The sequence below is a fragment of the Rana temporaria genome, chromosome 13, assembly GCF_905171775.1.
Source record: "Rana temporaria chromosome 13, aRanTem1.1, whole genome shotgun sequence".
Taxonomy (NCBI): domain Eukaryota; kingdom Metazoa; phylum Chordata; class Amphibia; order Anura; family Ranidae; genus Rana; species Rana temporaria.
The window spans coordinates 118,921,408-118,986,477 of record NC_053501.1 but is presented as its reverse complement, the minus strand read 5'-3'; the positions used below and the strand labels follow the sequence as shown (position 1 = coordinate 118,986,477).

At 47.8% G+C, this 65,070-nt stretch overlaps 2 protein-coding genes across 8 annotated transcripts in view; one reads left to right on the top strand and one right to left on the bottom strand.

Annotated features, from left to right (window-relative positions):
- The first annotated feature begins 11,205 nt into the window (after positions 1 to 11,205).
- On the top strand, positions 11,206 to 32,718 carry SNX27 (sorting nexin 27). Of its 2 annotated transcripts, none has more exons than XM_040332453.1 (13): positions 11,206 to 11,489; positions 15,912 to 16,143; positions 17,690 to 17,882; positions 18,273 to 18,337; positions 18,771 to 18,875; positions 20,214 to 20,292; positions 22,538 to 22,701; positions 22,816 to 22,905; positions 26,731 to 26,880; positions 26,964 to 27,092; positions 27,175 to 27,234; positions 27,318 to 27,366; positions 29,020 to 32,718. In XM_040332453.1, the coding sequence occupies exons 1-13, from the start codon at positions 11,275 to 11,277 to the stop codon at positions 29,058 to 29,060; spliced, it is 1,572 nt and encodes a 523-aa protein (XP_040188387.1). In that variant the 5' UTR covers positions 11,206 to 11,274; the 3' UTR covers positions 29,061 to 32,718. The 2 variants fall into 2 exon arrangements, with proteins under 2 accessions (XP_040188387.1, XP_040188386.1); XM_040332452.1 differs by having other exon boundaries at positions 11,207 to 11,489; positions 27,318 to 27,380.
- Positions 32,719 to 49,251: 16,533 nt separating this feature from the next.
- The window catches only part of CELF3 (CUGBP Elav-like family member 3), a 52,532-nt gene continuing 36,713 nt past the window's right edge, over positions 49,252 to 65,070 (bottom strand). For 2 of the 6 annotated variants that reach the window (XM_040332460.1, XM_040332465.1), the window contains exons 4-13: positions 64,959 to 65,070; positions 64,532 to 64,611; positions 64,170 to 64,325; positions 62,932 to 63,082; positions 58,489 to 58,770; positions 58,335 to 58,400; positions 57,077 to 57,175; positions 56,835 to 56,978; positions 56,582 to 56,718; positions 49,252 to 49,939 (exon numbers count right to left, since the gene is read on the bottom strand). The exon at positions 64,959 to 65,070 is cut by the window's right edge and continues 17 nt beyond it. In XM_040332460.1, the coding sequence (XP_040188394.1) occupies positions 56,591 to 56,718; positions 56,835 to 56,978; positions 57,077 to 57,175; positions 58,335 to 58,400; positions 58,489 to 58,770; positions 62,932 to 63,082; positions 64,170 to 64,325; positions 64,532 to 64,611; positions 64,959 to 65,070 (1,218 nt within the window). In that variant the 3' untranslated portion in view covers positions 49,252 to 49,939; positions 56,582 to 56,590. The remainder of the gene's footprint in view (positions 49,940 to 56,581; positions 56,719 to 56,834; positions 56,979 to 57,076; positions 57,176 to 58,334; positions 58,401 to 58,488; positions 58,771 to 62,931; positions 63,083 to 64,169; positions 64,326 to 64,531; positions 64,612 to 64,958) is intronic. The other 4 variants (XM_040332461.1, XM_040332462.1, XM_040332463.1 and 1 more) reach the window with 4 other exon arrangements.

The following is a 65,070-nucleotide window of genomic DNA, read 5'->3' as shown; positions in this document are numbered from 1 at the left end:
TTTTTATATATATTTATTTCTTTTTTACACTTTTTTTTTTAATTTTTTTTTTTTTTTATCACTTTTATTCCTATTACAAGGAATGTAAACATCCCTTGTAATAGGAATGTGTGTGACAGGTACTCTTTATGGAGAGATGCGGGGTCAGTAAGACCCCACATCTCTCCTCCAGGCTGGAAAGCATGAAATCGGTGAAAAAAAATTCACCGATCTCATGCTTGTGGTTGCTTAGCAGCCGCAATCGCGGCTTTGTTTACTTACGGGACCCGGGCGTGACGTCATCACATCGCGCCCGGGTCCTCCGACGGTCATAGAGATGACTGGTGACCATCTGGTCACCAGTCATCTCTATGCTTCCTGCGAGCGCCGGACGATTCGTTCTCCGGGCCCCCGATGGCACGGGAGAGCCCGGAGAAGCACCGGATGGCGGCGGGAGGGGGGGGATGTCCCCTCCCGCCGCCTGTAAGAACGATCTAGCGGCGGAACCGCCGCTATGATCGTTCTTACGTTGTGCAGAATCGCCGGCAGTTTAGAAGGATATCTGAATGATGCCTCTTAGCTGCAGGCATCATTCAGATATCCACCCGGAAAGCCCAGGACGTCATATGACGTCCACTCTGAACGGCAGAAGTTCTTTGTGGACGTCATTTTACTATGGGCCGGTAGGGAAGTGGTTAAATACATTTAAAAAAAAAAACTTATATTATAAAAAAATAAAAAACTGATTCTGAGGAGACAACATAGAAAATTATATGGAATATAACTGAAACAAAAGCCCCAGAAAAAAAAAACAACAGAAAAGGAAAACAACTTTACAAGAAAAAAAAGATTAAAATATACAAACTGTGATAAAAAAAAAAGGAAAAAAAAAACATATACAAGACACAAAATAAACTAAACTGAACTAAATAAATCCCAAATGCACTAACTCTAAATACATTTAAAAAAAAAACTTATATTATAAAAAAAAAAAAAAAAAATACAAACAGATTCTGAGGAGACAACATAGAAAATGATATGGAATATAACTGAAACAAAAGCCCTAAACAAATAAATAAAAAAAAAACAGAAAAGGAAAACAAATTTACAAGAAAAAAAAGATTAAAATATACAAACTATGATAAAAAAACATATACAAGACATAAAATAAAAATAAATCCAATTTATATCATCCCAGTACTGCTCTAACACCTGTGCAAACCTTTATCCATTTCCTTATATTATATATAAAAAAAATACATTAAAAAAGAGATTCTGAGGAGACAACATAGAATATGATATTGAATATATCTGAAGCAAAAGGCAAAAAAAACAACAGAAAAAGAAAACAAATTTGCAAGAAAAAAAGATTAAAATATACAATCTACAATGAAAAAAAAAAAAGGAAAAAAAACATATACAATACAAGTCATAAAATAAATTAAACTGCACTAAATAAAACCCAAATGCACTAACTCTGAATACATTTAGTTAAAAGTTTTTCGAACCTTGTGAAATTTTGCAGGTGAATTAATTTTGCTGAAATCACCCCAGTCAGGGGTCCAAAAAGACCTAAAACTTAGCATTAAATATATATATATATATATATATATATATATATATATATATATATATATATATATATATATATATATATACCAATCCTAATAGATTCCGAGGAGACAACAGATAATATTATATTGAATATATCTGAAGCAAAAGGCAAAAAAACAACAGAAAATGAAAACAAATTTACAAGAAAGAAAGGTTAAAATATACAAACTATGATAAAAATAAATTAAAAAGGGAAAAAAACATATACAACACACGAAATAAACTAAACGGCGCTAAATAAAACCCAAATGCACTAACTCTAAATACATTAAAAACTATTTATTTTTTCATTACATTTTTACTTTTTGTGATAATTTATATCTGAAGCAAAAGGCAAAAAAAAACAACAGAAAAGGAAAACAAATTTGCAAGAAAAAATATTAAAATATACAAACTATGATTAAAAAAAAAAAGGGGAAAAAAAACATATACAAGACACGAAATAAACAAAACGGCGCTAAATAAAACCCAAATGCACTAACTCTAAATACATTAAAAACTATTTTTTTTCATAAAATTTTAACATTTATGTGATAATTTATATCTGAAGCAAAAGGCAAAAAAAAAAGAAAAAAAAAGGAAAACAGATTTGCAAGAAAAAAGATTAAAATATACAAACTATGATTAAAAAACAAAAGAAAAAAAAAAACCTATACAAGACATGAAATACAAAAAATAAATAAACAAAAATATCCCAATCCTAATATAATTCAATTTATATCATCACAGTATCTAACACCTGTTAGAAAAAAAAAAAAAACATATACAAGACATAAAATAAAATAAACTGCAGTAAATAAAACCCAAATGCACTAACTCTAAATACATTAAAAACTATTTTTTTTCATTACATTTTAACTTGTATGTGATAATTTATATCTGAAGCAAAAGGCAAAAAAAAAAACAACAGAAAAGGAAAACAAATTTGCAAGAAAAAATATTAAAATATACAAACTATAATTAAAAAAAAAAAGGAAAAAAATTACATATACAAGACATGAAATACAAAAAATAAATAAACAAAAATATCCCAATCCTAATCGAATTCAATTTATATCATCACAGTACAGCTCTAATACCTGTTAGAAAAAGACATAAAATAAAATAAACTGCAGTAAACAAAACCCAAATGCACAAAATCTAAAAAAAATAAAAATTAATCTTTTATGTGCAAACAAAATTTAAAGTTTTTCGAACCTTGTGAAATTTTGCAGCTGAATTCATTTTGCTGAAATCACCCCAGTCAGGGGTCCAAAAAGACCTAAAATTGAGCATTGAAAAAACAAAACAAAACAAAAAAAAACAATAGTAATAGCAGATTAGAAGAGCTCAATTCAGCAGCTGATTGGCCGAAGACAAAGGCGCCCATCAGACTGAACGCTGTTTCACCTCTATATAGACAGCACCACCCGCTGGCAGATAAATGCACTGCCACAGTGAAAGGGATTGTTAGAATATTTCCCAGACGCGGATGAGCGTTAGAAATTGCTTTTTATTTTTATATTTATTTTTTACTAATAAGCAGTTGTTTTTATCTGATGAAGAAGAGTGACTTACCTCGTAAGATCCGACCGCCAGCTTCATCGAGCAGAACCTGCACAGAAGGGTTCATGGGAGGTTAGGAGGTACTCTTGGTTTCCAGACGTCTTATTTCTACTCTGTAAATATTTTATTCTCGGAAACGTTCTACATAACCAGTTTAGTTTCAGCAGGGGGCGTGTCTGATCTTTGTCAGGGGGCGTGTCTGATCTTTGTCAGGGGGCGTGTCTGACCTTTGTCAGGACCCGGGTCTGAACCTGCAACCTCTGCTGTGTCTCTTCTTGCTGAGCCACCTGAGATGCTGACAGTTCCTTGGACAACCTTGCCTTGAACTTTGTATCTGGTGAACCTTGAACTCTTTGCTCCTCCCATGAACTTCCTGGTTTTGGCCACGCCTTTGCACTTCCTGTTTGCCAGATTACTGTGCTCTCTCCAGCCAATATCTCGCTCTCGTCACTCCTGCTTCTGTCCGTATCTTCACTACCACCCGTTATCGACCTTTGGCTTGTCCCTCGACTACTCTTCTGATTGATCCCAACCTGCAAACACTTGTTACCGACCTTGTTTACTGACTACGCTTCTGCTTGATCCCAACCTGCAACCACGTGTTACCGAACTGGTTTTCTGACTACGCTTCTGCTTGATCCCAACCTGCAACCACTTCTTACCGACCTTGTTTACTGACTACGCTTCTGCTTGATCCCAACCTGCAACCACTTCTTACCGACCTTGTTTACTGACTACGCTTCTGCTTGATCCCAACCTGCAACCACTTCTTACCGACCTTGTTTACTGACTACGCTTCTGCTTGATCCCAACCTGCAACCACTTCTCACCGACCTTGTTTACTGACTACGCTTCTGCTTGATCCCAACCTGCAAACACTTGTTACCAACCTTGTTTACTGACTATGCTTCTGCTTGATCCCAACCTGCAAACACTTCTTACCGACCTTGGGCTAGATTCAGAAAGACTTGCGATGGGCGTATCAGTAGATACGCCGTCGTAAGTCCGAATCCGCGCCATGGTATCTTTAAGCGTATGCTCAAATTGAGATACGCTTAAATGTTGCTAAGATACGACCGGCGTAAGTCTCCTAGGCCGTCGTATCTTAGGGTGCATATTTAGGTGGCGCTTCCGTTGATTTCCGCGTAGAATATGCAAATGAGCTAGATACGCCAATTCAGAAACGTACGTGCACCCGGCGGATTTTTTTACGTAGTTTACGTTAGGCTTTTTCCGGCGTAAAGTTACCCCTGCTATATGAGGCGTAGCCAATGTTAAGTATGGACGTCGGGACAGCGTCGAATTTTCCATCGTTTACGTCGTTTGCGTAAGTCGTTCGCGAATAGGGCTTTGCGTAAGTTACGTTCACACGTCGAAAGCATTGACTATTTGCGACGTGATTTGGAGCATGCGCACTGGGATACCTTCACGGGCGGCGCATGCGCCGTTCGTTAGAAACGTCATTTACGTGGGGTCATGCTTTATTTACATAAAACACGCCCACCTCTGCACAATTTGAATTAGGCGCGCTTACGCCGGCAGATTTACGCTACGCCGCCGTAACTTCAGGCGCAAATTCTTTCAGAATACGGGACTCGCCTCTCAAAGTTACGGCGGCGTATCGTATATAAGATACGCTACGCCCGCCTAAAGATAGGCGATTCTTACTGAATCTAGCCCCTTGTTTTCTGACTACGCTTCTGCTTGATCCCAACCTGCAAACACTTGTTACCGACCTTGTTTACTGACTACGCTTCTGCTTGATCCCAACCTGCAACCACTTGTTACTGACCTTGTTTACTGACTACGCTTCTGCTTGATCCCAACCTGCAACCACTTGTTAGCGACCTTGTTTACTGACTACGCTTCTGCTTGAACCCAACCTGCAACCACTTGTTACCGACCTTTGGCTTGTTTACTGGCTACGCCTCTGCTTGATCCCAACCTGCTATATCTGCTACTGGACCCCTGGCTTGCTCACCTCCTGGGACCTGGTACTTACACACAGAAAAACCCATCCCCACCTTCAGGAGAACTAGTGACTACTGGTTAGTGCTTAGACCCTGCACCTCAGGTGAGCTTGTGTCATCCACCAGGGTGACCTGTTTGTGTCCTTATCCAGCTGGTCAGTGGGAGCCTCTCTACTGCTATAGAACAAGGGTCTCCGAGCCAGACCCCTGACCCTTGTTCTCTAACGTCAGAGTTTGAATATATTGGGTGCTTAGGTCTCATGTGGTCTGCAGTAACACTTTGGAAAAGGAAGAACACCCCTCAGCAGCTGGCGGGTGCCAAGTTGTCCTTTGAGTGTATTTCCCGTAGGTAGAAGTAGAGTTGTATGCCCGGGAAGTTAGAAGATTACAAATGTAAGAACCCCACAACATGGAAAAGGGGGGGGGGGTATCTTATAGCATAAATGTCCAAAAGTATGTGGACCTCCCCTCCCAATGACGGTGATCAGATGTCTCCAGTGAAGGGTCCCGGTAGTACAATTGTGCTCCTCTAAACTTGTGGTAACTGTTCGGTGAAGACCCTTTTCCGTTCCACCATGACTGTTATCTGTGTACAAAGCCATCTCCATAAAGACATGGTGTGACCAGTTCGATGTGGAGGAACTCGAGTCCTGACCTCAACCCTACTGAACACATTTGGGATGAGTTGGAATGCCAATGGCAAGCCAGGACTTTTTTTTTTGTTGGTGCCCGGCATGAGGCCCAACGTGTGGGCCAGGTCTTCTTCTTCAGAATCAGTACCTGCCCTCACAAATCCCCACAGACACCCTCCAAAATCTTGTGGAAAGGCTTCCCAGAAGAGTGGAGGATGTTGTAGCCGACAAGGGGGCAACTCCATATTTATCTCTATGGGGAGAGGGGAGAATCTCCTTATTAATGGCCATGGTACAGGAGAAGACATGGTGTGACCAGTTTTGGTGGAACTCGATCTCATCCCTACTAAACACCTTTGGAATGAGTTGGAACACCGATTACGAGATTACGAGTATTTTTTTTTTTGGTATCCAACGTTTGGCCTGAACATCCCCTGTCCAGTGATTGGACTCACCCTGAACACCCCTTGTCCTGTGATTGGACTTCCCCTAAACAACCCCCGTCCTGTGATTAGACTTCCCCTAAACAACCCCCGTCCTGTGATTGGACTTTCCCTAAACACCCCCCGTCCTGTGATTAGACTTCTCCTAAACAACCCCCGTCCTGTGATTAGACTTCCCCTAAACACCCCCCGTCCTGTGATTGGACATCCCCTAAACAACCCCCGTCCTGTGATTGGACTTCCCCTAAACACCCCCGTCCTGTGATTGGACATCCCCTAAACAACCTTGGTCCTGTGATTGGACTTTCCCTAAACAGCCCCGTCCTGTGATTGGACTTTCCCTAAACAACATCCTGTCGTGTGACTGCACTTTCTCCAAACAACCCCCGTCCTGTGATTGGACTTCCCCTAAACAACCCCCGTCCTGTGATTGGACTTCCTCTAAACAACCCCTGTCCTGTGATTGGACTTCCTCTAAACACCCCCCGTCCTGTGATTGGACTTCCTCTAAACAACCCCCCGTCCTGTGATTGGACTTCCTCTAAACAACCCCCGTCATGTGATTGGACTTTCCCTAAACAACCCCTGTCCTGTGATTGGACTTCCTCTAAACAACCCCCCGTCCTGTGATTAGACTCCCCCTAAACACCCCCCATCCTGTGATTGGACTTCCCCTAAACAACCCCTGTCCTGTCATTGGACTTCCCCTAAACAACCCCCGTCCTGTGATTGGACTTTCCCTAAACACCCCCCGTCCTGTGATTGAACTTCCTCTAAACACCCCTCGTCCTGTGATTGGACTTCCTCCAAACAACCCCCGTCCTGTGATTGGACTTCTCCTAAACAACCCCCCGTCCTGTGATTGGACTTCCTCTAAACACCCCCGTCCTGTGATTGGACTTCCCCTAAACATCCCCTGCCCTGTGATTGGACTCCCCCTAAACAACCCCCCGTCCTGTTATTGGACTTCCCCTAAACACCCCCCGTCCTGTGATTGAACTTCCTCTAAACACCCCTCGTCCTGTGATTGGACTTTCCCTAAACAACCCCCCGCCCTGTAATTGGACTTCCTCTAAACACCCCTCGTCCTGTGATTGGACTTTCCCTAAATAACCCCTGTCCTGTGATTGGACTTCCTCTAAACAACCCCCCCGTTCTGTGATTGGACTTCCTCCAAACAACCCCCGTCATGTGATTGGACTTCCCCTAAACAACCCCTGTCCTGTGATTGGACTTCCCCTAAACAACCCCCCGCCCTGTAATTGGACTTCCCCTAAACAACCCCTGTCCTGTGATTGGACTTCCCCTAAACACCCCTCGTCCTGTGATTGTACATTTCCTCTAAACACCCCCGTCCTGTGATTGGACTTCCTCCAAACAACCCCCGTCCTGTGATTGGACTTCTCCTAAACAACCCCCCTTCCTGTGATTGGACTTCCTCTAAACACCCCCGTCCTGTGATTGGACTCCCCCTAAACACCACCCGTTCTGTGATTGGACTTCCCCTAAACAACCCCCCATCCTGTGATTGGAATTCCCCTAAACAACCCCCGTCCCGTGATTGGACCTCCTCTAAACAACCCCCCGTCCTGTGATTGGACTTCCTCTAAACAACCCCCCGTCGTGTGATTGGACTTCCTCTAAACAACCCCCATCATGTGATTGGACTTTCCCTAAACAACCTCGTCGTGTGATTGGACTTCCTCTAAACAACCCCCATCCTATGATTGGACTTCCCCTAAACAACCCCCATCCTGTGATTGGACTTCCTCTAAACAACCCCCTGTCCTGTGATTGGATATCCTCTAAACAACCCCCATCCTGTGTTTGGACTTCTCCTAAACACCACCCGTCCTGTGATTGGACTCCCCCTAAACAACCCTCATCCTGTGATTGGACTCCCCCTAAACAACCCCCGTCATGTGATTGGACTTTCCCTAAACAACCCTCATCCTGTGATTGGACTCCCCCTAAACACCCCCTGTCCTGTGATTGGACTCCCCCTAAACAACCCCCGTCCTGTGATTGGACTTTCCCTAAACAACCCTCATCCTGTGATTGGACTCCCCCTAAACAACCCCCATTCTGTGATTGGACTCCCCCTAAACAACCCCCGTCCTGTGATTGGACTTCCCCTAAACAACCCCTGTCCTGTGATTGGACTTCCCCTAAACAATACTGGAGAAGGAATACCGGGGGGGTGCACAGAATACTGGAGGGTGGAATACTGAGGGGGTACCAAATACTGGAGGGGGACAACGAATACTGGAGGGGGAATACCAGGGAGGGGGGCACTCAAAACTGGAGGGGGGAATACCGCGGAGTGAGGCATCGGATACTGGAGGGGGGAATACCTGGGGGGGCACTGAATACTGGAGGAGGGAGTACCGGGGGGCACCGAAATACTGGAGGGGGAAATACTGGGGGGGGGGGAACGGATACTGGAGGGGGGAATACCAGGGAGTGGGGCACCAGATATTGGAGGGGGGAATACCGGGGAGTGGGGTACTGGATACTGGAGGGGGGGAATACCGGGGGGCACCGAATACTGGAGGGAGTACCGGGAGGGGGGCAGCGGATACTGGAGGGGGGGCACCAGATACTGGAGGAAGGAATACCGGGGGGGCACCGAATACTGGATGGGGGAATACCGGGGGACACTGAATACTGGAGGGGGGAATACCGGGGGGCACCGAATACTGGGGGGGGGAATACCGGAGAGACTGAATACTGGAGGGAGGAATACCAGTGGAGCACTAAATACTGGAGGGGGAATACCGGAGGGCACTAAATACTGGAGGGGGGAATACCGGGGGGGGGGGGGAGGAAACTGGAAGGGGAATACCGGGGAGTGAGGCATCAGATACTGGAGGGGGGAATACCTTGGGGGGCACCGAATACCGGAGGGGGAATATCAGGGGGGGGGGGGGGCACCGAATACTGGAGGGGAAAATACCGGGAGGGGGTCAACGGATACTGGAGGGGGGAATATGGGGGGCACCGGATACTGGAGGGGGAAATACCGGGGGCACTGAATACTGGAGGGGGAGAAAACGGGGGGGGGGGGGAACAAATACTGGAGGGGGAAATAGTGGGGGGCACTAAATACTGGAGGGTGGAATACCGGGAGCACTGAATACTGGAGGGGGGAACGAATGCTGGAGGGGGAAATACCGGGGGGGCACAGAATACTGGAGGGGGGAATACCAGGGGAGCGAATACTGGAGGGGGGAAATACCGGGGGGCACTGAATACTGGAAGGGGGAATACCAGGGGAACAAGTACTAAAGGGGGGAAATACCGGGGGGCACTGAATACTGGAAGGGGGAATACCGGGGGGCACTGAATACTGGAGGGGGGAATACCAGGGGAACGAATACTGGAGGGGGGAAATACCGGGAGGGCACTGAATACTGGAGGGGGGAATAGTGGGGGGGGGGGAATACTGGAGGGGAAATACCAGGGGGCACTGAATACTAGAGGGAGGAATACTGGGGGGGGGGGCACTGAATACTGGAGGGGGAGAATACTGGGGGGGAGGAACAAATACTGGAGGGGGAAATACCGGGGGAACGAATACTGGAGGGGGGAATACCAGGGGAGCGAATACTGGGGGGTAAATACCGGGGGGCACTGAATACTGGAAGGGGGAATACCAGGGGAACGAATACTGGAGGGGGGAAATACCGGGAGGGCACTGAATACTGGAGGGCGGAATACTGGGGAGGGAAACGAAAACTGGAGGGGGAAATATCGGGAGCACTGAATACTGGAGGGGGGAACGAATGCTGGAGGGGAAAATACCGGGGGGCACTGAATACTGGAGGGAGGAATACTGGGGGGGGGGCACTGAATACTGGAGGGGGGAATACCAGGGGGGGGCACTGAATACTGGAGGGGAGGAATACCGGGGGGGGGGGTGAACGAATACTGGAGGGGAACTGAATACCGGAGGGGGGAAATACCGAGGGGGGGGCACCAAATACTGTAGGGGGGCACTGGGTGAGGGGCATTGGAAACTGGAGGGGGGAATACTGGGGGGGGGGGGTGACCGAATACCGGGAAGGGAGAGAATACCGAGGGGGGGGGGTACTGGAGGGGGAAATACCGGGGGGCACTGAATACTGGAGGGGGGAATACCAGGGAGGGATGAATACTGGAGGGGAAATACCAGGGGGCACTGAATACTGGGGGGGGCACTGGAGGGGGAAATACCAGGGGGCACTGAATACTGGAGGGGGGAATACCAGGGGGGGATGAATACTGGAGGGGAAATACCAGGGGGGCACTGAATACTGGGGGGGGGGGAATACTGGGGGGCACTGAATACTGGAGGGGGAAATACTGGGGGGAACAAATACTGGGGGGCACTGAATACTGGAGGGGGAGAATACTGGGGGGGAACAAATACTGGGGGGGCACTGAATACTGGAGGGGGAGAATACTGGGGGGGAACAAATACTGGGGGGCACTGAATACTGGAGGGCGGAATACCGAGGGGGGGGGAATTCTGGGAGTTTTCCAGTCAGGCTCCAGGAGGTACATGACAAGCCCCCACCTATAAGAAGGTTGTTCTCCTCAGTCAGAGGCGCCCCCTACCTGCAGAGGCAGATTTTTCGGTAAAAGGTGAACTATCCCTTTAAAAATATTTACAGAAATGACACAGGGTAATTTTTTTATTGATACATGAGGAGAATATTTACTAATTAATCGATAATTACCTGATCTGTATCGATATTCTCCACATTCAGACATAACTGCCCCTCCCCTTCCCCCTCTGGTGGCATTCCAGGTCCTCGCCTCATCTTTCCCGCCTCTTTACCTCAGACCCGTCACGTGACGCCGCTGCCCTCCATGTCAGCTCCTTTCACTCCGCCCCGGAGACAGCTCCCGGTTTTGATTGGCCGCCGCCTCAGCTGTCACAGCGCCGATTGGATGCCCGACCCGGGTCTGTGGTTGGCCACAGCGGACACCCCTCCGGAGTCCCACTGGTTGCTCTGTATCCCGGCCCCTCCCCTTGGCCTGACAGTTCTTCCGCACTGCATCTCCCGGCATGCCCCGGTGCGGGTCCCGTGACTGGATGCGGCCAAGATGGCGGATGAGCGGAGCGGGGGCCCGCGGGTGGTGCGGATAGTGAAGTCGGAGTCCGGTTACGGGTTCAATGTACGGGGACAGGTCAGCGAGGGCGGCCAACTGAGGAGCATCAACGGGGAGCTGTACGCCCCTCTACAGCATGTCAGCGCCGTACTACCGGGGGGAGCCGCCGACCGAGCCGGGATCCGCAAGGGGGACCGGATACTGGAAGTGTGAGTACCGGGGGGACCGGATACTGGAGGGGGGAGCACCGGGGGGACCGGATACTGGAGGGGGGGACCGGATACTGGAGGGGGGAGCACCGAATCCAAAAGGGGAAGTACCGGGGAGAGGGGGCACCGAATCCGAAAGGGGGGGGGACACTGGGAGGAGGGGGCACCAAATCCCAGGGGGGGGGGTGGCACTGAATCCAGGAGGGGGAGCACCGGAGGAAGGGGGGCACTGGAAGAAGGGGGGCACCGAGTCCAGGAGAGGGGGGGCACCGGAGGAAGGGGGGCACCGAGTCCAGGAGAGGGGGGGCACCGGAGGAAGGGGGGCACCGAGTCCAGGAGAGGGGGGCACCGGAAGAAGGGGGCACCGAGTCCAGGAGGGGGGAAGCACAGGAGGAAGGGGGCACCGAGTCCAGGAGGGGGGAAGCACAGGAGGAAGGGGGCACTGAATCCAGGAGGGGGGAGCACCGGAGGAAGGGGGCACCGAATCCAGGAGGGGGGAGCACCGGAGGAAGGGGACACCGAGTCCAGGAGGGGGGAAGCACAGGAGGAAGGGGGCACTGAGTCCAGGAGAGGGGGGCACCGGAGGAAGGGGGGCACCGAGTCCAGGAGAGGGGGGCACTGGAGGAAGGGGGGCACCGAGTCCAGGAGAGGGGGGCACTGGAGGAAGGGGGCACCGAATCCAGAAGAGGGGGAGCACCAGAGGAAGGGGGGCACTGAGTCCAGGAGGGGGGAGGAAGGGGGCACCAAGTCCAGAAGGGGGGAAGCACCGGAGGAAGGGGGCAGGAGGGGGGCAGCACCGGAGGAAGGGGCGGCACCGAATCCAGGAGGAAGGTTGGCACCGAATCCAGGAGAGGGGGGGCACCGGAGGAAGGAGGCACTGAATTCAGGAGATGGGAGGGCACCGGAAGAAGGGAGCACCGAATCCAGGAGAGGGGGGGCACCGAGTCTAGGAGAGGGGGGGAGCGCTTGTAGATAGGGGGGCACCGAATCCAGGAGAGGGGGGGAGCGCTTGTAGATAGGGGGGCACCGAATCCAGGAGAGGGGGGGAGCGCTTGTAGATAGGGGGGCACCGAATCCAGGAGAGGGGGGGAGCGCTTGTAGATAGGGGGGCACCGAATCCAGGAGAGGGGGGGAGCGCTTGTAGATAGGGGGGCACCGAATCCAGGAGAGGGGGGGAGCGCTTGTAGATAGGGGGGCACCGAATCCAGGAGAGGGGGGGAGCGCTTGTAGATAGGGGGAGCACCGAATCCAGGAGAGGGGGGGGAGCGCTTGTAGATAGGGGAGCACCGAATCCAGGAGAGGGGGGGGAGCGCTTGTAGATAGGGGGAGCACCGAATCCAGGAGAGGGGGGGAGCGCTTGTAGATGGGGGGGGCACCGAATCCAGGAGAGGGGGGGAGCGCTTGTAGATGGGGGGGCACCGAATCCAGGAGAGGGGGGGAGCGCTTGTAGATGGGGGGGGCACCGAATCCAGGAGAGGGGGGGAGCGCTTGTAGATAGGGGGGCACCGAATCCAGGAGGGGGGAGCGCTTGTAGATAGGGGGGCACCGAATCCAGGAGAGGGGGGGAGCGCTTGTAGATAGGGGGGCACCGAATCCAGGAGAGGGGGGGGAGCGCTTGTAGATGGGGGGGCACCGAATCCAGGAGAGGGGGGGAGCGCTTGTAGATAGGGGGGCACCGAATCCAGGAGAGGGGGGGAGCGCTTGTAGATAGGGGGGCACCGAATCCAGGAGGGGGGAGCGCCGGAGGAAGGGGGGCACCGAATCCAGAAGAGGGGGGGTTGGATGACACTGAATCCTAGAGGGGGAGGGGCATTTGTATGGCGCCCCCTTTAATCTGATCACTAAAATCTAGGGGAACCAATCACCTTCAGACGTTACCTGATTAGTAAATAGAGTCCACCTGTGTGTCATGTAATCTCAGTATAAATACAGCTGTTCTGTGAAGCCCTCAGAGGTTTGTTGGAGAAGCTTAGTGAACAAGACGGCATCATGAAGGCCGAGGAACGTGATTATCTTTGATCACCAATCCTGAGCCTCTTCCCCGTCGGATGGCGTCCTGTATGTCTCTGATTTGTTATGCAATCTCCGGGGGGGGGGGGGGGGGGGACGGTCCCTCTTGAGCCATCGGACATCCTGCTTTGTGGTCTGGAGCTTCTCTCAGACGCAGGAAGGAAGTGGGAGGCGGAGCTTCAGAAGAGTCTCTGTCATGTGACTGACATCCCGTCACTGAGAGGTCACATGACTTCCCAGCATAGGGGCCAATGCATGACCAGAGAAGTAGTACTGAGCAGAGTCCATACATACAGAATAAGGAGAGATACCGAGAATTACACCCGACATACAGGACAGGAGAAGTAGTACTGTGCAGAGTCCATACATACAGAATAAGAGGAGATACCGAGAATTACACCCGACATACAGGACAGGAGAAGTAGTACTGAGCAGAGTCCATACATACAGAATAAGGAGAGATACCGAGAATTACACCCGACATACAGGACAGGAGAAGTAGTACTGTGCAGAGTCCATACATACAGAATAAGAACAGATACCGAGAATTACACCCGACATACAGGACAGGAGAAGTAGTACTGTGCAGAGTCCATACATACAGAATAAGAGGAGATACCGAGAATTACACCCGACATACAGGACAGGAGAAGTAGTACTGTGCAGAGTCCATACATACAGAATAAGAGGAGATACCGAGAATTACACCCGACATACAGGACAGGGGAAGTAGTACTGTGCAGAGTCCATACATACAGAATAAGAGGAGATACCGAGAATTACACCCGACATACAGGACAAGGGAAGTAGTACTGTGCAGAGTCCATACATACAGAATAAGGAGAGATACCGAGAATTACACCCGACATACAGGACAGGAGAAGTAGTACTGTGCAGAGCCCATACATACAGAATAAGAGGAGATACCGAGAATTACACCCGACATACAGGACAGGAGAAGTAGTACTGTGCAGAGTCCATACATACAGAATAAGAGGAGATACCGAGAATTACACCCGGCATACAGGACAGGAGAAGTAGTACTGTGCAGAGTCCATACATACAGAATAAGAGGAGATACCGAGAATTACACCCGACATACAGGACAGGAGAAGTAGTACTGTGCAGAGTCCATACATACAGAATAAGAGGAGATACCGAGAATTACACCCGACATACAGGACAGGAGAAGTAGTACTGTGCAGAGTCCATACATACAGAATAAGAACAGATACCGAGAATTACACCCGACATACAGGACAGGAGAAGTAGTACTGTGCAGAGTCCATACATACAGAATAAGGACAGATATCGAGAATTACACCCGACATACAGGACAAGGGAAGTAGTACTGTGCAGAGTCCATACATACAGAATAAGAGGAGATACCGAGAATTACACCCGACATACAGGACAGGAGAAGTAGTACTGTGCAGAGTCCATACATACAGAATAAGGACAGATACCGAGAATTACACCCGACATACAGGACAGGAGAAGTAGTACTGTGCAGAGTCCATACATACAGAATAAGAGGAGATACCGAGAATTACACCCGACATACAGGACAGGAGAAGTAGTACTGTGCAGAGTCCATACATACAGAATAAGAGGAGATACCGAGAATTACACCCGACATACAGGACAGGAGAAGTAGTACTGTGCAGAGTCCATACATACAGAATAAGAGGAGATACCGAGAATTACACCCGACATACAGGACAGGAGAAGTAGTACTGTGCAGAGTCCATACATACAGAATAAGAAGAGATACCGAGAATTACACCCGACATACAGGACAGGGGAAGTAGTACTGTGCAGAGTCCATACATACAGAATAAGAGGAGATACCGAGAATTACACCCGACATACAGGACAGGAGAAGTAGTACTGTGCAGAGTCCATACATACAGAATAAGGAGAGATACCGAGAATTACACCCGACATACAGGACAGGAGAAGTAGTACTGTGCAGAGTCCATACATACAGAATAAGAGGAGATACCGAGAATTACACCCGACATACAGGACAGGAGAAGTAGTACTGTGCAGAGTCCATACATACAGAATAAGAAGAGATACCGAGAATTACACCCGACATACAGGACAGGAGAAGTAGTACTGTGCAGAGTCCGTACATACAGAATAAGAGGAGATACCGAGAATTACACCCGACATACAGGACAGGAGAAGTAGTACTGTGCAGAGTCCATACATACAGGATAAGAGGAGATACCGAGAATTACACCCGACATACAGGACAGGAGAAGTAGTACTGTGCAGAGTCCATACATACAGAGCAAGGACAGATACAGAGAATTGAGTGTTTGGTGGGAATGTGATTTTCTTCTCTGTCCTATTGGTTGGTTGCATGTATAAACCCCACCCCCTCGGTCTCTCCTCCAATCACAGGAACGGTGTCAATGTAGAAGGGGCCACCCACAAACAAGTGGTGGATCTGATCCGGGCCGGAGAGAAGGAGTTGGTCCTCACCGTTCTGTCCGTCCCGCCACACGAAGCCGAGAACCTGGACCCCAGCGACGACTCCTCGGGACAGTCCTTCTACGACTACACCGAGAAACAGGCCGTGCCCATCTCCATCCCCACCTACAAACACGTGGAGCAGGGCGGGGAGAAGTTTGTGGTGAGTGGGGGGGAGGGGCTCGGGTATATGCGGGACCATGGCTGGATGTTACCAGGTCACTGTAGTTAGAAGGTAAAGGTGGGGTTAGGGGGTCGGAGATGACCAGGTCACTGTAGTTGGGGAGGTAGAGGTGGGGTTAGGTGGTCGGAGGTGACCAGGTCACCGTAGTTGGGGAGGTAGAGGTGGGGTTAGGTGGTCGGAGGTGACCAGGTCACCGTAGTTGGGGAGGTAGAGGTAGGGTTATTGAGTCGGAGGTGACCAGGTCACCGTAGTTGGGGAGGTAGAGGTGGGGTTGGGTGGTCGGAAATGACCAGGTCACCGTAGTTGGGGAGGTAGAGGTGGGGTTAGGGGGTCGGAGGTGACCAGGTCACCGTAGTTGGGGAGGTAGAGGTGGGGTTGGGTGGTCGGAAATGACCAGGTCACCGTAGTTGGGGAGGTAGAGGTGGGTTAAGTGGTCGGAGATGACCGGGTCACTGTAGTTGGGGAGGTAGGCTCAGGTGGTCGGAGGGGGTCACTGTAGCTGGACGGCAGGGTCAGAAGGTAACCAGGTCACTAGTTGGGAGGCTCAGGTGGCCGGAGGTGACCAGATCACTGTAGTTGGGTGGCAGAAGTAGGGTCAGTAGGTTGGAGGGGACCAGATCACTGTAGTTGGGTGGCAGAAGTAGGGTCAGTAGGTTGGAGGTGACCAGATCACTGTAGTTAGGTGGCAGAAGTAAGGTCAGGAGGTTGGAGGGGACCAGATCACTGTAGTTGGGTGGCAGAGGTAGAATTAGGTGGTTGGAGGGGACCAAGTCACTGTAGTTGGGAGGTAAGGTCAGACGGTCAAGGTAACCAGGTCACTTGTTGGGAGGCTCAGGTGGCCGGAGGTGACCAGGTCAGTGTAGTTGGGTGGCAGAGGTAGGGTCAGGAGGTTGGAGGGCACATGTCACAAGTTGGGTGGCTGAGTCAGGGTCAGGAGGGTGGATGGGGACCAGGTCACTGTAGTTGGGTGGCAGGGGTAGGGTCAGGAGGTCAGAGGGGACCATGTCATTAGTTGGGTGGCAGAAGTAGGGTCAGGTGGCCAGAGATGACCAGGTCACTAGTTGGGTGGCTGAGTCAGGGTCAGGTGGCTGGAGGTGACCAGGTCACTAGTTGGGTGGCTGAGTCAGGGTCAGGTGGCTGGAGGTGACCAGGTCACTAGTTGGGTGGCTGAGTCAGGGTCAGGAGGTTGGAGGTGACCAGGTCACTGTAGTTGGGAGATAAGGTCAGACAGTCCAGGTAACCAGGTCACTAGTTGGGAGGCTCAGGTGGCCGGAGGTGACCAGGTCAGTGTAGTTGGGTGGCAGAGGTAGGGTCATGAGGTTGGAGGGGGCCAGGTCCCTAGTTGGGTGGCAGAGGTAGGGTTAGGAGGGGGACAGGTCACTAGTTGGGAGGCAGGAGGTTGGGTAAGGTGGCCAGGTCACTGTAGTTGGGCGTCGGGGTCAGGAGGTCGGAGGTGACAGGTCACGGTTTGTGTACGGTGTTTCGGGTGGGTGGTGACACCGCGGTCTGTGTTTTTCGGTTTCAGGTTTATAACGTCTACATGGCCGGCAGGCAGCTGTGCTCCAAACGATACCGGGAATTCGCCATCCTGAGCCAGAACCTCAAACGGGAGTTTGCCAACTTCACCTTCCCCCGACTACCGGGCAAGTGGCCCTTCTCACTGTCCGAGCAACAGCTGGACGCCAGGAGGCGGGGCTTAGAGGAATTCCTGGAGAAAGGTATCCAATCGTGCTTCACTGTCAGTTGTGCGCCCAATCACATCTTCCCGGGACTGTTATCTTTTAGATTCCTTGGCCTTTCTTTTCCTTCCTTCCTTCCTTCCTTCCTTCCTTCCTTCCTTCCTTCCTTCCTCCTCCCTTCTCCTGTCTCCTCCTCCCTTCTCCTGTCTCCTCCTCCCTTCTCCTGTCTCCTCCTCCCTTCTCCTGTCTCCTCCTCCCTTCTCCTGTCTCCTCCTCCCTTCTCCTGTCTCCTCCTCCCTTCTCCTGTCTCCTTCTCCGGTCTCCTCCTCCCTCTTTTTTTCTTCTTCTCCTCCTTCTTCTTCCTTCTTCCTTCTTCTTTCTTTTTTTCCCCCCTGTGATTGGACTGACGCGTTTCTCTCTTTGGCGCAGTTTGCTCTATACGGGTGATCGGGGAAAGTGACATCATGCAGGAGTTCCTGTCCGAGTCCGATGAGGTAAGGACCGCCCTCTCCTGTGTCCTTACCGTAGATGAGCTGTGTATTGTATACTATTGTCATTTCTTTATTCAATAAAGTTCTCGTTTTGAAAAAAAAAAAACTCCCATCCGTTTTAATATCACAGTGCTGCTGATTTCCCGCCGCCTCTTTGGAGTCACTTCCTGTCTACAATGACGGCCCCCGGTATTTCTCAGCGCGGGTTTCCTGAAGTGTAATGGGTGCTACTTGTCTCCCTTTGAAGCCCCTCCCCTGACAACGCAGGAGAAAGTTGAGAGCGTTGTCACCCTGTAACAGGAAGTGCCTGGACAAAGACCCTTTATGGCGGGATCACCGGGGATGGAGAGCTGCAGATTTATAAAGATGGCTTTCAACATGACAATAAAATGTTTCTGGTGACCTCATCATGTGACCCTTCTGACTCCTCCCACAGAATTACAACGGGGTGTCCGACGTAGAACTCCGCATTGCGTTACCGGACAAGACCACCGCCACTGTCCGCGTCAAGAAGAACAGCACCACCGACCAGGTGTACCAGGTATGGGGGGAGGGGCTTCTGCCTGAGTCCTGGTATGGGGGGGGCACCATCAAGGGGAGGGGCTTCTGCCTGAATCCAGATATGGGGGTTACCACCCTATTGAGGGGAGGGGCCTCTGCTTGAATCCAGGTATGGCGGTGACCACCTTATTGGGAGGAGGGGCTTCTGCCTGAATCCAGATATGGGGGTGACCACCTTATTGAGGGGAGGGGCCTCTGCCTGAGTCCAGGTATGGGGGTGACCACCCTTTGAGGGGAGGAGCTTGTGCTTTAATCCAGGTAAAGAGTGACACCCTTATTGAGGGGAGTGGCTTCTAAGTCCAGGCAGAGAGGGGCGGGGGGGCTTTTGTCTGCAGTCAGTCATGGGGTTACCCTCTCTTATTGGGTCATCTGGTATAGGGGCACCTTTTTTTAATGGGAGGGGCTTCTGTCTGCATCCAGTTATAGGGGGGGACCCTCTTTTTGGGGTGGGGCAGGTATAAGGGGACCTTCTCTTTGGGGGAGGGGCTTCTGCTGAATCCAGGTATAGGGGACCCTCTTATTGGGGGAGGGGCTTCTGTCTACACCCAGGTATAGGAGGACCCTCTTATTGGGGGAGGGGCTTCTGTCTGCACCCAGGTATAGGAGGACCCTCTTATTGGGGGAGGAGCTTCTGTCTGCACCCAGGTATAGGGGGACCCTCTTATTGGGGGAGGGGCTTCTGTCTGCACCCAGGTATAGGGGGACCCTCTTATTGGGGGAGGGGCTTCTGTCTGCACCCAGGTATAGGGGGACCCTCTTATTGGGGGAGGGGCTTCTGTCTGCACCCAGGTATAGGGGGACCCTCTTATTGGAGGGGAGGGGCTTCTGTCTGCACCCAGGTATAGGGGAACCCTCTTATTGGGGGGAGGGGCTTCTGTCTGCATCCAGGTATAGGAGGACCCTCTTATTGGGGGGGGAGGGGCTTCTGTCTGCACCCAGGTATAGGGGAACCCTCTTATTGGGGGGGGGGGGGGGGGGCTTCTGTCTGCACCCAGGTATAGGGGGACCCTCTTATTGGGGGGAGGGGCTTCTGTCTGCACCCAGGTATAGGGGGACCCTCTTATTGGAGGGGGGGGGCTTCTGTCTGCACCCAGGTATAGGGGGACCCTCTTATTGGAGGGGAGGGGCTTCTGTCTGCACCCAGGTATAGGGGGACCCTCTTATTGGGGGGAGGGGCTTCTGTCTGCACCCAGGTATAGGGGAACCCTCTTATTGGGGGGAGGGGCTTCTGTCTGCATCCAGGTATAGGGGGACCCTCTTATTGGGGGCGGGGCTTGTGTCTGTGTCCGCTCACCCCCTCGCTCTCCCTCCCCCACAGGCCCTCGCTGCCAAGATCGGAATGGACGGCATCACCGCCAACTACTTTGCCCTGTTTGAGGTCATTAATCATTCCTTTGGTCAGTAAGCTGCGGCTCGTCTTTCTCTTCTTCTCTCTCAGGATTTGTATTTGACCCTCTGTAGTGTTTTTATGTCACTGAAAGTCCAACTCCGGCCAAAACCTTGGCAAAGAAATGCGTTTGCTGCTCATTAACCCGTCACATACCGGGCGCGTCCTGCACCCTGAACTGCCGATGAATATCAGAAGACGCATCCGGTGTTACAGCGCCGTGCTGGGGTGACTTTATTATCCCGAAACGGCCTCTTCTTCTGCATGACGGTCCTCCCAAGACGAGATGGGGGGGGGGGGGGGCTCTCTGAGGCAGCAAAGTTACACCTGCTTTAACTGCCGCCGGGATGAGGTTCCCATTGAGAAGATTTATCCCCACTTCCTGTCAGGACAGGAAGTGATGGGAAATCTCTTTAACCGGGACACATACAAAAACAATGTGGGGGGGTGGTTTACAGACAGAATTAAAAATAGGACAGATATATATTTAGTCTTTCATGGCCCCCTCCATCCCTGGCAACATAATTTTTTTAAATAAAACCTTTTTTTTTTATTATTATTTTTTATTATAAAAAATATTATTATTATTATTTTTATTATATTAATATTATAATATTAATATATATTTTTTTATTATTATATTAATAATATAATAAAAAATATATCTTTTTTTTTTTTTTTTTCCTCACAGAAGAAATTTAGGGTCTTTTTGACCCCAGATCTCCCCATAAAGAGGACCTGTCATCCCCCTATATCCATTACAAGTGATGTTTATAGTCCTTATAATAGGAATAAAAGTGGTAAAAAATAAATAAAGGGGTTCTGTGTGACATGTTGGTTATCGATTTATTCGGCATAACATCATCTTTTATATTTGTATAAAAAAACTGCTGTAAATAATTTGGTGTGTGTGTTTTGTATGTTTGAAATTTTTGTTTTTTAAAAAAACACTGCACAAATACCGTGTGACACCAAAAAATTGCAAAGACCACCAATTTATTCTCTAGGGTCTCTGCTAAAAAAAAAATACTCACAAAGTGCCAGAGGAGAACAGCAAGGGGTTATAATATATGTTGTGGGTTGGATTTCAGGGTCCCCCCCCCCCCAGTAGTGTTTCTGTGGCAGTTGCTTAGATATGTAGAAGGGGGGATGGGGCTGTCGGGTTGTGTGTGGGTGGGCGGGCTGTCGGGATGGGGCTGTCGGTTGTGTGTGGGCGGGCGGGCTGGCTATCGGTTGTGTGTGTGTGTGGGTGGGCGGGCGGGCTGGCTGTCGGTTGTGTGTGTGTGGGCGGACGGGCTGGCTGTCGGTTGTGCGGGCGGGCTGGCTGTCGGTTGTGTGTGCGGGCGGGCTGGCTGTCGGTTGTGTGTGCGGGCGGGCTGGCTGTCGGTTGTGTGTGTGTGTGTGGGCGGGCTGGCTGGCTGTCGGTTGTGTGTGTGTGTGGGCGGGCTGTCGGTTGTGTGTGTGTGCGGGCTGTCGGTTGTGTGTGTGGGCGGGCTGTTGTGTGTGTATGGGCGGGCTGGCTGGCTGTCGGTTTTGTGTGCGGGCTGGCTGGCTGTCGGTTGTGTGTGGGCGGGCTGGCTGTCGGTTGTGTGTGGGCGGGCTGGCTGTCGGTTGTGTGTGTGTGTGGGCGGGCTGGCTGTCGGTTGTGTGTGTGTGTGGGCGGGCTGGCTGTCGGTTGTGTGTGTGTGCGGGCGGGCTGGCTGTCGGTTGTGTGTGTGTGCGGGCGGGCTGGCTGTCGGTTGTGTGTGTGTGTGTGGGCGGGCGGGCTGGCTGTCGGTTGTGTGTGTGGGCGGGCAGGCTGGCTGTCGGTTGTGTGTGTGGGCGGGCTGGCTGTCGGTTGTGTGTGTGGGCGGGCTGGCTGTCGGTTGTGTGTGGGCGGGCTGGCTGGCTGTCGGTTGTGTGTGCGGGCTGGCTGGCTGTCGGTTGTGTGTGTGTGTGTGTGTGTGTGTGTGTGTGTGTGTGTGTGTGTGTGTGTGTGTGTGTGTGTGTGTGTGTGTGGGCTGGCTGGCTGTCGGTTGTGTGTGTGTGGGCGGGCTGTCGGTTGTGTGTGGGCGCTGGCTGGTTGTGTGTGTGTGTGTGTGTGTGTGCGGGCTGTCGGTTGTGTGTGCGGGTGGGCGGGCTGGCTGTCGGTTGTGTGGGCGGGCTGGCTGTCGGTTGTGGGCGGGCGGGCGGGCTGTCGGTTGTGTGTGGGCGGGTGGGCTGTCGGTTGTGTGTGGCGGTTGTCGGTGACGCGGCGGCTCTGCGTTTTCTCTCAGTCAGGAAATTGGCCCCCAACGAGTTCCCTCACAAGCTCTACGTCCAGAACTACACCTCGGCGGTGCCGGGGACCTGCCTCACCGTGCGCAAGTGGCTGTTCACCACCTCCGAGGAGCCTCTGCTGAAGGACAACGACCTGGCCGTCTCCTTCTTCTTCCACCAGGTGAGGCTCGGTGCGCCTCGGTAGACTTCCCCTTTTTATGACAGGCTGTCAGCAGGTCCTTATTACCTCCATAGAGTGAGAGCGCTAATCTTCTTCTTCTCATCTGGTTTGCAGGCGGTGGATGACGTGAAGCGCGGTTATATTAAGGCGGACGACAAATCCTACCAATTACAGAAGCTCTGTGAGCAGCGGAAAATGTTAATGGTAAGAAGAGCCCCTCCCTCTTTTCCCTAACATCTCCTCCAGTCTTTTTTTATAAATATATATAATTATTAATAATATATATTTTATTATAAAAAAAGATATATAAAATATTTAATAATAATTTAAAAAAATATATAATAAAAACAATTTTATATTTAGATTAGATTATATTTTTTTAATTATTATTTATATATGAAATTATTTAAGAAGAATTAGTAATATATATTATAATTAAATATATATATTTTATTATTGTATATTTAAATTATTAAAAATGTTTATCATTTTTTTTATAAAATATATACTATTAATAATTTTTCTCTTCCGTTCATGGACGGACACAGCAGCATTGACCTTAGGGTTATATATCCTTCCTTTCAGGAGAGACTAGGCAGAAAAAACAGCACTTCAAATTGTTAAAACGCTTCTCTCAGTACAGCACCTCCCAGGGGGCGGGTCCCCCAGGTACATCCCACTCTCTGGAACATCCAGCCTCAGTTTTTTTTCTGCCTAGCGTCAGGAGAGGACATTGCCTTTCTGGAGCCCATGTGTTCTGGAGCTTTTTTGCGATTTTTCGCTTTTATTTGATTTTTTTTTTCCTGCATTTTTGGATCCTGGGATTTACAATCAACATTCGACTGGGTGACAGGCTGGATCTTGATCCTTGTAGTCCCCCCATGTTCTTCAATCGAGCGGGTGCCGGTCTTTAGCTAGGCCGTCCACGACCTCCCCCGTTGCTCCAGGGGCGGCCGGTGAGCTATATGCTACAGGGCGCACCTATGACCGGTCTCTATGGCTGTGTCGCAGTGTGCCGGGCCGACAGCCATGCCGTATATACCAGCGGACGTTGGGTCTGTCTGGAATGCCTCCAGCCGGTGGTCGCAGGATGGGTAAGTATTATGCCCTTGCCTCGTTGGGGTGTTTTCGGCTGGTGCATTCCTGCGGAGGTCGACTGAGGGTTCGCCCTGCTTTCCTCTCTCCCTTCCTCTCTCTCCTTCCCCATTCTGGGTGGCGGCTGTGAGGTGGGGGGGGTCCACCTGGGGAGCTCTGTTACTGCCGGGGGGGCTGTGCTGCTATGGGGTGCTATTGTTTTTTTATTGTGCCTATGTGCCTGTGTATGCTGGACAGTGTTCTGCTGTGTGTTTAAACACGTGTACGGCCTCTATTTTACCGGTGGAAGCTCGGCTGCAGCAGCGGAAGTCGCGCACATCCTCCGGTGGGCCGAAAGTTACGTTCCGGCTCTGTCGGCCGTGTACATTCCAGGGGGGGGCTGAAATGGCAAGCCGACTAAGTCGCCAAAAGCTAGACCAAGGAGAATGGTCGCTACACCCTGAGGTGTTTCAGAGTCTGTGCCAAAAAATGGGGCACTCCAGACGTGGATCTTCTAGCGTCCCGTCTCAATCGGAAGGTGTCACGGTTTGTGACCAGGTCGAGGGACGCTTCAGATGCGTTGGCGCCATGGGGTCACTATCGCCTAATATACGCCTTCCCTCCCCTGCAGCTTCTTCCTCGGTGGAAGCCGAGGGGATACCAACAATCCTGATCGCCCTGGTACGCGGACCTGGTGCGCCTGGTGGCAGACGTTCCCTGGCGTCTACCCCTGAGAAGACCTTCTGTCACAGGGTCCTATCTTTCACCCTGCTTTACAGTCGCTGGCTTTAACGGCGTGGCTGTTGAGAGCCAGGTGTTGAAGGACCGAGGTCTGTCGGGCTTGGTGATCTCTACCATGCTGCATGCACGGAAGTCTACTTCACAAAAGATTTACCATCGTACGTGGAAGGCCTTACATCTCCATGTGTGAGGAGATGAGTTGGCACCCCGTGCATACGTGATGTCCCGGATTCTGCTGTTCTTACAGCGTGGAGTGGATCATGCTCTCGCCTTAAGTACGGTGAAGAGTCAGATCTCGGCTCTAGCTGTCTACTTTCAGAGACCCTTGGCGTCACACTCCTTGGTGCATACGTTTGTGCAGGGGGTCCGACATGTGGCCCCTCCTGTGCGTCCTCCGCTACCTCCATGGGACTTGAATTTAGTCCTCTCGGTGCTTCAAGAAGCTTTGTTTGAGAACATTCGGAAGATCCCTTTTGTTGACTGTCCCAGAAGGTGTTTTTTCTGGTGGCAATTACCTCGGTCAGACGGGTATCGGAACTGGCGGCCTTGTCCTGCAAGGCTCCCTACTTGGTCATCCATGAGGATAAGGTGCTGCTGCGGCCGCAGCCGTCATTCCTTTCAAAGGTTGTTCCGGCTTTTCACATTAAAGGGGAGTTCCACCCACAATTTCACTTTTTAAATATTAATACCCCTGTAATACACACGCTTAATGTATTCTAGTAAAGTTAGTCTGTAAACTAAGGTCTGTTTTGTTAGGTTGTTACAGCAATTAAATCGTTTATAATCTAGAAATAGACCGTGGCCATCTTAAGTGTGGGCATCATGAAGCCAGACTGTATGACTTCCTGGATTTCAGCTTTGCATATCTCGCACATGCTCAGTGCACAAGCAATGTAATAGGTTTCAGTCAGGTTTGCAAGGACTACTGGGAAACATGATGCCTATCCCAGAAACCCTTGCAAATAGCCATGTGACCTTATTAGCCTAGGCAAATAAGGAGGAGGAAGCAATGAAGGACTACAAAATAAAGGTATTTACAAGCAACAAATTAAATAAAAATTGTCCATTCTGAACACTATGAGATTAGAGCATGCAGCACAGACAAACATAAAAAAATGGGTGGAACTCCACTTTAATGAGGACATTGTTTTTCCATCCTTATGTCCTCGGCCGTTAAACCCGAAGGAGGCCACTTTGCATTCCTTGGACGTGGTTTGGGCCCTACGGGTGTACTTGTCTGCTACGGCTCCATTCCGGAAGTCGCACTCACTGTTCGTGTCGGTGACTGGTCCTAAGAAAGGTCTGGCGGTCTTGTCGGCCACCATTTCTAGGTGGATCAGACAGGTCGTGCTCGAGGCCTATGCCCTAAAGGGGCGGGCGCCTCCCTTTCAGGTTACGGCGCATTCGACCAGGGCGATTGGTGCCTCTTGGGCTTTCCACCATCAACCTTCTGTTTTACAGGTGTGTAAGGCGGCGACCTGGTGGTCAATCCACACCTTCTCAAAATTTTACAAGGTGGATGTGAGTGCGTCTTCGGATGCCTCCTTTGGCCGCAAGGTTTTACAGGCGGCAGTTTAAGGTTGAAGTTCCTCCGTTGAGTAACTCCGGTTTTGTTTGGGGGTGTAGCTTGGTTTGCTGTGTTTTTTTTTTTTTTTTACCACCCCTCAATTTTTTGACACTGCTTGGGGACGTCCCTAAGGTCAATGCTGCTGTGTCCGTCCATGAACGGAAGAGAAAATAGGATTTTTGTACTCCGTAAAATCCATTTCTCTGAGTTCATGGACGGACACAGCACCCACCCCTCCTTTTGTACTGCTTGTCTACGACCTGAGGCTGGATGTTCCAGAGAGTGGGATGTACCCGGGGGACACTCCCCCTGGGAGGTGCTGTACTGAGAGAAGTGTTTTAACACTTGAAGTGCTTTTTTTTTTTTTTTTTTTTTTCTGCCTAGTCTCTCCTGAAAGGAAGGATATATAACCCTAAGGTCAATGCTGCTGTGTCCGTCCATGAACTCGGAGAAATGGATTTTACGGTGAGTACAAAAATATTATTTTTCTAGGGGGGGGGGGGTAGCAGATCCATCCAGTCCCCACAATTGGGTAGTCGCTGTGCAGCTCTGCTTGTCATGTCTGATCTGCGATCATAGATTTCCTGGAAGTGTGTTTTTTTTTGTTTTTTATATATAACTTGATCTCTCCCTCCCCTCCCCCTCAGTACCTGAACATGCTGCGGAGCTGTGAAGGTTACAACGAGATCATGTTCCCGCACTGTTCCTGCGACTCCCGCCGGAAGGGCCACGTCATCACCGCCATCAGCATCAAGCACTTCAAACTCCTCGCCTGTACGGAGGAGGGGCAGCAAGAGGTGAGCCAATGGGGGGGCAGGTAAAGGGTGGGGGGGGAGCGGGCGGGGCGTCCATCTGGTGACCTGTCCTTCCTACATTCCAGAACCAGGTGATCGCCTTTGAGTGGGACGAGATGCAGAGGTGGGACACGGACGAGGAGGGGATGGCGTTCTGCTTCGAGTATGCCCGGGGGGAGAAGAAGCCCCGATGGGTGAAGATCTTCACTCCGTATGTAAGTACAATCCTGGGGGGGGGGGAGGGGCGGAGAAAGGCCACGCCCACATGTCCTGACGCTTCTGTTCCGTGTTTTGCAGTTTAATTACATGCACGAATGTTTTGAGCGAGTTTTCTGTGAGCTGAAGTGGAGGAGAGAGGTAATTCCATTGTGAGATCCGATCATTCCGATCGTTCCTCCTCTGACCCGAAATCCTGACCTGTCCTCATCTCTCTCCTAAAGGTGGAGGAACAAGCGACCGACAAAGACAACAAGAACTGCACCCATGACAGTACGTGCAGCAAGGTAACCTATCACCCCGGCGCGGCACCATCCTCACCCCCTATCTATCCTACACGGGCACCATCCTCACCCCACCCCCCATCTATCCTACACGGGCACCATCCTCACCCCCCCCCCCCCATCTATCCTACACGGGCACCATCCTCACCCCACCCCCCCATCTATCCTACACTGGGCACCATCCTCACCCCACCCCCCCATCTATCCTACACGGGCACCATCCTCACCCCCCCCCCATCTATCCTACACGGGCACCATCCTCACCCCCCCCCCCATCTATCCTACACGAGCACCATCCTCACCCCTCCCCACCAATCTATCCTACACGAGCACCATCCTCACCCCACCCCCTCATCTATCCTACACGGGCACCATCCTCACCCCACCCCCCCTTCCATCCTACACGGGCACCATCCCCCCCACCAATCTATCCTACACGGGCACCATCCTCACCCCCCCCCCCCCTTCCATCCTACACTGGCACTACCCCCCCCCCCCCATCTATCCATCCTACACAGGCACCGTCCTCACAAACCCCCCCTCCCCCCCATCCATCCTACCTGGGCATTGCTAACCCATCACCACTTCTCTATCCTGACTCTGACCCCCCCCCCTTTCATGTCACCACGGTGCCGGGTCTCCCTCTCATCCTAAGCGTCCGCTTCACCCACAAGGCACGGGGGTCACCTCCTACTCTCTCATCGCTCCGCCCCAATTACGGTTGCGGCCGTCTATTTATAGAGTACCGTTCCACTCTAATATAAATGGGGGCAGGGCTTTATCTGTCCCCGCCCACCTCATTATATCACCGGTGACTGACACCTGGGGGGGGGGGCCAACAATACAATTTGTTCAGGGAAGCCGAGGCATTACAGAGGCGGGGCGGTTATAGTGGCAACATGCAACTTCTATTTTGCTTTATCCTTTATATTTATATAAAAAAAATATATATATATAATTTTGTGTTTTTTTTTATTTTAGAAGTTTTCTTTTGTTTGTGTGATTTTTTTTTTGCATTTTTTTACTGCTTTTTGTGGGGTGTGTTGTGTTGTTTTTTTTTTGGGGGGGGGGCTTTTGTTAGTGTGTGTTTTTTGTTTTGTTGTTTTTTTTTTTATTATTATTATTTATATAATCAGTTTTCTGGGGTTGTGGTTTTAAAAATGTAGTTTTTTGTTATGAATATATTGTAATATAATTTTTTTGATATATTTTAAAATATATTTTACTATAAAATATTTTATATTCTATAATATATTATATTGTGATATGAAATAAATATTCTACTATAATAAAATGAAAATATTCTACTATAAAATAGATTCTACTATAAAATATATTCTACTATAAAATACTATAAAATATATTCTACTATAAAATACTATAAAATATATTATTGTAATATAATATGAAATTAAATATTATACTATAGTATATTACACTATTAAATTATAAAAAATATATTATATTCTACTATTATATACATACCCCCACACACTCCGTGGCCTCGTATTGTAGATGTCCAGGATTGGCGCGGCTTGCTGTTGGCGTCCCCTCCCCGCGGCGCGCTGTGTCAGCCCCTCCTCTGTACTCCGTTGCGGCGCCGCTGTGTCAGTTGGTAATTGTCGCTCTCTCTTCCCCACAGAACATCTTTCAGATTGTGCGATTGCAGCACAAGGACACTAGCACCTAGCAGCCGTGTGCCGGCCTCCTCGGATCAGAACCTGCCCACACCACACCCCCTTCTCCCCCCCCCCTCCCTCGGCGGACCCCTCCCCCCCCGGGGTCACTGCTCGGCAGCATTTCATCGTCATGAAGAGAAGACTGAATTGTTCGACCTCCTCCGGCGCAGGACTCTCGGCTACAGCTCAGTACAGCATGGCGGGAGAGAGGGGGGGGCGGGGCATGTCGCCCGCAAGCCCTTGACTTTTAACAAGGATCCGTGTTTTTTTTTTTTTTTTTTTTTATATCATCAGCGTCATGGAAACCTGAGCAATCCCGGTCTGATACCTCCGGCCCTTCAGTTGCATCGTAGTGCAGATCCCCCTCCCCCACCATCCTCCCTTTTCTGCCCTGCAACCTACCCTGCATGTGTATTAACCCCTCCCCCCTTCCCAATCCTCCTAACACTAAACCCAACACTCTGCACTCTAACCTCAAATCTTAGCTTTGTCACTGGACTGGATTCCGCCGCCCAGCGGCCGGTGCCGAGGCACCAATGGGCATCACTGTCACCAGTTTTTAGGGTTTATTCAGGACCTAGGATCAGTCTCCATCTTTTTCTACCATCACCTGTACATACTTCACCGTTCTTTTACACATTTCATAGTGGGGAGACCACCTCGCTCGTCTGCCTGTCCCCCTCCCCCGCACCTCATTCCCGGGGGAGGGGGGGGGAGAGGTCACAGCACCCTCTTTCCAGGTAAGGGTGTCACTTGGGTTACGTAGGAAGTTTTTGCCGTTTTGGTTGGACGCCTTGCCTTTAGGATCTGCTAGGTTATTGGGTAACCATTGCCCCCTGATCTGTGGGGGAGGGGGTTCCTCTAGGGGGGGCGGGGCTCAGTTCTGTTTTTTGCTGTTTCACGTCAAGTGCTATTATTTTATTTTTTATGTTGCAACTGTCTATTATGTGCCAAACAGTATTAACCGGACCCGGAAAACCAGGACTGGGTCATAGCAATTCGGGACCATTGAGATGACTCCTAGCTGCAGTTCCATAAAAAGGGTTCCGTTGTCGGCTGCCTCAGTGTCCATACTGTGACCTGCTGTGCTAGTCCTGTAATGGGGGACCGGGGTGTGGCAGGGCCCCCGGTTATCTCCTCCTCGGGGCTTCAACTTTTTAATGGCCTTTATTGGATGATCTTACAGCTAACTGAGCAGTGCCCGTCTTTTTAGGCATCCTATACGGCTCTCTGACTGGCCTGTGCTCTCCGAATGTTGTGTGTGTGACTGACTGGCTCGCCATAACCTGAATGTCATTTTGTGATTCTGACCGACTTGTGTGAACTGAATAATCGTGTGACACTCTCTGACCAGCTTGCGTGAAATGAACATCATGTCACTCTCTGACCGGCTTGCGTGAAATGAACATCATGTCACTCTCTGACCGGCTTGCGTGAATTGAACATCATGTCACTCTCTGACCGGCTTGCGTGAATTGAACATTGCATGTCACGCTCTGACTTGCCTGAACTGAGCGTCGCACACCACTCTCTGACCGGCTTGCGTGAAATGAACATCATGTCACTCTCTGACCGGCTTGCGTTAATTGAACATCATGTCACTCTCTGACCGGCTTGCGTTAATTGAACATCATGTCACTCTCTGACTGGCTTGCGTGAATTGAACATTGCATGTCACGCTCTGACTTGCCTGAACTGAGCATCGCGCACCACTCTCTGACCGGCTTGCCTGAATCGAACATTGTGTCGCACTCTGACCGTCTTGGTTGAACATCATGTCACGCTCTGACTTCTGAGAACTGAACGTTGCGTGCCTCTGACCGGCTTGTGTGAACTGAATGTCGTGTTGACTGGCTTGTATGAACTGAACATCGCGTCATGCTCTCTGACTGGCTTGTGTGAACTGAACGTTGCGCACCACTCTCTGACCGGCCTGCGTGACTTGAACATCGTGTCGTGCTCTGACCAGCTTGTGTGAACATCAGTTCGCACTCTGACTTGCGTGAGCTGAACGTAGCGTGCCTCTCTGATTGGCTTGTGGGAACTGAACGTTGTGTCACGCGCTGACTGGCTTCCATGAACTGAACACTGTGTGCCCCTCTCTGACTGGCTTGCGGGAACTGAATGTCGCGTGCCACTCTGACTGGCTTGCGGGAACTGAATGTCGCGTGTCACTCTGACTGGCTTGCGGGAACAGAATGTCGCGTGCCACTCTCTGACTGGCTTGCGGGAACTGAATGTCGCGTGTCACTGACTGGCTTGCGGGAACTGAATGTCGCGTGCCCCTCTGACTGGCTTGCGGGAACTGAATGTCGCGTGCCCCTCTGACTGGCTTGCGGGAACTGAATGTCACGCCTCACTCTCTGACTGGCTTGCGGGAACTGAATGTCGCGTGTCACTCTCTGACTGGCTTGCGGGAACTGAATGTCGGGTGTCACTCTCTGACTGGCTTGCTGGAACTGAATGTCGCGTGTCACTCTCTGACTGGCGGGAACTGAATGTCGCGTGTCACTATCTGACTGGCTTGCAGGAACTGAATGTCGCGTGCCCCTCTCTGACTGGCTTGCAGGAACTGAATGTCGTGTGCCCCTCTGACTGGCTTGCGGGAACTGAATGTCGTGTGCCCCTCTGACTGGCTTGCGGGAACTGAATGTCGCGTGTGACTCTCTGACTGGCTTGCGGGAACTGAATGTCGCGTGCCCCTCTGGCTTGCGGGAACTGAATGTCGCGTGTCACTCTCTGACTGGCTTGCGGGAACTGAATGTCGCGTGTCACTCTGACTGACTGGCTTGCGGGAACTGAATGTCGCGTGTCACTCTCTGACTGGCGGGAACTGAATGTCGCGTGTCACCCTCTGACTGGCTTGCAGGAACTGAATGTCGCGTGCCCCTCTGACTGGCTTGCGGGAACTGAATGTCGTGTGCCCCTCTGACTGGCTTGCGGGAACTGAATGTCGCGTGTCACTCTGACTGACTGGCTTGCGGGAACTGAATGTCGCGTGTCACTCTCTGACTGGCGGGAACTGAATGTCGCGTGTCACTCTCTGACTGGCTTGCGGGAACTGAATGTCGCGTGTCACTCTCTGACTGGCTTGCAGGAACTGAATGTCGCGTGTCACTCTCTGACTGGCTTGCAGGAACTGAATGTCGCGTGTCACTCTCTGACTGGCTTGCAGGAACTGAATGTCGCGTGCCCCTCTGACTGGCTTGCGTGAACGGAATGTCGCGTGTCACTCTCTGACTGGCGGGAACTGAATGTCGCGTGCCCCTCTGACTGGCTTGCGTGAACGGAATGTCGCGTGTCACTCTCTGACTGGCTTGCGGGAACGGAATGTCGCGTGTCACTCTGACTGGCTTGCGGGAACGGAATGTCGTGTGCCACTCTCTGACTGGCTTGCGGGAACTGAATGTCGCGTGTCACTGACTGGCTTGCGGGAACTGAATGTCGCGTGTCACTCTCTGACTGGCTCGCGGGAACTGAAATAAAGGGGAAAACAGGATTTAATAAACGGTGACAGAGAAGACTAACGTAAAGGGTCTGAGAGAAGCTCGAGCTGCTCCACTGTGACCCTCTAAATCGAGAAGGGGGATCTAGAAATGTAACGGGTCCATCACACCAGGGGTGAGAGTCCAGAAGGATATTTTATGGAATGAAAAAAAAAATGAACCAACGCGTTTCGGGAGTTAACGCCCCCTTTATTGACTGCAGCAATGCCTGGGCTTGGAGCGGTTTGGAAAGATGTACAGATCTCCTAGGAGAGGCGCCATTACGCTAGCTGATGTCACATGGGTGACTGGAGGGTTGTTTTATGGCACAATATAAAAAGTCCAACACGTTTCAGAGGCTCGCTCCACCCTGAAGCACTGATGAAGGGAGAGCGAGCCTCCGAAAACTGTTGGGTCTTTTATATTTTCGAACCAAAGAACTAACAGTTTTCGGAGGCTCACGCTCTCTTCATCAGTGCTTCAGGGTGGAGCGAGCCTCTGAAACGTGTTGGCTCTTTGATTTTTAAAAGAGAATATAGATGTATTTTTGAGGCTCGCTTTTCCTTCAGCAGAGCTTTATTGTAGTGTGACCTTTTTAGAAACTTGTTGGTCCTTTTGGATCAAAAATATCAAAGGGCCAACGTGTTTCGGAGGCTTACTAGCCCTTCATCAGGGCTTCAGTGTGGAGTGAGCCTCTGAAACGTGTTGGTTCTTTTATATTTTCGAACCAAAGAACTAACAGTTTTCGGAGGCTCGCTCTCCCTTCATCAGGGCTTCAGGGTGAAGCGAGCCTCTGAAATGTGTTGGTTCCTTTGGTTCGAAAATATAAAAGAACCAACAGTTTTCAGAGGCTCACTCTCCCTCCCTTCATCAGTGCTTCAGGGTGGAAATGTGTTGGTTCTTTTATATTTTCAAACCAAAGGAACCAACACGTTTCAGAGGCTCACTCCACACTGAAGCCCTGATGAAGGGAGAGCGAGCCTCCGAAAACTGTTGGTTCTTTTATATTTTCAAACCAAAGAACTAACAGTTTTCGGAAGCTTGCTCTCCCTTCATCAGTGTGGAGTGAATCCCTGAAACGTGTTGGTTTTCTTGGTTTGAAAATATAAAAGAACCAACACGTTTCCACCCTGAAGCACTGATGAAGGGAGGGAGAGTGAGCCTCCGAAAACTGTTGGTTCTTTGGTTTGAAAATATCAAAGAACCAACAGTTTTCGGAGGCTCGCTCTCCCTTCGTCAGGGCTTAAATGTAGAGCGATTTTCAGCAATTCCTGGACTTGAAGTGCTTTGCCGATGTTTACCGACCCTTGTGAGCGGTTATGCTGATGTCTGATGGGTAATTTAGCCGCGGTCAGATAAAGGGGCTCCCCGTTTCTTCCTATGGAAGTGCTCCCCCCTCTGTCACTGAAGAAGCAAGACGTTGTTCACGTCACTAGAAAATGGGATCCGGACCTGCGACGTGACGTCATCTCGTCACATCTGGCTACAGCAGGAGCGATTTCTATAGGGAGCCTCTTCTCTGGTGATATTGCATTGGCAAGGCTCTGAGCCCGGGCATTGCTGAAGTCGCAGTACACTAAAGTCCTGATGAAGGGAGAGTGAGCCTCCGAAACATGTTGGATATTTTATTGAATGATCAAAAAAAAAAATATATATATATATAGTTCTGTCTGACATCAGCATTCGTGGCAACAGGTACCGCAGCCTAAAACTTGCCTGCTAATATTAACCCCTCCCATGAGATCTATTTCTAAACTGCTCTGGGTCCTGGGCATTGCTGAAGTTGCATAATATTTAAGCCCTGATAAAGGGAGTGTGAACCCCCATGACCCTCTCCTATGATATCTGTAAATATTTCCAAACTGGTTCCAAGGTTTAGGTGTAGCTGCATTTTGCTTAAAACCTGATGAAGGGAGTGTGAAACCCATTGGACATGTAGTTGCATTATGCTTAATGCCTGATGAATGGAGTTTGAACCCCTGAAACCCATTGGACATTTAGTTGCATTATACTTCAATGGGTTTCGGGGGTTCACACTCCCTTTATCAGGCTTTAGTGTAATGCAACTGCGGCAATGTCCAGGCTTAGAGTGGTTTGGGAGTATTGATGGATCTCGCAGGAGAGGTTACGCCGCTGATGGTAGACGGGCAAAGGATATTTTATTGAATGATCAAATAAATCCAACAGGTTTCAGGAGTTCACACTCCCTTTATCAGGAGTTAAATTTTTTATTTTTTTTTGATAATTCAATAAAATATCCTTTGCCTGTCTGCCATCAGCCTTAGTAGCGACGTAACCTCTCCTTGTGACATCCATCAATACTCCCAAACCACTCTAAGCCTGGACATTGCTGCAGTTGCATTATACTATAGCCCCTTGATGAAGGGAGTGTGAACCCCCTGAAACGAGTTGGAATGTATTTTGTGTTGTGGCCTGTCATGTTCAGTCTGTGCTGCTGCTGCTCAGTTTGCTGTCAGATCATCCTGCAGATACGCTCTAAATAAAAATTCAGGAAGGCGAAGACTCCAGCTTTGGAATTCAGGTCTGTGGAAGCCTGGTGGGGGCGTGTCCTATGCTTCCCACAAAAAGAAAATCCACGGGTCTCCCCCCCCCCCCCCCTCCTCCATCGCTTAAAGAGGAAAAGAAAAACAAATTGTTGCGAAACAATCTCTTTAACGTAGAAATGTAAATATTGCGGGGTCCTCTTTAAATCGTCACAGAGCTCTGGCCTGGTCAAGGGTTTAATATTATTTAATTGTTTGACCTTTGAAGGCAAAGCCGTATCGTACAAATCAAGGAAGAGCGCCTTCGTGTCCTCCATGATCCAGATCCTGGACCCTCTGCTCAAGGGGGCCGAGTCTGAAGGGATTGGGCTGTCTGTTGGCTCCTTGGGGGTGGGGTTAGGGCTCCTTGGGGGTGGGGTTAGAATGGTTCCAGGCTCTGCTCCTGCACGCCTGGGAATGAGTGGTGCAAACCCCTCATAATGGGCACAGCAGGTGGGTGTAGTGATGGTGGGAACTCCTTTAGAGGACAGCAAGTGTACAACCCAGGTTCCCAATGTAGGAGTGACGAGAACCCCTCATAATGGGCACAGCAGGTGTACGCAGCTGGCAACTTGGTGCAGGGATGGTGAGAAACCTTCAAAATGGGCACAGCGGGTGTACAGACCCGGGAACTCAGCACAGGGATGGTGGGAACCCCTCATAATGGGCACAGCAGGTGTACGCAGCTGGCAACTTGGTGCATGAATGGTGAGAAACCTTCATAATGGGCACAGCGGGTGTACAGGCCTGGGAACTCGGCACAGGGATGGTGGGAACCCCTCATAATGGGCACAGCAGGTGAACAGAGATGTGGGAACACCTCATAATGGGAATTTTAGGGGTGCAGAGCCAGAAACTTGGATGGTGGGAAATCTTCATAATGGGCACAGAAGGTATGCAGGGATGGTGGGAACCCCTCATAATGGGCACAGCGGGTGTACCGACCCGGGAACTCAGCACAGGGATGGTGGGAACCCCTCATATTGGGCAGAGCGGGTGTACAGACCTGGGAACTCAGCACAGGGATGGTGGGAACCCCTCATAATGGGCACAGCGAGTGTACCGACCCGGGAACTCGGCACAGGGGTGGTGAGAACCCCTCATAATGGGCACAGCGGGTGTACCGACCCGGGAACTCGGCACAGAGATGGTGGGAACCCCTCATAATGGGCACAGCGAGTGTACCGACCCGGGAACTCAGCACAGGGATGGTGGAAACCCCTCATATGGTGGACTTTAGGTGTGTAGAGCTTCATAATGGGCATAACAATTGTACAGACTCGGGAACTCGGCACAGAGATGGTGGAAACTCCTCATAAGGGGCTTGGCAGGTGTACAGACCCAGGAACTCAGCATAATGGGCATTTTCGGTGTGCAGAGCCAGAAACTTGGTGCTTGGATGGTGTAGAACCTTCATAATGGGCACAGCGGGTGTATGGACCTGGCGTAGAGATCTCCCCAAATGGAGGTCCTCCAGAGAGATAAGGGACAGTTGGTTTTGGCCCTCCATAGTCCATGGAAACACTAGCCCATCCTTTTTTTGGGAGGAGCGACCCCTTCATTTTTGGATGTTGGCGTTTGGTTCTGGAAAATTTTTGAAAAAATGTATTTTTTTCTTCTTCAGCCCCCTGTAGGCCTGGAGCGATAGGGAAATCTTCCACCGGTGACGTTCACAGACACTACAGCAATAACGCGTCAGTCACCCAACAGATGGACCCCGGCAAGGCCTGGCACCATTATCAACTCCATGCACTTACCCTCCTCACATTTCACCCTTCACATCAGTACCTCCCCTCCCCCACCGTGTGTGTGTGAGGTTTTTATTTTTTTCCTTCCTTTTTAATTTATTTTTGGAGAGATCTAACCATTACTGGCAGTATATTTTTTATTTTTTTTGTGATTTAAACAAAGTGAAGAAGTTTGGAAAGAGGGGGGCTCTCCACTCACCAGTGTTTTAACGTCATCTTCCAGAGCTAACCACTCTAATATTGTTCAGTAAAAGTCACCTTTTAGTGTAATTAATTGTAACATATTCTTTTAAATAAATCAATTTATTGACGAGACTCAAGTCATTTGCTGGCGGAGAGGCCAGATTGTGTCATTTGGTGTTCTGGTTGAGGATGCAAAATATGTGTCTACCTGTCTGATATTCTAAGGTGGTGGTGGGATCTGTCTGTCCATGAGGCTTGGATCACACTACACCAGCCTTTCCCAACCATGGTATCATGAAGGAACCCTTGAAGTAACTGTCTGGTCTCATGGAGCCCTACTTAAACTCGAGACCTTGGTAGTCTTCTGTCACCCTGTTCGGCGTTCTAGGGGGGGTGGCTGGATTGTACGTCGGTCTCTAGGGCTAAAGGTAACCCTACACCAGCCTTTCCTAACCTTTATGTATCATGGAGGAACCCTTGAAGTAACTTTCTGGTCTCATGGAACCCTACTGAAACTCAAGGCCTTGGTAGTCTTCTGTCAACCGGTCCAGCATTCTAAGGTGGGGGGGTGGCTGGGACGTACATCTGTCTTTGAGGCTAAAGGTAACCCTACACTAGCCTTTCCCAACCTTTATGTATCATGGAGGAACCCTTGAAGTAACTTTCTGGTCTCATGGAACCCTACTGAAACTCAAGGCCTTGGTAGTCTTCTGTCAACCTGTCCAGCATTCTAAGGGGGGTGGCTGGAACATACCTCTGTCTCTGAGGCTAAAAGTAACCCTACACTAGCCTTTCCCAACCATGGTATCATGGAGGAACCCTTGAAGTAACTTTCTGGTCTCATGGAGCCCTACTTAAACTCGAGACCTTCTTAGTCTTCTGTCACCCTGTCCAGAATTCTAGGGGGGGTGGCTGGATTGTACGTCGGTCTCTGAGGCTAAAGGTAACCCTAAACCAGCCTTTCCTAACCTTTATGTATCATGGAGGAACCTTTGAAGTAACTTTCTGGTCTCATGGAACCCTACTGAAACTCAAGGCCTTGGTAGTCTTCTGTCAACTGGTCCAGCATTCTAAGGTGGGGGGTGGCTGGAACGTACATCTGTTTTTGAGGCTAAAGGTAACCATACACTAGCCTTTCCTAATCTTTATGTATCATGGAGGAACAATTGAAGTAACTTACTTGTCTCATAGAACCCTACTGAAACTCAAGGCCTTGGTAGTCTTCTGTCACCCTGTCCAGCATTCTAAGGGGGGTGGCTGGAACATACGTCTGTCTCTGAGGCTAAAGGTAACCATATACCAGCCTTTCCTAACCTTTATGTATCATGGAGGAACCCTTGAAGTAACTTTCTGGTCTCATGGAGCCCTACTTAAACTCGAGACCTTGGTAGTCTTCTGTCACCCTGTCCAGCATTCTAAGGTGGGGGGGGTGGCTGGATTGTACGTCAGTCTCTGAGGCTAAAGGTAACCCTACACCAGCCTTTCCTAACTTTTATGTACCACGGAAGAACCCTTGAAGTAACCTTTTGGTCTAATGGAACCCTACTGAGTTTACCATATCCCCAGCCCTTGGTAGGCCTCTGTCTACACCATTCTAAGAAGAAGAGCGAAGATCTGCCTGCCTATGGAGTTGGGGTAACCTTCTACCACCCTTTCCCAACCTTTTTGTATCATGGAGGAACCCTTGAAGTAACTTTCTGGTCTCATGGAACTCTACTATAGCTCAAGCCCTTGGGAGGCCTCTGTCAACCTGTCTATTATTCCAAGGTGGGGAGAGGGGCGGTGGTTGGAATATCTGCCTGTCTTTGAGGCTGGGGTAACCCTTCCCAACCTTTTTGTATCATGGAGAAACCCTTAATGTAACTTTCTGGTCTCATGGAACTCTACTATAGCTCAAGCCCTTGGTAGGCCTCTGTTAACCTGTTCATCATTGTAAGGAGGGGAGGGGGGTAGTGGGCTGGAGAGGAGAGTTACTGGAGACATGGGGGTCACTCGGCTCTCTCTGAGGCTGAGGTAACCATACACCAACCTTTCCAAACCTTTTTGTATCATGGAGGAACCCTTAAAAAACCGTTATGGTCTCATGGAACCCTACTGAATTTGCTGAAGATAGGCCTCTATTAACCTGTCCATTATTCTTAAGGCCCGTACACACGATCCAACTGTATGGCCATAATTGTCTGACGGACGTGTTGTGTCGGATAATCCGACCATGTGTACGCTCCATCAGACAATTGTTGGCTGAATTAACAACAACAAAAGTTGGCTGTTAATGCTCACCAATTGTTTGGCAATAAATCTGTTACGTCGGTTTATCCGATCATGTGTACGCAAGTCCGTCCAACTAAAATCCGATGTACAAACACGCATGCTCAGAACCAATGCTAAACATCAGACAACAATAGCAGAAATTGCCCAAAGGGTGGTGGTAAAGAGCTGAAAAACCACGTGGTTTGGTGAATGTTGGCTAAAAATGTTGTGCCGTGTGTATGCATACCAATTTCACGGCCAACGCCCTTCGGACCAAAATCCACGGAAAAGTCCACTGAAAGTCTGATCGTGTGTAAGAGGCTTAAGGTGGGGAGGGGGGTATGGATGGAACATCTGCCTGTCTCTGTGGCTAAATGTAACCTTTCCCAACCTTTTTGTATCATGGAGGAACACTTGAAGTAACTCTCTTGTGTCGTGGAACCCCACTGAAACTCAAGACCTCGGTAGGCCTCTATTAACCTGTCCATCGTTCTAAGTTGGGGAGGTGGTGTGGATGGAACATCTGCCTATTTCTGAGGCTAAAAGTAACCCTACACCAGCCTTTCCAAACCATTTTGTATCATGAAGGAACCCTTAAAAAAAACCTTTATGGTCTATTGGAACCCTACTTAATTCACTATAGCTGAAGACCTTGGTAGGCCCCTGTCAACCTGTCCATCATTCTACGGAGGGGAGATGGTGAATGGAACATCTGCCTGTCTCTGAGGCTGGGGTAACACTACCCCAACCTTTTTGTATCATGGAGGAACCCTTAAAAAACCTTTATGGTCACTGATCTGAAGGAAGAATCCCCACCCACTGATGACATTACTCAGTCAAATTGTATTCAGCCATTCATAAAACACATCTCATCCCTGCCTGGAGACCACCCCTCTTAGGACATGTTTCACCGGTATGGGGTCATATAAGCTCTCTATGATTAAGCCCGTAAAACATGTCAGAGAGGGCCAATCTCCAGGCAGGGACGAAATGTGTTTCTTGAATGGCTGAATAAAAGTTTGGTGTACATTGGAGAAAAGTCTTCCTTAAGGTTAGTGATCAGTAGAGGAGGGTTCCCTTACATTGGTGGTCATTGGAGTAGAGTCCTCTTATAATGGTGGTTCGGTGGAAGAACCTCCTTATATTGGTAGTCAGTCGAGGAGGGCTACATTACGTTGCTACTCAATGGAGAGGAGTCTCATTACATTGGTTGTCAGTAGAGAAGAACCTCCTTTCATTGTTAGCCATGGAGAAGATCTCTTACAAATTTTGTCAATGGAGAAGAACTCTCTTTCAGTGGTGGTAAATGGAGAAGGGCTCTCACATATCGGTTGTCATTGCAGAAAAGCCTGTTTTAATTGGTCAGTGGGGAAGATCTCTCACATTGGAGGTCAGTGGAGTAGAACTCACAGTAGTGGTCAGTGGAGAAGCGCCACCTTATATTGGTGATCAGAGGAAAAGGGCCCTCTCTTATTGGTGGTCAGCCATTTTACATTGGTTGTCAGTGGAGAAGGGCTTCCTTTCATTGATGGTCAATTGGGTAGATCTTTTACATTGGAGGTCAGTGGAGAAGGACTCACTTACAATAATGGTCAGTGGATAAGAGCCTCCTTACCTTGGTGATCAGAGGAGAAGAGCTCTCTCACATTGGTGGTCAGTGGAAAATGGCCACTTTACATTGGTTGTCAGTGAAGAAGGGCCTCCATTCATTGATGGTCAATGAGGAAGATCTTTTACATTGGAGGTCAGTGGAGAAGGACTCGCTCACAGTAATGGTCATTGGAGAAGCGCCACCTTATATTGTTGGTTAGTGGAGAAGAGCCTCCTTACATTGGTGATCAGAGGAGAAGGGCTCTCTCACATTGGTGGTCAGTGGAAAATGGCCACTTTACATTGGTTGTCAGTGGAGAAGGTCCTCCTTTTATTGATGGTCAGTGGGGAAGATCTCTTACCTTTGTAGCCAATCTAGAAAAACTCTCTTTCAGTGGTGGTAAATGGAGAAGGGCCCTCACATATCGGTTGTCATTGCAGAAAAGCCCCTTTTCATTGATGGTCAGTGGGGAAGATCTCTTACAAATTTTGTCAATGGAGAAGAACTCTCTTTCAGTGGTGGTAAATGGAGAAGGGCTCTCACATATCGGTTGTCATTGCAGAAAAGCCTGTTTTAATTGGTCAGTGGGGAAGATCTCTCACATTGGAGGTCAGTGGAGTAGAACTCACAGTAGTGGTCAGTGGAGAAGCGCCACCTTATATTGGTGATCAGAGGAAAAGGGCCCTCTCTTATTGATGGTCAGCCATTTTACATTGGTTGTCAGTGGAGAAGGGCTTCCTTTCATTGATGGTCAATTGGGTAGATCTTTTACATTGGAGGTCAGTGGAGAAGGACTCACTTACAATAATGGTCAGTGGATAAGAGCCTCCTTACCTTGGTGATCAGAGGAGAAGAGCTCTCTCACATTGGTGGTCAGTGGAAAATGGCCACTTTACATTGGTTGTCAGTGAAGAAGGGCCTCCATTCATTGATGGTCAATGAGGAAGATCTTTTACATTGGAGGTCAGTGGAGAAGGACTCGCTCACAGTAATGGTCATTGGAGAAGCGCCACCTTATATTGTTGGTTAGTGGAGAAGAGCCTCCTTACATTGGTGATCAGAGGAGAAGGGCTCTCTCACATTGGTGGTCAGTGGAAAATGGCCACTTTACATTGGTTGTCAGTGGAGAAGGTCCTCCTTTTATTGATGGTCAGTGGGGAAGATCTCTTACCTTTGTAGCCAATCTAGAAAAACTCTTTCAGTGGTGGTAAATGGAGAAGGGCCCTCACATATCGGTTGTCATTGCAGAAAAGCCCCTTTTCATTGATGGTCAGTGGGGAAGATCTCTTACATTGCTGGTTAGTGGAGAAGTGGCACCTTACATTGGTGGTCAGTGGAGAACGGCCTCCTTATTTATATTGGTGATCAGAGGAGAAGGGCCGTCTCACATTGGTGGTGAGTGGAAAACACCCACTTTACATTGGATGTCAGTGGAGAAGGGCCACCTTACGTTGGTGGTTAGCGAAGAAGTGCCCCCCTTATATTGGACAACTTTAAGGCAGTATAAGGCTCAGTAAGCAGCCAATCAGAATCGAACTACTAGTATTTCTGCTGCAAGAAATGTGTCCAGTTGCTATTTGCTCCTTTACTGTGCATCACTTACTATTTTGGACCTTTTTAACAAACAGAATCTGTTATGAGGACAGTTACTGTCATAGACCTTGGCTTTTGAAGGCTGTCATTGGCTGTCTCCCAGAAGTGACACTAGCGTGAGGTCAGCACATCCCTAAAGTGCTCTGTGGCCTGGAACTAGTACCACGTCCAGAAGTCAGGCTGTGCTACATTCCATGGTGTGTGCACTGAGCCAGATATAAGCTGTCCTGGACTGGAGGTAGCAGTCTTCTTATGGAGGGGCCCCTGGACTGGAGGTAGCAATCTCCTTATGAAGGGGTGCAAGGACTGGAGGTAGCAGTCTCCCTATGATGGGGGGGCCCTGGACTGGAGGTGGCAGTCTCCCTATGGAGGCCCACCAAAGAGAGACTGCTATTTCCAGCCCAGGAGCCACTCCTTGGAGACTGTTATTTACAGTCCAGTGGCCATTGAGGGACTACTACCTCCAGACCAGGGGCCCCTCCACAGAGGGACACTAATACCTCTAGTCCAGAGGCTCCTCTATAGAGGGACTGCTACCTCCAGTCCAGGGGCCCCTCCATGGAGGAACTACTAACTCCAGTCCAGGGGCCCCTCCATAGAGGGACTGCTACCTCCAGTCCAGGGGCCCCTCCAGAGATGGACTGCTACCTCCAGTCCAGGGGTCAATCCATTTCAGGACTGCTACCTCCAGTCCAGGGGCCCCTCTATAGAGGGACACTACTACCTCCAGTCCAGGGGCCCCTCCATAGAGGGACTGATACCTCCATTTCAGGGGTCCCTCCATAGAGGGACTGCTACCTCCAGTCCAGGTGCCCCTGTATACAGGGACACTACTACCTCCAGTCCAGGGGCCCCTCCACAGAGGGACACTAATATCTCTAGTCCACAGGCCCCTCCATAAAGGGATTGCTACCTCCAGTCCAGGGGCCCCACCATAGAGGGACACTACTTCTTCCAGTCCAGGGGCCCCTTCTAATGTAGAGAGACATAGAATGAAAAACCCCAGGAGTGACAATAGTAGTGAGGAACACTGTGCTCCTCTCCCGGCAGTGAAGGGGTGTGGGTGCCCTGTATGTGGATCTCGCGGCTCAGCAGCGGCAGCGCCACCCAGTGGAAGTGAAGATGTGCAGGGAGAGGCAGAAGACAGAAGATCACTCCGCTGTGACAGGGCTGCAGTCGGGACTAGAGGCGCAGTATCGACAAATGCGGCGCTAAATATACTGTTGGCAATGGCAACCCTGGCCAGTGGGCCTCAAGGGGCAGCTGCTTTGGGCCCGGGGCAGCTGCCCTGCATTAAAGATGGCCCTAAGTCCAACCCGCCAGTAGCAAGGTGGACCTAATGAAGTCTGGTGGGTTATTTCTTGGATTTCAGTGGTGGTTTTGGCACTGGAGGTGGAGCATTCTATTTGCTTTTTTCGGGATTTCTTCTTGTTTTGTAACTTCAACATTTGGATTTTTGAAGATTTTTTTTTTTTCCGCACTATTTACATTTTTTTGTATCTGAGCGCTTTCTCTCTGTGATTTGTCGGTATGTTTTGTAGGATGCAGTGATTTGGTTTTTGCCCGTATTTATTATCCTTTTCCGGAGGTTCTTCTTTTTTTTATTTTTTTTCTTTTTTTTTTTTTTTTTTTTTTATTACCACCTCAGCTTTTACCAAATCCTAGAGACCGGCTCATGGTTTGATGCGTCTTACGTCTCATTTTGTGGTTTGCATCATGTGTGGTATATTTACTATGCTCCTTATGTTTTTTTTTTTTTTTTTTTTTCGGAGGTTCTTCTAACCGACTATTTTTGGAAATGTTTTGTTGCATTTTTCATCAGCAAAAGGAACCGGCTGAACCGGTCTGATGTACGTGTGATTTAGCCGAGTCACGCACCGAAATATCACCGACTGACTTCCTTTTGTTTAATGACAAATATATAATCGGGTTACACCATGGAAAGTATGCCGTATATTCCTTTATATTGGCTTTTGGAATTTACAAATACAACAATTTAGAAATCAGATGAAAGGTTTAGCGCTGGAAAACACTTTTTGATAGATAAAAAGTGCATTTTATATACATCTATATCGAACAGACCAACATGAGGAGGAATGAGGGACCGAGGGACATTGCTCCAAATCAGGGACAGTTGGGAGCTATGGACTCTGCCTCATGGAGGAGACCACCATACCAACTCTTCCTCTGAGACCACTTCACATCCAGATCTATCTCGTATATCAGCCGATTGTTAAGCTATAGCTCACTTTCTCGTTTTCTTATTTATGAAGTTTATGTAGTCAAGGAACACAATGGCTCAGGGGGTCTCCTTTACTTCCTGTGAATTGTAGAACCTTAAGCTGGAATGATTGTGGTGGCTTTTCACTTAATCGGTAAATCTCTCCTCAGGGAATAGGAGGATGAACACTTTGTTCTGCAAGAGGAGGAGATGGTTCAGAAGATAAGCTGGTCTGTGGGGTTTCCGGTGTGCTGGACCTAAGAGCTCAAATCCCTGAGTGAGCTCTATTGGACAGGTCGTGTCACCCCTGGTGTCCTGGGCCTTTGCCGTTCTCTTGGATGTATACTGAGGGGCACTTTAGTACAAATCTGTCTCACCCACAAGTGCACACAAGGAAAGGCTCCTCAATACTTGTGCGAGAAAATAAAACACTACCACCCCCAATCGCGTTCTCCGATCAACCAACCAAAACCTCCTCCACATCCCCAAGTCCCGCTACAAATCGAAGGGAGAACGAAGATTTGCAGTCCAAGGACCACGGCTATGGAACGCTCTACCCATAAACATCCGCATGGAAGAAAACCATCGGGCCTTCAGGAAAAAACTTAAGACCCACCTCTTCTGAAGGATCAGGACGACACTGGATGGAAATAAGCGCCTTGAGGCGATTAAGTTCGCATTTGCACCGCTTTACAAGTTATTCACTCACTCAAATGTTCATATTATTTTAAAGGTCTTTTTGAAATGTTTATTGGTTAAGAACATCAAATACACCCAACATGTTTCGATGGAAAAAGCCCCACTCTTCGTTTTGGGATTGAGCAATGGATGACTCGTGATGGACTCAGCCAGACATTCTTAGTGCCCTTAGAAGACTCTGGTCTTTATCAAGCTTAGGATCCTCTAGTGGAGCCTTTCTCAACCTTTTCAACACAGGGGAACCATTGAAGTTACTTTCCAGTCTTGGGGAACCCCAACTAAAATGAATAGTTCTACAACCCATGACACATTAGTTGGATGGTCAGGGGGAAGAATTTTCCGTACACTTGTGGTCATTGGGAAAAATTACTTACAGATAGCTAAAAAGATCAGTGGTGTCGGTGGGAACTTATCTGAGAGGCAGAAGATGCTCATTTCTCAAGGAACCCCTCTGGAGCAACCCAACGGTTTCATGGAACTCTGGATGTTTTGCAGAGTTCCTGTCAGGACCTGGGCTTCAACCTGGGACCTCTTCTGTGTCTGGCATTGACTCTTCCCCCTGAGCTATCTGGGATGCTGGACAGCTCCCTCCCTGATCTATTGGACAATCCTATCTTATCCATTGGACAACTCTGCCTTGGTGTCTTGATTGCTGTTGAACCTTGAACTCCTTGCTCCTCCCATGAACTTTCTATAAAAGCCTTGTCTCAGCACTTCCTCTTTGCCAGGTTATTGTGCCTTCCCAGCCAGTGCCTTGTTATTTGTCTGCCCTGCTGCCATCTGTATTTCGCTACCACTCGTGATTGACCCTTGGCTTGTTCCTTGACTGCTCTACTGCCTGATCCCAACCTGCAGACACTCGTGATTGATCCCTTGGCTTGTTCCTTGACTGCTCTACTGCCTGATCCCAACCTGGAGCCACTTGTGATTGATCCCTTGGCTTGTTCCTTGACTGCTCTACTGCCTGATCCCAACCTGCAGCAACTCGTGATTGATCCCTTGGCTTGTTCCTTGACTACTCTACTGCCTGATCCCAACCTGCAGCCACTTGTGATTGATCCCTTGACTTGTTCCTTGACTACTCTACTGCCTGATCCCAACCTGCAGCCACTCGTGATTGACCCTTGACTTGTTCCTTGACTGCTCTACTGCCTGATCCCAACTTGCAGCCACTCGTGATTGATCCCTTGGCTTGTTCCTTGACTACTCTACTGCTTGATCCCAACCTGTAGCCACTCGTGATTGATTCCTTGGCTTGTTTAGTGACCACGCTGTTGTTTCGTCCTTGTCTATTTATCCACTATTGGACCCCGGCTTGCTCACACCCTGGTGGGGCAAACCCGAGGACCGCAACCTGGTTCTAGCTCGCAGATGGGTCCATCTCCACCATCAGGAGCTCTGGTGAACACCAGCTAGTACTTAGACTCCGCACCTCAGGGGAGCCTGTGTCATCTGCCAGAAGTGACTGCCTGTCTACCTGTCCTGCCACTGCTATAGCAATTGGTCTTCAAGCCCGACGCCTGATCGTGACAGTTCCCACGGTGGAAGTGTTGATGTCACAAGGTGTAGCCCCCCCAACCCCTCCCGAAAGGTGACAATAGACACAAGAAGCACTCACTAGTCATCAAATTTATTTCATTTAAACAGAAAAAAAAATTAAATAATTCAAAATAAACATGAATAAATAAGAAATAAGTTATGCCTTATATAATCACCAGGAATTAGTCTGTTTATACCCCACTTTCCGCCTCCCTCCCGCCATTTATATTAAAATACCCTTTAACCCGCTCCCACAGAAAAAAAAAAAAAACATTTCCTAGAGTCTGACGATAAAATGTCGGAGACGCACAAGTTCTGTACAGTTCCGGGGAGTTTTGTTTTTTTTTCATGTTTTTTTTATTTTATTTTTTTATAGATACTGTAAACATATTCCATCTTTCTGAGCAAAAAAAAAAAAAAAAGTGAGCCGTTGATTGGCCAGCCGCGACCTCTGACCTCTGATATGCAGTGGTTTTTATTTTTTTTGGCTCACCCCAGCCATGTCCCCACACCATCCATTGCAACAAAATTATTTAAAGACATAAATATATATTTATATATTTTTAAATTTTTTTGTTTTTAACTCTCCCTGCTAAAAAAAAAAAAAAATAATAAAAAAAAAAAATCGATCCTATTACCTACGGTTACACGAGAGGAGTGCGGTCCCATGGCGTTTTGGAGAAAAAAGGGGGGGGGGCTTTTTGAAAAGGGGTTAAAGCAGAATACAGTCGTAGATCTGGCTCACCGGTAGGTCCGTTAGGCTTAATGAGACGCCGATTGGCTGAGCCCCCCCCCCCACCCGGGCGGTGGATGGGGATGACTTTTCTATAACTGCCGTTCCAGGTTCGTCACAACCGTTATGGGTATCTCCCGCCTTCGGCCAGCAGGTGGTGCCAATGTAACATGTTGATGCTGCTCCACAATACCACATTTGAAGGGAAAGTCCACCTTAAACCGGTACTTCAAAGTGGTACAGCTGCTGCCAGACTGAATGACGTGCTGGCTTCTTATATCTCTGGGAGAAACCCCCCCCCCCGGAATTCTTAGTTTGGTCCACCTACTGCCACCATTACAACACCAATGTTGGCGCCACCCTTCCTTGATGGATTCCTTATACTATAGAAGAAGCAGCTTGGTAGTCCAACTATAAAAAATTATCTGTGTGGGAGGGTCAGAGACCCCCTACTGCGGGGAAATCTCCCCATTGTGGGGGGAGGGGGCAGAGACACTACCTATGAAAATCTCCCCGTTGTGGGAGGGGCAGAGACACAAACTACTGCAGGAAATCTCCCCGTTGTGGGAGGGGCAGAGACACAAACTACTGGAGGAAATATCTCCATTGTGGGAGGGGCAGAGACACAACTACTGCAGGAAATCTCCCCGTTGTGGGAGGGACAGAGACACAAACTACTGAAGAAAAATGTTTCCGTTGTGGGAGGGGCAGAGACACTTCCTATGGAAATCTCCCTATTGTGGGAGGGGCAGAGACACTTCCTATGGAAATGCCACCATAATGGGAGGGACAGAGACACAAACTACTTGGGGGAAATCACACCATTGTGGGAGGGGCAGAGACACTACCTATGGAAATCTCTCTATTGTGGGAGGGGCAGAGACACTACCTATGAAAAATCTCACCACTGTGGGAGGGGCGGGGACACTACCTATGAAAATCTCACCATTGTGGGAGGGGCAGAGATACAAACTAATGGGGGAAATCTCTCCATTGTGGGAGGGGCAGAACGCTCTAACGAAAGGGAAGTCTCCCCGTTGTGGGAAGGGCAGGGACACTCTACAGCAGGAAAATCGTTTCTCTTGTGGGAGGGGCAGAGACACAAACTACTTCAGGGATCTGACCTTTGTGGGAGGGGCATAGATACCCTACTGGATGGAAATCTCAACATTGTGGGAGGGGCAGGGACACCCTACTGCAGAAAATCTTCCCATACTGGGGGGGAATCTTACCATTGGAGCCTCTCGAGAGATATAAGAAGCCAGTAAGCAATTCATGCCACCGTTGTCCATCCAAAACTGAACTTAATCATCTTCAGGTGAGTATAGACCTTTAAAACGAAGTTGGGGTCACCACCCACCAAGCCAAATTTTTGCTGTTGGTTGCTGGTGATGTTCTTCACGCAAGGGGGGGGGGGGGGAATCGGACACCAGCCAGAACGTGAGATGTGAACGATAAGGAGATATTGCACTGAATCCCGCAACCTCCGTCCAATTACTATTTACACAGCAGCCCTGACGTACGAGACGGGCAAAGAAAGGGGGGGGGAACCGCCTCCGCGCTCTCCTTGACAGCCAGTTTATCAGAGCCTCTTTTTTTTTTCCCCCCTCTTCTTGTAAAATAATCGCACTACCTGCATAAACGCGTTCTTAGAAATCTGTGGATGTCCGTGAAGTATGGGAATTTTTCCTTTTGTTTTTTTTTTTGTTTGTTTTTTTTTTTTTTTACAAGAATCGCTGAGGAAAAAAAATAAAGAAAAAAAAAAAGGAACCTTATTCCTAAAAATGGATCCTGTGCCGTTCAACTACTCATATTATCAGTCCGCAGCAGAGACTTCCGCCGCTTTATTTTTAAATTTTTTTTTTTCCTTCATTCGGTAATTCTTTTCAGTTTTTTTTTTTTTTACATTTTTTCCAATTTTTGCTCAACGTTTAAAAAAAATAAATCCAGCGCCCAGCTTGCGGAGCTTGGAAGCGGAAACGTACCCTGCCCGCTTCGGTAACGCGCGTGTATGTGCAGATCCAGGAATGTTCCATGTTGCCGCCTCTCCAAAGGGGGAAGTGGGGGAAAGGGAGAGAACGGTGGGTTTGAGTTCAGAGGTCCTTGCTGGTTAAAGCTTGGGCGATCTGACTGGATTTAACAGTTTTTTAAGATTTTTTTTTTTTTTTTAATTCCCCTGAAAAACGTCTGTCTTGGTCCAGCAGCAGTAGAAGGAATTTTTTTTTTGGAGTCCTTTGCGAGGTGTGGAAAGAAAAAAGGGAGGGGGGAGGGGCAGGACCCCCAGATCAGGTACACCTGCTGAAAGAAGAAAATAAAAAAATAAATTATTAAGGGGAAATCATTAACTAAACGCTCACAGCATAAATCACCATTTGGACATGCCTTCTACCATCTCCTCATTCTGGGTTTGAATCCTGTGGAGATTCTGGCTTAATTTGAGGTCTCCACCAAAAAATTTGATCAAATTTTATTGCTTGAGGTGCACCTCCACTAAGATCTAAAGGCAACGTATTGTCTAAGATTTTTGTAGTAAGAAAATATCTAAAAGTTGAGCATTGGCATTGGAATTCACATTTTTTGGACCCTTCAAAAATACAGTTTGGAAGGAAGATAATCAAAGCGATATGTAGAATTTCCTTAGCAGAGTAGAGGAATTCCTCAACAATTGGCAGTCCTCTAAAAATGTGTCAAACAATGAACAATAGACCCCAAAGCAACCAAAAAGTTGAGTACTGTAATCGCCAATGATACGTTACAAAGGTCTAGCCCTCCTCTTCAGGATAGGAGGATCTCTCGAAAATTGTACTCAATTTTCTGTTTTCGCTTGGAGTGCAATTGTGTTCATCCTTGGCCAAAGTCAGAAGAAACTATGATATCTCCAAACCATACCATGCCATCACTTCAGAAACATGGTATGGAAGGACAATCATTCCAGGGGTACATAGAAACTCCTTATCAGAGTTGAGAAATTCCTCAAAAATGTCAATCCTCTAAAATTTGGAAAACAATGAACAATAGGCCAATTGTGGTCATCCTTGGCCGATGTCAGGAGGAACTGTGATATCTCCAAATCATACCGTGCCATCACTTCAGAAACACAGTATGGAAGGAAAATTATTCCAGTGGTACATAGAAACTCCATAGCAGAGTTGAGGAATTCCTCAAAAACTGTCAGTCCTTAAAAATTTGGCAAACAATGAACTATAGGCCCCAAAGCAAACCAAAAAGTTGAGCACTGTAGTCGCCAGTGATAAATTACAAATATCTAGCCATCCTCTTCAGGACAAGAGGATCTCTCTCGAAAAAATTCAAAAAGATGTACTCAATTTTTTGCTTTCGCTTGGAGTCCAATTTTGGTCATCCTTGGCTTAAGTCAGAGGAAACTATGATATCTCCATACTATACCATTGCTTCAGAAATACAGTTTGGAAGGGAAATCATTTGAGTGGCACGTAGAAACGCCATAGCAGAGTAGAGGAATCCCTCAAAAATTGTCAGTTCTCTAAAAATTTGGCAAACAATGGACAATAGGCCCCAAAGCAAACCAAAAATGTGAGTACTGTAGTTGCCAGTGATATGTTACAAACGTCTTGCCTTCCTCTTCAGGAAAAGAGGATAAATTGTACTCAATTTTCTGCTTTCGCTTGGAGTCCAATTGTGGTCATCCTTGGCCGAAGTCATAAGAAATTATGATATCTCCAAACCATACCGTGCCATCACTTTAGAAACACAGTTTGGAAGGAAAATCTTTCCAGTGGTACATAGAAACTCCTTAGCAGAGTTGAAGAATTCCTCAAAAATTGTCAGTCCTCTAAAATTTGGTAAACAAAAGGCCCCAAAGCAAATCAAAAAGTTGAGTAAAGTAGCCACTAGCTATATGTTACAATTTTCTAGCCCTCCTCTTCAGGACAAGAGGATCTCTCGAAAAAGTTCAAAAAGATATACTCAATTTTCTGCTTTCACTTAAAGTCCAATTGTGGTCATCCTTGGCCAATGTCAGAAGAAACGATAATATCTCCAAGATATACTGTGCCATCACTTCAGAAAAACTGTTTGGAAGGAAAATCATTCCAGTAGTACGCAGAAACTCCTTAGCAGAGTAGAGGAATTCCTCAAGAATTGTCACTTCTCTAAAAATTGGCCCCAAAACAAACCAAAAATTTGAGTACTGTAGTCTTCATCCTCTTCAGGACAAGAGGATCTGTCGAAAAATGTACTCAATTTTCTGCTTTTGCTTGGAGTCCAATTGTGATCATCCTTGGCCGATGTCAGAAGAATCCATGATATCTCCAAAACATATCGTGCCATTGCTTTAGAAATACGATTTGGATGGAAAATCATTCCAGTGGGATGCGGTAACTCCTTATCAGAGTAGAGTAATGGTTTAAAAATTGTCGGTCTCTCAAAATTGGCAAACAATGAACAATAGGCCCCAAAGCAAACCAAAAAGTTGAGTACTGTAGTCACCAGTGATACATTACAAAGGTCTAGTCCTCCTTTTGAGAACAAGAGGATCTCTCGAAAATTGTACTAAATTTTCTGCTTTCGCTTGGAGTCCAATTGTGGTCATCCTTGGCCGATGTTAGAAGAAACCATGATATCTCCAAACCATACTGTCCCATCACCATGACTGGTTCTGCTCCTTTGCTCTGTTCTTCTATGGACTATCACCACTGCAATATCCTGCTCTATCAATGTTTTGGTTGCACCATTCTGTTTTTAGACAGACCAAATTAGATAGGAGATGTTCATCAAAGATGGGTCTCCATGATTTTCATGGTCATCTCACCCAGGATTCAAAAAAGACCAGATGGACGAGGAGATAAAGTCACAGAACAGACACACATCCATTCACAGAAGATACTCCTGGATCAGCCACACTGGACAGAAGGGGCTTGACTGCCATTCCTTGTGTCTAGAAGTGGCATCCTGGTGGTCCAAAAGGCTTAACATATTCCTGTAATAAACCAAGAACCTCCATCCAAAGCAAAAATTCTTATAGACTTCCCCCCCCTCAGCCATCAAACCTAATCCCTGGGATTCAATAAAATTTCAAAGCTTTTAAAGGAAACTTGAGAAATCTGCACCTAACGGCTTATAGAATCATTGAATTTTGTAAACATTGGCTGTAAAAATTGACAGCGCCAAGGGCAAACCGCCATCTTGGAAGGACATCAACACCCTTGAAGAGATTTGTTGGCCTGGCACGATATTTATCAAGTTTAACAAAGACCTTGTTAAATTTGGAAACCACAGTAGGTTAGGACAAAGCGACAAACCATCTTCTGCTGTGTTCTGGCAACTCAAGACTATAAAAATATTCTAGGAGGGTCTTTTTTTATTGAATCCAAAGGGTTTCAAAATGCATTTCTTAAATACAACACTTCACAGACCATCCCACATTCCCATATCACCCCATGAAAGACACAGAACAGCAACAATACGAACAAGGCCACAAATGGGGCCAAAGCCAATCACCAAGACAGAATTTTGGTTGCATCCAAATCCCAGACCACAGCCAAGAGTTCAGGCACTCCGAGAGGAGGAGCAGAAGGGACAATAGCGAATCAAGGGGTGGAAAGGACAACAGAAATAGACTTCTCAATGGCACATGCAAAGGAATACTGGATGGGAATGGTGAACTGGACACAAAAATGGAGACTACACATGGACACAAGGTAATGATGGGCCCATACCAAGGCTATTTACCTTACGAAATCTAAAATTTGAAAATCCCCTTGTATGTTTTATGTATTATGGTCAACTGTGTGTACTCATCACTTGTTTATTGGCTTACTCTACCACAAAGATTTCTAATAAATCGATGAATATGTTTTTGTTTTTTTTTGTTTTTTACATAAAGAGCTAGTAAACCTCCAACACATGCTCACTTCTAAACCCAATGGGGATTATCCAAAAACAGCATCATAACTTTTATCGTCCATCCCTTTAAATATCATTCTGAACTAATAATCCAAACTGACCTATCGATAAAATTAGAAGGTGGGCCCCCAAATGTTCTGCTAGGAAAATAAGTTGATTATAGACTAGGACAAGACATACAATTAAGGCACATGCAAAAAAAAAGAGAGAGTATAGCCCTCTACAAGAATTGTGCTCCCTACTGTAAGGGTGAGAAAAGGCAGAGACAAAATAGAGAATTCCGGGAAACAGCAAAAGCACAGTCCACAGCTAGCATTGTCAGTTGCATCAGCACAGCGAGGGTTCCAAACAGTTACAGATCATAAGGAAATGGGGAGGGGGTGGGGGGGGGGGGGTTGGGTTCAGTAGGCTGATTAATATGAGAAAAGTTCCAACATTTTTTTTTAAATATTTGTCAAAAGTTTAGGTGCCTCTTTTTAGCAAATGCATCCACAGAAAATGGTTAAGACAACATATTTTGGTTGACATCAGAAGGTCTTTGTTCTGCAAGGAACGCATTCATTTTGTGTAGCTCACCGTGTAAAATGGATAGCCAAAAAGTTGTTTCAACAGAATTGTTGTTACTACTTTGCCATTCGCTCTAAAAAATTTTTTTAGTTGGGTGTTTTGACCGCTGTAGGGGCCATATTGGCCAACGATGCCCATCTCAAGGTTTCGAGAGGGACCGAGAACTCTCAAAAATGAAAAAGAGAGTTTTTCTAAAGGAAATTTTTTGAACAATGGTTAGATCCATTATACCTAATTTTACAAGTTCACTACTATGATGTTTTAGGTTTATAGATAGTGAATGGCCACGTTCACTAGAAAAAAAAAAAAGCGTCTTGGAAACATACTGAGGATGCATTTTTAAAAAGGAAGTCACCGGCCGGATCTTACGGTGCCCTGTACAGCCTAGTAAAACAAGTCAGTATTGCACGGCACATGAACTCCAAGAACTTCACAGCACTCCATGCATCCTAAAACACCACCGAGACCTCCCTTGGAGCCACTCCTCAGGGGCGGGGGGCTTTTTGGAAGAGTAGGGGAGGAGGGTGAGGTAGTTAGGGTCTTAAAATACAACACGGTCATTCCAGTGGATGCAACTTACAAGGGGGACGTGGCTACGAGTCCCAGGGCAGCCAATGGACGCTAGGTATACGTCAGAGCGACAGAGTCATCTCATGATTTGATTGGACCCTGGCACAAAGGTGGGCGGGTTTCAAGCGGCAGAAAAAGAGAAGCTGTTTTGTTTTGGTCATGTGGTTAATATAAATATTATTTTCTTTTTTTTTTATTTCCTTCTGTTTTTTTTTTTGCAGTTTATTTTCATTTGTATTCATTGTTATCTGGACACACATAAATTAACTTAATTGATCACTAGCAAAAATTCCTCTGTATTAAAAAAAAAATTCTATCTGACCTAAAATTTTAAATTTAAAGTTTTAAACATATTACATTATTTTTTCGTAGGTCGATGTACGAGATTTGTAATGTAATATATTACCAGGAAGAAAAAAAATTTAAATCACTGCAGCAACCCAAGAAATTGGTGGGTTTCTTAGCTTTGAAAGAAAAAATCCATTGCGCCAGGGGCAGCCATCCCTCCTACCCACCCCTTTAAAATAACGTTCCTGCAGACCTCAAACTCCAAACTTTTGCATTTCTAGCCAAGGATGAGACCTTAATGTTCTCACGGTGTATGATCTCAGCCAGCGCTGCTCCGGCCAAGCCCCCTTGATGCGTTTTCACCCCACCCACTGGGGCTTGGTCACAGAGGACGTCTGTGACCAAGCCCCGGTGGTTGGGGACGAAACGCGTCAAGGGGGCATGGCCGGAGCAGCGACAGGGAGATCCTGAAGCCTCTAGCTTCAGCGGCGCTACAAGCTTTTCGTTTTGTATTTCTGGATCACCGTTCTAGGATCCCACATCACATTTTCCAGTCTACTATTCTTTAATGTGGTACCTATGCAGAGATCGAGGTTCAAAACCTTAATGAGATCATTAGATCCCACTGAGATTCTAGAACCATGTTCTTCTGGGACCCCCCTGTTTCCTGAGCTTTAGGAAGTTCACTTTAAATGCCGCTGGCATAAGAACCTTGTTGTGATCAGGAGATTACCCATATCACATTTTCCAGTCTACTATTCTTTAATGTGGTACCTATGCAGGGATCGAGGTTCAAAACCTTAATGAGATTATTAGATCCCACTGAGATTCTAGAACCATGTTCTTCTGGGACCCCCCTGTTTCCTGAGCTTTAGGAAGTTCACTATTAATGCTGTTGGCTTATGAACCTTGTTGTGATCAGGAGATTACCCATATCACATTTTCCAGTCTACTATTCTTTAATGTGGTACCTATGCAGAGATCGAGGTTAAAAACCTTAATGAGATCATTAGATCCCACTGAGATTATACAACCATGTTCTTCTGGGACCCCCCTGTTTCCTGAGCTTTAGGAAGTTCACTATAAATGCTGTTGGCTTATGAACCTTGTTGTGATCAGATTATACTTGGAAGGCTCCTCGCCCAGTGATGACCTCATTCGATCACCATATCAAAGGTCCACTGGGATCAGATCTTCCTTTTTTTCCTCTCTCTCTCTCTCTAGGCTGTGTATAACTTGGAAACAGCAATTAAAAACGATAATGAACGGAAAATCAAACCATGGAAAGACAAACTACTCCAAAGAGGAAAGGAGACAGAAGTAGGCACGAGGACCAGACTCACAATACAGCACCAAATAACACTCAACAGGCCCTTACCACAAGCCTACGACCAGGCGCTTTATGGTGGAGCTACATACAAGGCCCAAAAGTTACTTCTTAATTTCTTTCTCCTCCTAGTTTTATCCTGATCAGCGGTAAATGTTGACCCTGGACAAACTGGCTTTTTAGTTTCTTAAAAGTCTAACAGTTCCACACGTTAATTTTAACCTAGAGCTCCTTCTGGGTTTGACCTACAGTCTTTTGGGGAGGTTCTCAAGAGCTTTTGTTGGCTCTCTCCTTACAGTACCCACCTGAACTCCTCAATATGGCCGGTTGGCATCTTTTGGTCTCTTTAGTTGTACTTTGAGTCTCTTCATGCCAATCTGGAAACCGTTCATGGCCTGAATGGCAGCTTGGGCACTGCCGGGATTGTCAAAACTTACAAAGCCTGTTGGTGGGATGACAGTGAGATGAAGAGAATAACATCAGAAGAGGTTTCCAACTGATTTGGCAACTAATCAATAAGCCGGCCGGCGTTTCCCCAACAAGTGAAGGCGCACTTACCGAAGCACTTGCTCTGATTGGTGGCTCTGTCTACAAACACTTTGGCGGAGATGACGTTACCGAATGGGAGGAACATCTGAAGGATCTCCGAATCCGTGAACTCTTGGGGCAGGTGGTAGATAAAGATGTTGCAGCCCTCCGGACCTGAGGTAAAGGAAGGCAGCCGGGTATCAAAATTTGGGTCTATCATCATTAGATGTTCCCGAAGAGGGATTTGCCGGAAAGGCAAACAGCATACTCACCCTCTCTTTGTTGCTGTTGCTGTGGGGGTTGCTGGGGTAATAATGGCGGAGGCTGCGTAAACGCTGGGCTCACCAGGCCATATGCTGCAGGATAGGCAGCTGCAAAAGAAGTGCAAAAATGAGAAAATATACTGGATTCCAAAATTTGGAAAGTTTCCTGGCCTGTTCTTTGGTTATCATGGCACATGAGCAGCTGTTATAATTAGGCTTATGGTACAGTGCTAGGCATATATGGTTAGGTGCCAGGCTTTTTTTTATCTCAGAGAATAGGTGCAAGTACTTCCCCCTTTCCAAGTTACCCCTTTGCTCTGCCGCCTACCCACCTCTGCGCACCATCCCTTGGTTCCACCACCTACCCACCTCTTAGTACTGCCCCTTTAAGAGAATACAAAACATTAGGTGCAAGTACTCCCCCCTTCCAAGTCAACCCTTTGCTCCGCCCCCTACCCACATCTGAGCACCATCCCTTAGTTCCACCACCTACCCAGTACTGCCCCTTTAAGAGAATAAAAACATCATAAACAATAGATCCACCACAGCATCAATAGACCCCTCCCATGAAACAATATATATCCTGCAGCCAACATCAGTAGACCCTCCTTCTTCAACAGTACAGTAGATCCCCCAGCAACAATAGACCTCCACCCTCAACATTAAACCACCTAGAAACAATAGATCTCCCAGCAGCCAACATCGGTAGACCCCGCCCCAAACAGTAGACCCCCGCCTCAACAACTGACCCCCCCTAGCAACATAAGACCCCTAGCAACAATAGATCTCCACCATAAACAATAGCCCCCAAGAAACAATAGATCTCTCAACAGCCAACATCAGTAGACCTGTCCCTTAACAGTAGACCCCCCCTCAACAACTGACCCCACCATCAACAATAGACCACCTAGAAACAATAGGTCTCCCAGCAGCCAACATCAGTAGACCCCTCCCCCAACAGTAGATTCCCCCTGAACAACTGATCCCCCCAGCAACATAAGACCCTTTTGCAACAGTAGATCCCCCAGCAGACCCTCAAGCACACCCCAACAGTCCTTGCCATTGTATACATTCAGTGCTGGAGGTGCCAGAAATGCATTCCCCCCACTTTCCTGCTGAAAAAAAGCCTTGGTTAGGTGCATTCCCTTGCCTTATTGGTTTGCACCCTTTTGGCTGCCGACTAAAAAGTCACAAGCACCCCCCCCTCCCCCAAAGAAAGATGTAGTTCATCTCCTGCAATATTCCCATTTACCCAACACCTGTTTACCTGTGTAGTGCTGCATGCCGGCGTAGGCTTGCTGTAGAGGGTCCAGTTGGGTCACTGGACTCTGGGCTGCAGAAATAAGACAATAGAGCATTCCATGAATACTTTTTTTGCCAAGGCATAGCAAGTAGACGAACGTGGGGAATATCATACATACCAGTATTACCTGGGTACGGGTGAAGGCCATTGGTGTAGATAGCCTCCGAGCTGGGCTGAACGCTGCTCTGCGTGGGCACTGCGCTATAGCCGTTAACTCCCAATGTGGCAGGGATGCCTGATACTGGTGTGGCTGCAAGAGTAGGGGGTGTACTGGTACCTGCGCAGACAGAACGAACACACGTTGAGCTGCCGTTACATCGGTAGATGTCCATTTGTGCCTCGTGTGATAGGGCAAGGTAACGTTCCTGATCACAAACCATCCCAGAGATATTGTCTAGGACTTCGAGAATATCAAATATAGTAGTTAGTCACATATAATTTGATTTTTTTATCTTCAATGTAAAAGATGTTTTTTTGACGCTCATCTGGGTAACTTTTTTCAATCTTAGGAACTGCTTGGATGAGTGGTAAAATGTCTTCAATATTCTAAAACAGGTCCAGCTAAAGGTGATCACTACCAGTTATACCATTAAGGTAAAAAACCTTCCACTAGCTGCTCTTCACTCCCCACAAACACTTACCAGTTATACCCCGACCTAGATAAACCAGAACCTTCATGGACATGACAAAAAAAAACTTCCTATGATCTGAACTCCCAGAATGCCCTACCTTCCTAAGAGAAACCTTCTACTTCATATGACCAAATGCTATGGACACATCTCCATCACATCTATGTCTGCTTGTTGGACATCCTACTCCAAAACCACGGCCATGGATTCGCCCCCTTTTTGCCTCTAATCTTCTGAGAATTATTTCCATGGGATTTTAGAGCGCCTGTGGGAATTAGTGCACATGTCTGAGGGCAGGTATTGATGTTGAATGAAAAGACCTGGCTGACACGTACAGCCCCACATTGGGCGCCAAAAAATAAAGTCTTGGCTTTTTTGGTGGGGTTGAGGTCAGGTGCTCAACTTCCTCCACACAAAGCTTTGAAAGCCTCCCGGGTTAGACCCTAAGGCCGCCACTTAGGGCCCCAATATACGTCATGTGAAATGAACACTTAGGCACTGTAGGATTACCTAAACATCATTGTCCAACTGTGGGAGATGTTCTCACACAAATACATGGCAATTTTTTGGGCTCAAAGGGGCAGCCAACGGTTCTAATCCGGGAGGAGTTGGAAGTCCTTGCTTGGTGGAAAATTTTAACGGTACCACGTGTTGATATGACAATATGATTACATTAGCAAAGGTAATATGAGGAAGATCTTTCTGTACTACTTAAGGGACTAAGAGGCCAATAGTCTCGAAATAAACCCACCTTTAGGCCTACATTATGCAATGCAAATGCGTGTTCTTTCTTCATGGCCTATACTATTGATAGTGCTAACTCAATCCCTTGCGCACATGGCCCTCTATCTGTGTTGACTGAGAGTTTGGGATGAATTGACAGTATCGTCAAAACTTCACAAAGGAGAGCTCTCTTTTTTTATTGGGATACGGTGGGTGGGATTTTATTGGTGGTCCTTATACCCTGGTATTTTTTGTTTTTGTATTATAAATGGTCTTCAGATGGGGAAATCGCCAATGTAGTGTTGCTTGTTAGATATTTGATATCAATGTTATAGCATTATATGGAACCCATCAGTTGAAGTCTAGTAATGTTGTACTCCTCTTTTAACGTGAAGTCACTATAGACTCCAGATGGGTGAGGTGTTTGTAGGCCTAAAGGTAGGTTTGTGCAAAGTTCAAATTTAGATACTAGTTTTCCTACTTCCTAACAATTTTTTTTTAGAGAATTACTCTCCTTTTGTCCAAAATTTTCTTTCCCAGTTGAAATTTTCTGATTTCTGGATCTCTTGAATTGCCCACCCATTGGGAGTTCAGAACGAAATCTCAGAATTTGGAACTCACCAGGAAAGAAGGTTTAAAATATTTGTGTTTCAGGAAATGTCTACATTGTATAAATTTTACCATATTTTTGAAATTTTCCATGGCCAACCCTATCAAAAATACCCAAAAGTTCTTTTTGCACTACCAAATTTCTGTCTTGGAATTCTGGGAGGTATCTTAGAATTTGGAACTCACCAGAAAGAAGGAAATGTCTAAATTGTTTACATTTTACATACATTTTGAAATTTTCTAAGGCCTACTCTATCAAAATTTCCAACTGAGAAGTTTTTTTTTAGTTTAGAGAATGTTCTTCTCTCCTTACATCCAAAATTTTCTTTCCCAGGAGAAACGTTCTGGTTTCTGGATCTACTGAATTGCCCATCCATTTTGGAATTCTCAAAGAAATCTCAAAATTTGGAACTCGCCAGGAAAGAAGGTTTGAAATATTTGTATTTCAGGAAATGTCTACATTATTTACATTTTACGTAAATTTTGAAATTTTCCAAGTCCTACCCTAACAAAGTACCCAACTGAGAAGGTTTTTTTTTGTAAAGTCACTGCAGACTCTGAACGGGTGAGGTCTTTGAAGGCCTAAAGTTGGGTTTGTGCAAAGTTCAAATTTAGATATAGATTTTCCTACTTTTTAAAGGATTCTTTCGAGAATTACCCACAGAGAACCTTCTACTCCTTACATCCAAAATTTTCTGTCTAAGGAAACCAGAAATTTCTGTCAAATTTTGAGATTTGGTTGGGCATTTCAGGAGACCCAGAAACCAGAAAGAAGGAAATGTCTAAATTGAGGAGATCCTGGTTTCTGGATCTCCTGAATTGCCCGCTCAAATCTCAAAATTTGGTACTCACCAGGAAAGAAGGTTTGAAATATTTGTATTTCGGGAAATGTTTACATTATTTACATTTTACATACATTTTGAAATTTTCCAAGGCCTACCCTAACAAAGTACCCAACTGAGAAGGTTTTTTAATATAAAGTCACTGCCAACTCTGAACAGGTAAAGTGTTTGTAGGCTTAAAGTTTGAATTTAGATATGGGTTTTCCTACTTTTTAAAGGGTTCTTTAGAGAATTACCCACAGAGAACCTTCTACTCCTTACATCCATAATTTTCTGTCTAAGGAAAAACTTTCTGTTTTCTGGATCTCCTGAATTGCCCAACCAAATCTCAACGTTTGGTACTCACCAGGAAAGAAGGTTTGAAATATTTGTATTTCAGGAAATGTCTACATTATTTACATTTTACGTAAATTTTGAAATTTTCCAAGTCCTACCCTAACAAAGTACCCAACCGAGAAGGTTTTTTTTTGTAAAGTCACTGCAGACTCTGAACGGGTGAAGTGTTTGTAGGCCTAAAGTTGGGTTTGTGCAAAGTTCAAATTTAGATATAGATTTTCCTACTTTTTAAAGGATTCTTTAGAGAATTACCCACATAGAACGTTCTACTCTACTTACATCCAAAATTTTCTAAGGAAACCAGAAATTTCTGTCAAATTTTGAGATTTGGTTGGGCATTTCAGGAGATCCAGAAACCAGAAAGAAGGAAATGTCTAAATTGAGGAGATCCTGGTTTCTGGATCTCCTGAATTGCCCGCCCAAATCTAAAAATTTGGCACTCACCAGGAAAGAAGGTTTGAAATATTGGTCTTTCAGGAAATGTCTGTCTATATACTTTTTTCTTAAATTTTCCATGGCCTATCATTCCAAAATCCCCAGCTGAGAAGGTTCTTCTGACTGTACAACCAAATTTATCTACTCTCCATGAAGAAATATTTCATTATTGGCAGCACTGGAACTAACACATTTCTGAAGGTCTCCTAGTTGAACATCTGAAAATGTGTGCTCTATACCAGCGGTCTCCAAACTTTCTTAACAAAGGGCCAGTTTACTACCCTTCAGACTTTAGAAGGGCTGTGGCCAATGGGAGTAGAAAAATGTCCTGGCTTTGTTAATAGTGACCCATCATTGGTGTCAATGGGAAGAATAGTGCCCCATTGATGGTGTCAGTGGGAGGAATAGTGCCCAATTGATGGTGTAAGTGGGAGGAATAGTGCCCAATTGATGGTGTAAGTGGGAGGAATAGTGTCCCATCATTGGTGTCAGTGGGGGGAATAGTGTCCCATCATTGGTGTCAGTGGGAGGAATAGTGCCCCATCATTGTGTCAGTGGGAGGAATAGTGTCTCATCATTGGTGTCAGTGGGAGGAATAGTGCCCCAACGATGGTGTCAGTGTAAGGAAAAATGTCCCATCATTGGTGTCAGTGGGAGGAATAGTGCCCCATGATTGGTATTAGTGGGAGGAATAGGGCTCCATCGTTGGTGTCAGTGGGAGGAATAGTACCCCATCATTGATGTCAGTAGAAGGAATAATCCTCAATCATTGGTGTCAATGGCTGGAATTATGCCCCACTGTTAATGTCAGTGGGAGAAATAGTGCCCCAGGGTCCGGATAAAGGCAAGCAAAGGGCCACATCCGGCCCCTGTGGCTGCAGTTTGGAGACCACTGCTCTATACGACAAGGAAGACCCGTGTCACCCCGCACTCCCAGAATCCTCTAAGTTCTTTCCTGGGTCTAAGCAGCCAGAGCCTGGTTCTCACCTGAAGAGGACGTGATGGGGGTGATGGGTGTGGTTATGATCCCGTTGGGGTTGATTGTCGCCATTTGCTGCATCTGGACGGCGGCCATGGTGGCCATGGGGTTGAGGTAAGCACTGTGCGCGGCCACCAGGGCGGCCTGCTGCTGCATAAGCTGCGGGGGGGGGATGAAAAAACACAAACCGGTGTAAGACCATTGAAGACCAGGGAGGGGGCAATACTGATGTCACAGGAGATAAAGGGTTGAGTTGGGTGATGATGTCACAAGCAGGAAATTATGTCACTGGGTAACATTCAATGATGTCATGCTGAGCAGGTGAACACCAATGATATTGGGAGGGGGTGTCACAATGTTCTGCGAGTCAACAGACAGTTAGATAAATTCACCAAGTTTTATTTGCCATAATAAATTAAGTAGAATAGAATAGAATTTTTTTTTTGATGTGAATCGAATAGCATAGAAAAGGAAAGAATAGAATAAAATGTAATAGAAAATAATGGAATAGAAAAAATAGAATAGATTAGAATAGAACAGAATAGATTTAAAAAGAATAAAAAATAAGGAAATAGAATAGAAAATAAAAGTGAATAAGTTTAGAATAGAAAGTAAAATAATAGAATAAAATAGAATAGAAAATAAGGGAATAGATTACAATAGAAAATAATTGAAAAGAAAACAATAAAATAATAGAATAAAATGCTTAGTCATAGCAGCTATGACAAAATTGTCAACGTCGATGTTGGAGACCATTAAGTGCTTCAAAATTTTACAGAATTGGGCTACAAAACGTTTTATTTATTTTTTTGCCTTTTAAATATGGCTACATTTTGAATTTCGTAAAGTTTTAAAGGAAATTTGGGAAAATGTATGAGGGCCTCAGATGGAAACCGTTCTTCTCCCAACCCACAAATGACCTCCTGGGTCACTCCAGAACCGGTATGCGTCCCGAGAATCTGAAACGGTATGCGTCCCGAGAATCTGAACCGGTATGCGTCCTGAGAATCTGAACCGCTATGCGTCCCGAGAATTGCAAATTTTCTCAAATTAGAAGTCGAAATAGGAGCAATCAAGGGTTCAACCTTCTGGGGACAATGGTCAACATGGACAGAGACATCCATCCCGCTTTGGTGTAGGGTGGGAGGAGCATGCGGTGTCACATGGTTGAGGGGATGATGACGTGACACGGCCATGCATCACACACATAGATAAGATTTGGTATAGAAGAGCGCACTGTATTCACCTGGTCGTTCACTGCCTGTGTGTAGGCGCTGTACGCCCCGAATTGGAGGGCGATAGGGCTGAACATGCCGAGCTGATTGGCCACTTGCTGCATCCGGCGCAGCCCCCGCTCCTTCTCCGTGTCGGCGAATTTCACCACCAGGCTGGAGGACGCTCCCTGCGGGGGGAAATGAGAAGGGCGGACTGGCGTTAGTGGGGTGGGGCGGGACGTGACGCAACCCAGAAATGTGTCACGTGGCCACCCAGCAGGAGGATCAATTGGCTGGACCGTCATGGCCGCCGCCACCACCACCACACACACAACCTCCACTAAGTAAGCACACATCTACATGGGGGAGGGGGTGGAGTCCCTTGTTGTCTTACCGGCAGTGTCCGACTCCCGTGGAGCGCGTTGATGGCCGCCTGCGCCTCTGAATGTGTCTGATACTTCACAAATGCACAACCTAAGCGCGGGAGATACCACATTACTACACGACACAAGGGGGCAGCACCGCAGCACAATGATCACACAACAGAACCGCGTCACCTGTGGGCCACCTCCCCCTATGGGCGGGGCAGTAGGGTGTTAAAAGCGCCACTTCACCCAAAGCAGCAGGAAGGTGGAACGTAGGCCAAAAAAAAAATGGCGGCTCCACTTTAAGTGACCGGTACACTTTAAGGACGAACCCCAGGCAAATGCAAGAAAAAAAAAAGTCAGGCTTGTGATTGGTTTCACAAGGGGTGGGGTTTGAGACTTGCCTGGAGTTCCCCTCTAAATTTAAAGTAAGGCCACACCCCCCCCCATAGATACCTTTGCTGGTCCCGTCCGGCCCCCGAAGGACCGTACACTCGTCTATGTTCCCGAAGGGTTCAAACATCCTGCGGACGTCCTCGTCCGTCTGCTGCTTTCCCAGCATGCCCAC

Bases quoted from the DNA above. Each gene is read 5' to 3' on its own strand.
- SNX27 (XM_040332452.1), top strand. From the start codon at position 11,275: ATGGCGGATGAGCGGAGCGGGGGCCCGCGGGTGGTGCGGATAGTGAAG. The intron at 17,883-18,272 runs GTATCCAATCGT...TCTTTGGCGCAG, and splicing joins AGAGGAATTCCTGGAGAAAG to TTTGCTCTATACGGGTGATC. The intron at 22,702-22,815 runs GTGAGGCTCGGT...TCTGGTTTGCAG, and splicing joins TCTCCTTCTTCTTCCACCAG to GCGGTGGATGACGTGAAGCG.